Raw genomic sequence first — 72,089 nt, 5'->3', positions numbered from 1 at the left:
CAATTCTTTGATAAGACCATTTAGCTTATTATATTTTCTACACTTTTGTTGTATACTATGAGACCATTTGTCATGGGAAAGGTTTTGTCGTATACTATGAGGACCATTTGATGTTTTAAAGTTTTTTTTTTTTTACGTGACATTATCTCAATAAGGTGTACCTAAGAAAAACAGTAAAAAATATATTTACGATAACACACAATGACCAAAATGCCGCTGAAACTTTCAAAGGCATTTTAGTTATTTAATTTTAATTTTTTTTATATTTTTTACATATGTGAGTTTAAGAGAGGAATGGATGTCCAAATTTTGGTATCAAAATAGTTTATAAAAAACATTTAAAAATAAAACAGTGTAAAGACATGGCATTATGATTGGGGCCATTTCAACCGTTTATTCAAAATGGATGGTTGGATAGGGAGAAGTACACAAGTTTTATGAAGTAGGAGAAACATAGAAATCTTGCCCATTTGTCTTTGTTACAAAGATGTCACAATTACTCCTATCCATTATATGTTAAATTAAATGACTTGAGGTGTACTATGAAGTTCAAGATTTTTTTTTTTTGTTTTTAAACCTAAAATCTAATCTATGACACTCTTTAAAAATATAATAGACAAGAGTGATCATATGATCCTTGTACTAAAAGTAAAGGATGAGAGAGCGCATTAAATGCCATATCTCATATGGTTTTTGGCCATTACGTGGATGCCAATGGCTAAGTGGGTTATAAAGGCGGAATGGCGGAAATTAGAATCACTAATAGTATACACTAACATGTACATCCTATATGGTTTTTAATGTGAGTGGACGATTTTATAAGTTCCTTTTCTTGGTTTCCTTCCATGAATTTTAATACTTAGCCTATGGGTTTTAAAAAAAATTAGTTTGGCCCCCCAATACAAATACATAGGCAGCATTAACATTAAAAGAGAAAGCTGATGTTTTATTTTTGACAAAGGTACTAAGTTTTATTAAATCACAAGGAAATTACAGTACAATAATCCAAATAGAGCGCAATCAACAACTCCAAAGATGCACCCCTCTTTGCAAACGCATCGGCAATTTCATTCCCCTCTCTGTAAGCATGATTAAAAGTCACCGACCATTGTATAGCATCCACAATCTGCAAACATAAAGATCTCACCGACCATTGTATAGCATCCACAATCTGCAAGCATAAAGATCTCAGGCCCCTCTCTTTCGCTCATTCTTGACGAGTATTTCTGGTTCTTGACTTTCATTCTCTCGCTTTGGATCTCACATGAAAAAAGGGCATGCAAAAAGCAATATGGGGTGCGATGGAGATTGCCTCCTCATCTGTTGAGCTCTGGACCGCGGCGTCAGAGAGGAATTCAGAGGAATACAAAATGAAAACAACAACAACACAATAATAGCAATGAAAGTGATATTTCACTAAGTAGAGTGCAGTGCAGGTAATCCAAATAAATTATGACTCCAATCCCCCCACTTTCTCTCTGTCACGCTTTCTAACCCAATCTAGAAGCACGGATGCCTATACCTATGTGTAGGCTCCCCAACATGCCTGGTTTGTAGATATTTGACCACAGTTTATGCTTTTCTTGTCAAGTTTTAGACAATAGTTTATACCAGTCAAGTTTGAACAGCTATTATCTTGCATGTATGTGACAGGTCTCTCTTGAAAAATAGGGGTGAAATGGGCTAAATATTAAGGGAAAAGTTTATAAAGGGCCGAGGCTCTAAACAATCAAATTTGAGCTTATCTCATAAATTTTATTAGAAGATGTTTTGATATCCAAAGATCTTCAAATTGATCATCTCGACATCAAAATGCATGAACATGAAGGAAAATTGGATTTCAAGTTTTAAAAATAGTGTATTTTGTTATACGTTTTTGGACCGTCAATTTTCAAGTTTTTATAAATTTGTCGATCTGCACTATTTTTGAAACTTTAAACTTTATAAATAAATATAAAAATATATTTTAAGGCTGTCACAAAAACTTTCAGTAATGAAACCACATATCTCGATACTATTTGAAAATAGGTTCTAATTTGATTGTTTAGAGCCTAAGCTCTATACAAACTAGAAGGAGGATCTTCTACTTTCCAGTGAGGCTAAAAGTCGTTGTCTCAAGACTGTATTTGTCTTCGTATATCATTCACTTTCTTTCTCTTCTCTTCTTTTCTCTTCTTTTTTTTTTATTTTTTTTTTATTTTTTATTTTTATTTTTTTTTTCCTTTAAGATTACCAAAGAATAACTGAGCATATAAGTTACGCCTGAAAATATAATATCTCAATGGTCTTTCTAATTGATTGTACACCAGAATAGCGTAGGTTTTTAGAGAGAGAAAGTAATCACAAATTTTGCAAAGAGAGAATAAGAAAGATATTATAAAGAGAGAGAGATAATAGAGGAGTGAAAAAACATGTAAAGATGATATAAAAGAAGCTTATTTATAGAGTTTGGAGGTCACCTCTGAGTAGAGAAGTGTATCTTTTCACTGTTGGTAGTTAAACCAGTGTTTGGTTACTCAGATGAACCAACTCGAACTCACCCAAGTATCTCGGCGAGCCCGAGTATCTTTGAGTTGGATGTCCAATTCGGGGTTTGATTTTTTTATATTTTTTATTTTTTAATATTTTTTACTTAAAAAGAACTTGTCCAACTTAGGCTGAATTACTCAGCTTCGGTATAAGCTGGGTACTTGGCCCGGCTCAATCATTCCAACACTGAGTTAAACAACCCAACAATCATTAATCACCACATTCCCAATAGTAACAACCAACCACTATAAACCACCACCAACAATAATAAATCATCACAACCACCACAATAATCCAACATACCACTACCGACAGTAATAAATCATCACAACCACCACAAATAATCTAACTACGATCATGCACTCTAGAGTGCATTAAGTACGTCACACAGTTTAAAATTTATCGGCAAACAATACCAACAAAAATAACCATGTTTAAGAAAAAGAAACAAAAATATGAAAAAAATTATAAGAAAAAAAATAATATTCCAACACTGACCAAACTCAAGAAAAGAAACAACACCCACAAAATACATCCCTCTATACAAAAAAAAAAAAAAAACTTTCTTTATTTCATAAAATCCAAACTTCCTTCTACAAAGTTCAACTCGATCCCTTTTATAATAACTCCTCTTTCCTTTGCAAGATAAATCCTACTTAAGTTCACTTTAACTCCGTCCTTTTATAATCCTCATCTTTCCTTGGCAAGACAAATTATTCCTTATCACATATTAGTAAGTATGACATTTTAAAAGCAGTTATCCCTAATAGCAAGGTATGAACCATATCTCTGGTAAACCAAACGGACCCGCCTAAAATAAACCTTATCAAGCAAAACTAAAAGAATCCCTACTAATCCTATTTTGAAAAATTGTTCCTAATAAAATAAAAATAAAAACACCTATAATTTCTTTTAAAAAAATACCCATAACTTTTAAAAATAAAAATAATAAAAATAAAAATAAAATTTTAATCGACCCATTCTTGATCTGCATCATTCTCATGATTGCAGAAAACTCATCCTCGAGTTTTGAAATGCTTTAAAATGAATTTTAGAATAGTCTTGCATCCTTTTTCGCTGGCGAAGATCAAAGCATAACGATTGTACATAGAAACTAAAAAACCCTCAAAGAAATGGTCATCGTATGTCAATTTTTCAACCACATGTACTTTTTGAAATTGATCAAACGAACCTCTAAGCACACCACGTATACATCTTTTTCTTCATCTTCAATCTCCTCTTGAATAATAGTATCTACATCTTCTTCATGACTCACTAAAGCAAACATTAACCCGATGTCTTGAACCTCCTTCATAGTGTTAACCATTGAGAGTAAATTTGCACCCTCCCCTAGTTTAGGCTTAAGCATAATTTCTTTTTTCATGGGAGCTAACAGAGTTTCATTACTCTCTTTCCAAATAGTATATGTGTTCCTTCTCCCATCATGTATAGCTCTACGGTCATATTGCCATGGTCTACCTAATAATAGATGGCAAGCATTCATGGCAACTGCATCACACCATACATCGTCAAAATATTTTTTTCCAATCGAAAAAGAAACTCGGTATCTGCTATCTACTCGCACGTCATTGTTCTTTTTGAACCAAGTGAATTTGTATGGTTGGGGATGCTTCTCTGTGTCGAGCTTGAGCTTTGTGACCGGATCTTGTGAAATTATATTTTCACAACTTCCATTATCAATAATAAGCTTGCACACCTTGCCTCCAATGGTATTGGTAGTTTGAAAAATATTGGTCATCAACCAATCGTCTTAGGTTTCTTACTTAGGCGTTTTGAATAACTAAGGACTCTCTAACATCTCTATAGACAAGATCATCCTCATCTGGCTCCTCATCATAAATTGGATCACCATCATACCCATTAACATCATCTAGATTCTCATCCACATTCATGAGTTGCTTGTTTCTGTCAGGATGGCTATTCGACTTCCTACAGTTTCCACCATTGTGATCCGCCTCCCCACACTTGAAACAGTTGAGAGTTAAGTTGCTGCCCTGAACTCTAGCACCTAGTTCATCAATATTTGGGAGATTAATAGGTGCTACAACGGCATCTCTATGGCCCCTAGATGGTGCATCTTCAGGCCTATCACCATAATCTTGAAACTGGCATGTTCGAAGACCTGAATGTTCTCTCCTGGCTGCACTAGCCCTACTCCTGAACTGTTGCTTCTCTACTGTTAAAGCCTGTTGATAAGTTTTCGATATAATCCATAAAGAGTATAAACTTAGGACGTCCTGAATTGATTGGCGCAGTCCTGCAATACATCGAGCAACCTGTTGCTCTTCAGTCTCAGATAAGTTTTTCCGTACTACTAGTTGATAGAACTCCTCAGGATAATCATCAACGAACAGCCCTGCTTGTCGAAGGGTATGAAGTCGCTGAAATATCGTCTGGGTATAATTAAAGGGCAAGAACTGCTCCATTAACTTTTTCTTCATTTATTCCCAATCAGATATTTTTTATTTTCCATGTCTTTCTCGAGCCCTTTTCAATTGCTCCCACCTACCATGATGATGCTTGGCCCTTAAACTTAATAGCCAAGATCTTCACCTTCTTATCATTGGGCGCATCTTTGTATTCGAAGATAAGCTCGATAGAATCAATCCAATCAATAAATTCTTATGCTTGAAATCTTCCTACAAAATATGGAATATTAACTTTAATACCTAGATCCCAATATATGTTATCCCAAACATGGGGCTCCCGATGTAGAGCGTGTACATGGAACAAGTTCTCGAAAACAGCTTTCGGCTCACTACCGTCATCATAGCTACCGTCATCATAGTATGTCGGGACAGTATTTTACACTAAGCGCTGAGTCAGTTCTTCTACTTGCCTTCTCAAAATTTTGAACTCTATCTCATGGAGGTCTCGCTCTCGTTGGATCAGATCATTCCCGACAACTCATTGTTGAGGACGTCCACGAACCATGATGCCTTACCTTGTTGTCGATGACAACCACGAACCATGATGCCTTGTCAAGAGCATGCGATCGTACAAAAATCTACGCTCTAATACCACTTGACATAGTATAAAATTTACCACGCTCTGATACCACCTGACGCAGTATAAAATTTATCGGCAAACAAACCAGCAAAAATAACCACATTTAATAGAGATAAAATTCGTGAATAAAATCACAAGAAGAAATAACAAAACATGTGGATATGAGTATTTCAGCATGGACCAAAACTCAATAGACGAAACAACACCGACAGTCTTTCAACATGGACCAAAACTCAATCGAAGAAACAACACCCACAAAAGGAGTCTCTCTCTACAAAGAAAACATTCTTTATTTCATAAAATCCAAATCTCCTTTTACAAGTTCAACTCCGTCCCTTTTATAATACCTCCTCTTTCCTTTGCAAGATAAATCCTACTTAAGTTCACCTTAAGTCCGTCCTTTTATAGTCCTCATCAATGGTTTAAAAAACGGATCGGTGACCCAGATCGGGCTCCCAAAAAACCGATCCGGATCGGTGAATCGGCGATCCGGATCGGGAATCGGGTAAATCGTTCAGAATAAAGCTTAAAAAAAATCCGAAAAATTATTAAAATTCATTATAAATATTGTTGTTTAGGAATTCAATAAGAAATGAGTGTAGTCCATTAAGAATTTTCATGTTTTTGAATGAATATGCGAATATTGATATGTTCTTTCCCTGCATGAACCGTCATTCAGTATTTAATTTACATCACACAAAAGGATAAACATAGAATTATCATGGAATAAGTATATCAACATACATGGACTACAATAAAGCATATAATTAGTAACATATGATCTAAAAATAAAATGATAGACGACGTTATTGTTCTTCTTGGTCACGTTGGTGCCATTGATTGAATTCGTTTAACAATTCAGTGATTTGATCTAAAAACGAATCATCGATATTAGCAGGTGTCTGACTATTCCCAAATCCCTGAGTGTTAGTGTTTTGTTGTGTTCCCAATCTAAAATGCCCGAAGATTGTCCATCCTTCATGCTCACCTGCACTGTCGTGCTCATCCCTACACTGTTGCTGTTGGGACTCGATATGTGAATAATATAGCTGGGATATGGTGGCCTCAGAATCATCATCTCTCTCATTTTCTCTTTGAATAATATGGATTAAAAAAAAAAAATAACAAATTTTCAAAAAAATCGATCATTGGATTAAAAAAAAAAAATCACAAATTTTCAAAAAATTCTATCATGGATTACAAAAAAAAATTCGATCATGGATTAAAAAAAAAAAATCACAAATTTTCAAAAAATTCAATCATGGATTACAAAAAATTCGATCATGGATTACATAAAATTCGATCATGGATTACAAAAAAAACCAAACAAAAAAAAACAAAAAATTCGATCGTGGATTACAAAAAAATAAAAAAACAATTCGATCATGGATTACAAAAAATTCAATCATGGATTACAAAAAACTCTATCATGGGATACAAAAAAAACAAAAAACAAAAAATTCGATCATGGATTACAAAAAAAAAAAAAAACATTTCGATCATGGATTACAAAAAAAACCACACATTTCGATCATGGATTACAAAACATTCGATCATGGATTACAAAAAATTCTATCATGGGTTACAAAAAAAAAACAAAAAATTCGATCATGGATTACAAAAAATCCGATCATGGATTACAAAAAATTCTATCATGGGTTACAAAAAAAAAAAAAAAACAAAAAATTCGATCATGGATTACAAAAAAAAAAAAAACAATTCGATCATGGATTACAAAAAAATCGATCAAGTATTACAAAAAAATCTATCATGGATTACAACAACAAAAAAAAAAAAATCGTACGGGACTCGCCGATTTCGTACAATGAATCAGCGAGTCACTGTGCAGAGAACCGGACGATTCCCGTTTTTTTCGCCGATTCGATCTGTCCATGGCGATTCCCGAGTCGAACCAGACGACTCGACTTTTTTTTAAACACTGGTCCTCATCTTTCATTTGCAAGACAAATTATTCCTTATGACATATCAGTAAGTACGCCCTTTTAAAAGCAGCTATCCCTAATAGCAACGTATGAACCTTATCTCTTGTAAACCAAACGGACCTACCTAAAATAAACCTGACCAAGTAAACCTAAAAAATTCCCCACTAATCCTATTTCAAAAAATTAATTTTAATAAAATAAAAATAAAAATACCTATAGTTTCTAAATAAATAAAAAATAATACCCATAACTTTTAAAATAAAAAATAATAAAAATAAAATTTTAATCGACTCATTCTTGATCGGCATCATTAATTCAAATATCTCAATAAATTGTGCGATTCCCTTTTATACATCTACACTTTTCATTTGAAAACTCCCTAGGAAGTCATTATCCAATATAATAAAATATGGGAAGCCCTTATCCCATAAAAAAGAAATAATTTATTCAACCGTATAATCTCACTTGATTCAAAAGATAACTCCAAATGTGTCTCTCTACTAAAAATAAAAAATGATAACTAATTAAATTAAATTTACTTTTAGATTATTTCTATATCTTTCTAAAATAAATGTTTATGTTCCTAAAAATTTGCTTACTGAAAGAAAACCTCTTTATCCTACTCACGTTAATCTTGAAGCTAACTCTAAAACTGATCCAAAGATTTGTTCCAAGATTTACTACAATCGACTCTAAAGAAATATAGAAATATAACCACTTATCAAACTGTATATTGACTTTATCAAACTAAAGATTGTCTTGCCAAAAAATACACGGACTCAATCTATAAAGACGGACTTTCTCAATCGAACCGAAAATACCCTATTAATCCTATTTCTAACAATTGATCCTAATAAAATAAAAATAAAAACACCCATATATTCTTATAAATAAAAATAAAATTTTAATCGACCCATTCTTGATCTGTATCTCCAAGTCTGGGTCACAGACCTCAAAAGAATTTCTCAATCAAACAAAAAAAACACTATTAATCTTATTTCTAAAAATTGATCCTAATAAAATAAAAATAAAAACACCCATAATTTCTTATAAATAAAAATAAATTTTTAAAACTAATCCTATTCCTAAAAATTGATCCTAATAAAATAAAAATAAAAACACCCATAATTTCTTATAAATAAAAATAAAATTTTAATCGACCAATTCTTGATCTGCATGTCTGGATCATAGACCTCAAAACGAGATGATGCATCGGCATGTCTGGATCATAGACCTCAAAACGAGATGATGCATCTGCATGTCTGGATCATAGACCTCAAAACGAGATGGTGCAGGGGTGCAAATGCAAATATGCAAAGTGCATCCCAAGCGCCCTTGCGCACGCGCATGTGCACGATGCATTTCACTTGCTTCACACAAATCACACTTTCCCCTTTCTTCCGCAAACATTAAGCTCGAAAGTGTTTCCATATAACTACCACTCTTTTCTTACTCTAATCTTTAATGTGGGACTAAAATCCCACAACTTTCTCTCTCTTTATTAAATGCTTAGGAAGCATTATATTATTTTGAAAGACTAGACTAGCATTTTTCAAACCAAATATACGGACATTTTATATACTATTTCAAAACTATTATGAGAAACATGGCAATTATACATTATTTGCAACCATAAAAGTGTTTTTCGATTTTAACATCCACTTCTAATATGAAATATAAATTCCATAAAGTTTCATGGTAATAGCTTTGAACCACGTTCCTTATCCAATAGACCAGCAGTATAACTCACAAATAATATGTATCTTTACTATCTTTTACCTATTATTATATTTTGAGTAGGGTTTTTTAGGTTACATCACTTGTGGTGTAGACCCTTAAAATACTTAACATTTTTAGACATTTAGATATCTTTATCCTATAATATAGAAACTTTTTGTTTAGTGTTGTTTTAAATAATTGGTCAATGGTAAACTAGAAATTCCTAATAGAAATAAAAACATTTATTAACAATAGTGGACAATGACATCATTAATATGGTGTGTAATATCACCATAAGATACATTAATTATTTTTAACTACTAACAAAAAATGTTAAGCACTTTAAGAGTCTATACCACCAAGTGGTGTAGCCTAACAAAACCCTTTTGATTATTGTACTTGCAACTCAATCTCACAAGTACTCTAGAGATTAGTCCCATCTCATACGAACTTGCCCCACTTCTAAACTAATATAGGTGTGTCTATCAAGAGTGGTTATGTATTTAAAACACCACCGACTTATAAATAGTTATAGACATCATTGAGAATTTAACTCATCCTACTTACATACAAGTCATCACTTGACTTATCCACCTTATAAATTTATTTATAGTAGATGCTTAAAATATAACTTTTATTTCTAGTGACCATGCTAATTACGCGACAGCTTGCAATTACCATGATGAACTTTAAATTTTTTTATGTTATAAAAGATTAGGTTGAGTTCACTTAAAGATGATTACTTTATTGACCATAGCCCCAATCTTTTTGACATCTTACCATTGTCATGTTTTGTATAGACTTTTGTCAAAAGATCAGCCAATTTTTTTTTTGACCTTACGTTCTATTTTTACTACTCCATCTTCTACCAACATTTTTATGAAGCTCTGATTGTGTGCAATATCGACAGATTTACCATTCTATATGTTATTATATGCTCTCCTAGTAATAGCATGATTATCTCAATGTATAGTAATTATCGGTTTCGACTTTGGCCGTATAAGTAGGCCATACGATAAGTACTCAAGCGAGTTTGCTTCTTTGCAAGTAGAATCTGAAGTGATGAGTTTTTGACTCCACTGTTGATTGCAAAATAGAAGTTTGTTTAGTGGACCCCATGATATTGCGCTACCTGCTAATGTAAGTAATCTTCTAAATGCTGATAGTGAATCTTGGACTTCTATATTTCAATTCGTATCACTTTATCCTTCGAATGTGTCGAGATAACCTACACAATGTATGCAGTAATTAGTAGTTCCTTTCAAGTATATTAACACTTTAGATATTGCTTCCCAATGGCAACTTAAGAATTTATGAAGTTTGCTCGCTGCATATGCAATGTCAGGCTTCATATTGCTCATTGCATATATTATAGCCAATTACCCTTGTATATTCTATTTGAGAAATATATGTCCCTTATTTTTCTTTAATTTTATATGATGATCTATTGACATAATGGCTCACTACTGCTATACTCAAACTTATGGAGCATTTTCTTAAGATGCTGAGAATGTGTCAATATTAACACATTTTATTTCCTCATTATTTTGATATCAAATATCACATTAGCCTCTTCCAAATCCTTCAATAGATACGAGGAAACTGTTTCTACCACTATTTTCAAATTAAGGAAAAATAACAATAGATCAACCAAACATAGATATATAATGATATATAAAGAATTAATTTATATACGCATATTATCTACATCTTTCTTCTTAAAACCATTTAATACTAATACACTATCAAATTTATGATGCCATTGCCTTAGTGCCTGCTTTAGCCCATAAAGAGATTTAACCAATTCACAGACCTTATTTTCATGACCAACCATAACAAACCCACCATAACAAACCCTTTAGGTTATTTCATATAAATCTCTTCATCTTATTCATCATTTAGAAATGCAGTTTTTACATCCCTTTGGTGAATAACTAGATAGTTAGTTTTATGCTATTTTTAAAAAGAACCATACGATAGATGTCTTTGGCACTAGGGCATATATGTCAATATAGTGTCTATGTCATTTTTGTTTGAATCCTTTGGCCGCTAACCTAGCCATATTAATTAACCTATTTACATGTATTTTCTTTTAAACAATCTATAGGTTTAGAATCAGGTGGTAGGACCATCAGTTTCTATGTTTTATTGGCGAGTATAGAAGTCCCAATAAATATTAATGACTTCACTCTAAAATGTTGCACACAAACGTTTCACCTAATGAGAAAGGATCTTCCTCAGTATTTAAGGCAATAGGTATTACACCTAATACCTTCTCTTGATGTGCTTCTCCCATGTGAATGTCAAAATCTGAGCCAAATTTATGCATGGGATCTCTTCTTGCGTGTTTCTTGATTCTCTTTATTTTGTTCTTCACTTGTTGGGTAAAACACTAATAATTTCCAGTTCACCTTTGTAAATTAAATTTTCAAAAAACTCTGCATCCTTTTAGATTCTATTGTAGTACTTGAATTTAGTTCTAAGAATCTGTGTGCTTTACTACTTTGTACCCTACAAATTCACGTCTAGAGGTTCTAGGTCCTTCTTTTTTTTTTTTAATCAGGGAGTCTAATATGAGCTAGGCATCCCCATATTTTGAGAAAGTTTAATGGTAGTTTTTTGTTAAATTCATCACTCATATGAAGTTTTATTTACTTTCTTATGTGGAATTATATTAATTTTTACACAAATTGAAAGAAAAGCTTCACCCCGTAGATTTAGAGGTAAACCATAATTATTATCATGGAACTTACCATTCTACCAAGGAGCAATAACTTGTTGAATTATTCCATTATTTTCAAAAAACCTTACCAATTCATTGGACTAGTGTTTTATCTCACTTGTTAAATTTGTATTTTTGTTTTATCTCACTTGTTAAATTTGTATTTTCTTATTTAGTTGATTCTCAACTTTGGCTTTAAAAATCTTGAATTTTTCAAAAGCCTTATCTTTATATCTTAGTAAGCAAACTAGATATAACAAGGGAATTCATCTATAAAAGTGAAAAACACAAAATCCATCATCTTGTGAGTACATTATTCAAGTAACTTATAACACCATGTACAAGCCCTATTAATTCAGAATTCCTTCCCTTTCAGTTTGGCTTGTACACAAGACTCATATTTTTCATTAGATATGTTACGACAATCAGAGACAATGCCTAAGTCAACCATGGATTTTATTACACCAAAATTTAACTGACCTAATCTGACATATCATAAATTAAAAGAAATTACAACATAAATAAAAACTATTTATTTCATTAGTCAAATCAAATCTGAACATTCCTCTCTTCTCGACAAAGACGCTATTCTTAGTCAAAATAATATTATCAAATCCTATGACCATCTTGAATCCCCTATTATTCAATAAATAGCCTGATGCCAAATTTCCTCTTATATCTAGTACATGATACCTATTTCTCAAAGTCAACACTGTTTTCGAAAAGAATTTCAATTCAATACTAGTGCGATTTGTATAAGGTTGCAACCTTAAACAATCCAATTAAGGTGCACCTTAAAATTTTATCATAACATGTAAGTTTGTTGTAAAAAATTCTTAGTACAATCTTAAAATCTATTTTCATACCTAATTAGAAAATTTTAAATTATAAAATTACATAAATATATGAAAATCTTGAAAATGGACGGTCTAGATAATGTGTTGCAAGATGCACTATTTCTGATATTCAAAAATGTTTTTTTTCATATTCATAGATCTCGATGTCGAGAAGATTGATTAGAGGGCTTTTTCAACATTAAAACAACATTTCCAATAGATTTTTGAGGTGCATATGTGATTCTACATTTTAAGGTTGCAATCTTATATAAACTTTTCCCTTTATATTTTGAGGGGTTGTTAACTCTAGACAAACGTAATAAATATTTATTAAAATTTAACTAGACAACCAAGAACAAATTGTTCAAAAACATAATTTCTAAGAAAAAAATAACAAAAAAATACAACAAATAACAAAAAATATATATGTACAACAAATACATAACAAGTATTCAAAATAAGAAGGAAAAAATTTAATAAGTGCGAGGCTCTAAATAATCAAATTAGAGCGCACCTCAAAAATTTCATTATAAGAGGTTGTTTTGATACCCAAATATCCTCAAATTGATCATCTCGACATCATGATTCATGGACATGAGAAAAAAAATGGATTTCAATTTTTGGAAATAGTGTCTTATGATGCATTTTTAGACTGCCAATTTTCAAGTTTTCATATATTGTAAACTTGAAATGGACTAATCTACTCGATCTACACTATTTTGTAAACTTGAAATTTTATAATTAGATATGAAACTATATTTTAAGACACACAAAGATTCTTAGTATTGAAACCACATGTCTCGATACTATTTAAAGGTGTGCTTCACTTTAATATTATGCGATGTATAAAGGAAAAAGTTTATATAAGATTGCAACCTTCAAATGTAGAATTAAAGATGCACCTCAAAAATCTATTGGAAAATATTGTTTTAATGTTGAAAAACCCTCTCATTGATCATCTCGACAACGAAATGTATGAATAAAAAAAGAAAAGATAAAAATTTTGAGTCCCATAAATAGTGCATCTTGCAACACATTATCTGGACTGTTCATTTTCAAGATTTTCATACGTTTATAGATCTACTTGACTTTAACCATATTTCGAGTTTAAAATTTTATAATTAGAGATGAAATAAATTTTAAGATAATCCTAAGAATTTTTTATATCAAAATTACATGTTATGATAAAATTTAGAGATTCGCCTTAATTAGATTGTTTAAGGTTGAAACCTTATAGAAACCATTAAGTCAAAATAACCTTTGGAAGGAGATGTGGTGGAAAAAATAGTCCAAGAATAACAAATTTTGATTTTCGGTCTTTTTGGTTTTGATTCAAGAAACTTTGTTAGGCATTTCCTAGATCAATGTGTTGGGAATATCCTGAGAAAACTTTAATGAGTTTAATAAATAAATGAGAGAGATCCCAAACAAATTTCTTTCAGATTAAGAAAAGGACAAAATTTTGTCTCTTGATTTTTTTTATTTTGTACTTTTATGCAACAAATTGCTATAGAGGTTTAATAGAGAGCGAAAATACGAACAAATTAATATATATTTCAAAGCATTTAGTTGAGAATCGAGGAATCGGGAGAGAACAAAGCAGGATGGTGGGTTAGGGTTTTTGCTTTAAAAAATGAATTCTTGTCTTCCAAAGCATAAATCGTACCAATATTCTTTTGAATGAAGTCTATGGGTGCGCTTTGTATAGAGCATAGGCTCTATACAATCAAATTACAGTCTACCTCCAAATCGGGTCAAGAAATATGGTTTCAATATTAGGTCATACCTTTAAAATATATTTTCATATCTATTTATGAAGTTTAAAGCTTCAAAAGTTCAAATATATTGTAGATCGACATATCTATGATATCTTGAAATCTTGAAAAATGACGGTCCAAGAATGCGTTACAAAATACACTATTTTCAAAACTTGCAATCCATTTTTTTCTCATGTTCATGCACCTTGATGTCAACATGATCAATTTGAAGATATTTGGAGATCAAAACAACCTCTTCTAATGAAATTTTTGAGGTAGACATAAATTTGATTGTTTAGAACCTCGGCTCTATATAAACGTTTCCTTGAAGTCTATTGGTGCTACCGATCGAATTGGTGTTGATTAGGGGTGCAAGAGCCCGCTGACTCACCAAGATGGACATGTAAAAACCCCAGGGGGCTAAAATGAATTTTGACAGTGCAGAAATTTTTTTCAAAAAAATCACACGTTAGATATTAAAAATTTTATTTTTTTCCATATTTATGATCGTCTTAACCTAGATTATGACTCCCTAAAATTTTGAATTAAAAATCTATTTTTAAGATAGGTTTAAGTTTAGGACCGCATATGTATAGTATAAGTCGGCGGACTAATAGAAATCCCATCCCGTTTACTATTGCCACGCAAGCCAAAAAGTTCCAACATGGGCTAAAAAAGGTGTTTTTTTAAAAAAAAATAACATGAAACAGGTGAATCATCTGATTTTGGGCGAGACCCAGCCACGTACCCCTTTAGGTCCGGTTTGACTACGGCCAGTTATGAGTTGAACCGGCGATGTTTTAAACCTTGGTTCATGGAATTACAATGTGGAGCCCCAAGAGGAAAAGATTAAAAGAAGGCCTAGGACTTGTGAGAAAGAAGTAAACATGTCTCTTAAATTTCATTGAAAATTGCAGTTTTGGAACCCAAAACCTTCATTTCGATCATTACAACGTAGACCATTATGGATGTAAAAAAAATTAAGGATTTCAAGCCCCTAAACCAGGGTATGTTGTAACATGCTATCGAGACAATCCATTTTTTTGGTGTTCATGGATCCAAGAGCTGTGAACCATTTTTTGAGCTACACATTTTAAAATCATTTATGGAAATATATTTTAAATCCTTCATAGGGTTTTTCTCATGCCCAAAGTGTTTTTCAGATGAGGTTTTGTATAAAGCCTAGGCCTTACAAAAATATGATGTTGCAACCTCGTTCGTAGAAAAGAGGTGTGATTGTTGGGTTTATGTGGCTTTTAAAAGCCTTATGAGTGCGTAACGAAAAATATTTATTATAGTGGAACATAAACTCAGTGGGAGTGTGGTCCCTCGAGCACCAAACTAAGCAAATGATGTTTGCTGATACCGGAGTATACTTAACGATCTAGTCCAGTCAGTTAAAAAACCCAAGGTACCTAGACATAAAGAATAAACCGAGAAGGGTTTTGGGTTAGCCCTTGATGAGGTCAGAGCTTATGCCTGGATGAGTGAGCCGATGGACTGTGTGACCCTTGTGTGTGATGGTAGGCCTATAGAGACGGAGGTCAAATCCTCATTCATGTTCCATCACACGGCATGCATATCGAAAGAGATACCCCTATGCACCATAGAGTTGTAAGCGCATCAGGTCATAGTGATCTTGACTCGTCTCTAGGGGAGGACACGTAATCCACAAATTGGAATTGAGATCCCTTGGCTTATCAGCCAGACTTTTGTGACCCGCTAATGAGCCCCTGTTTAAACTGTGGGTCATGGGAAATACTAGGTCGGTTTGATAAAGCAAGTGTGGTCTGTAGTCCACAATTAAAGGTGGAGTATCACGTGATCGTTGATAGAATTTCTTAACCATATGAATCCACTTCCCATCATATTAATTTAATTGTGTTCATTTTATTATTAAATTATTTTATATTTATTATTGAAATTTTTATAAGTTATTTGATATTTTATTTATTATTTTTGGATATATAAAAATGAAGTTATTAATTTACAAAGTTATAATATTTTAAAATTTATTTTGTTTAATTTTAAAATATTTATTAAAAATACATGGGGGCCCATAGTACACATGGGCCAACCATGTGGGTATTAGGTGGGGCCCCATAAACCATACATTGGTGGCGCGCCCAACCCTTGGATACCTTCTCTTGTTGCTTTGTCTTCAAGTTTATTAAATATGGTAACTATATCTTGTAATATATGGTCAAATATTGATTAAGAAATATTGACCATATCTTATCTTGATTATTGAAGGTATATATAAGCTTGATATTATTTGATATATTCTTATGGAATATATGAGACGGATTATGCAATTTTATGGAATGCATGATATTTTAATATATTTAACTTATTTAAATATATTGATAGGAAAAATGGTTTAAAGAAAGGGGGATAATGGTTCATGCACCTTCCATAATATTGATGGCTCATCTATTGAATGGATGGCTCAAATCTCTCACCCCACAAGTCACATTGATCAACGGTTCATATTCAATCTCAAGAAAGAGGCAAATTATGGGAACCCTAAAGAAACCCTAGAGAAACCCTAGACCTAAATTTCACTATAAATAGGGGTGCTCTTCCCCCCATCTGATCACATCTCTCTCTCTCCCATAAACTCTCTCTCTCTCTCCTCCTTAGGGGCTACGCCCCTCTCTCACCTCTCTGATTTTATCTCTCTAACTCTCTCTCCTAGAAACCATAGGGGGCACGCCCCAACCCTAGAGACTCTCTCTCTCTCTCATGACCTAATTTAAGCGTTGGAAAAATTAGGGTTTGAGCCTAATTATTTTGGAGTTAGGGTTTTGTAGAGATTTAAGAGTGACCTAGTTTGGTCGAAATTAGCTTTTTCGGTTCGAGATTGAAGCTAGATCACTAATCTCGGGCCATTGGATGTGGTGACTCGGTGTGGAGTGTAATAAGCATGGTTGAGGTAATCTCCGACATCTTCTCTTTTACTTACTTTGCTCTTTTATTTTATATTCTCAAGCATAATGTTAAGTTGTAAAAATGGCATCAAGTGGTTGAGTTTTATTTTATTGTTGTCCTACTTTATTTTAAAATATTTATTGATTGTAAAAAGACCATTTGTAAGTGATCATTTTGCCAAAATACAAAAGGGGTGATTATTATCATTGAAAAAATTGTATTCCCCGACAAAAAGATCACATATGTCTAATTTTCATTGGTATCAGAGTTAATTTTACTTGATTGCCATTAGGAGTATTTTCTTTTTTTTTTCTTTGCTTGAGAATATAAAATGGCTGCTTGTACATTCATCTCCGAGATTCTAAAAGCCGAAAAGTTTAATGGGACCAACTTTGCTTCATGGAAAAGAAAAAACAAATTTGTGCTCTATGAAGAAAACTTGCATCAGGTACACTTTGAAGACCGACCTCGTCGTCCAACTAATGACTCATCTCAAGAAATCAAAGATGAGTATGCCAATTGGAAGAGGAGGAATCTGATATGCAAACACATTCTTTTATTTGTCATGACTGACTCATATGCTTCTGAGTATGAGTTAATCTATACTGTAAGTGAGATTTATGATGAACTTGAGAGAGAGTATGTTGAACCCTCTCTTATGAAGCAAACCATAGCTATGAGGAGGTATAATGAGTTAAAGATGGTAGGAGCAGATCATGTGCACGTCTTTCGCGCGCTAGTCAGAGAGCTAGAAGACACAGGCATGAAACCCAATGAATCTATGCAAGTGATTCCTCTTATGGATTTACTTCCTAATTCATGGGAGACCTTCATATCTTTCATCTCAACTAGAAGGAAAGCACCAAAACTGGAGGAGCTCATCACTACAATCAAAGCAAAAGAGGAGAGGAAAAATTCAAGGCAACTACTGACAACTACTTCAAGGGAAGCCGTACATATGGTAAAATCTCCACCTTCTTTTAAATTTAAGAAACGAAAAGGAATAAATAATTTTGGAAAAAAAAGGGATTTCAAAATGAGAGATTTTATAAATAAGAGAGCAAGGAGAGAGACTCAAACTTGCTTTATTTGCAAGAATGTGGGTCATATAGCTAATAGTTGTCAATTCAACAAATCTAGAGGGATCAACAAGAAATTAACATATGTAGTTTTTTAGTCTATGTTGGCTGACCCCAAAGGAGCTTCTTGGTGTCTTGACTCGAGGGCTACGACCCATGCACAAACAACAATGATGGTTTCCGTTCTTTTACTCCCATGGGGCCAGGGAAGCAGCATATTTACATTGGAAGAAAACAGAATACTGATGTACTTGAAGTTGGAGATTTCAAGCTAAAACTGAAAAGTGGGAGCACCTTGATCCTGAAGCAAGCATTTTATACTCCTTATATGAATAAGTACTTGGTTTCGATTCTTAAGATGTCCATGGCTGGATTCATTACCACTTTTCATTAGAGATAAAGTGGTGGTCAAGAAGGGAAAAGATGTGATCATAACTAGACGACTTGAAGATGGGCTATTTACTATTGAAATAAAAGAGAATATTGCTTATGTCTCGTCCCCTAATGAATTAGATGCTACCCTATGACATATGAGGTTAGGACACATTAATATCAAACAAATGGAAAGATTGAAAAAGGATGGGATTCTTCAAAATTATAATGGAGATTTATCGAAAGTGTGCGAGTCTTGTGTACAAGGAAAACTACTAAGAAAAAATACCACTTGGGAAAAAAGAGCTACTAGCGTATTGAAAATCATTCATATTGACATATATGGACCTATGAATGTGACCACTAAAAGTGAAAAAAGATATTTTATCTGTTTTATAGATGATCATTCACGATTTAGTCATGTGTACCTTATTTAAATAAAATCTGAAGCCCTCGAAAAATTCAAAGAATATAAGGTCGAGGTCGAGAATCAAACCAACTTGAAAATCAAAGTTCTTAAAACCGATAGAGGGGGAGAATATTCATCTGACATTTTCAAAGAACTCTGCGTTGAAAATAGAATTATCCATTGATACACCATGCCTTATACTCCCAAACAAAATGATGTAGTTGAGAGACGGAATATGACATTACTTGAAATGGTAAGGAGTATGATGGGGCATGCAATTCCCTCCTCAGACTTTTGGGGAGAAGCCGTGTTGACGGCATGCTACATCCTTAATCGGACTCACACAAAAGCAGCCCCACTCACTCACGAAATTTTCACTTGTCGTACTCCCTCACTTGAACACCTGAGGGTTTGGGGTTACTCAGCCCATATCCTTATCCCGCATCAAAATAGAACCAAATTGGAACCTAAATCTGTTAAAACCATTTTCATTGGTTACCCAGGTCATGGTGAGGAGTATCGATTCTACAACCTTGAAACATGAGCGGTAAATGAAAGCCACAATGTTCACTTTTTCGAGAAAGAGTTCCTAGAAACAAGAGTGAGTAGAAAACAAGCAAACTTTTATGATGAGGCCAAAAACAAGGATATAATTCGAGACCTTGAACCTGAAACTTCTAAACCAACCCAAACCTGAACCTGAACTCCCTAAAGAAAGTGAACATTTACCTGAACTAAGACGAAATAACCGAGTCAGTAGATCACCTCTATACCTAGAACAATTTGTCTACCTTGGGGAACATTTTGATAGGATTGGGGAAGATCTAGATTCAGAACCTAAAACTTACCATGAAGCCTTGACCTGTTCTGAAAGGGAATACTAGGTAGAAGCCATAAAAGATAAGTATACTTCCATTAACCAAAACTATGTATGGGAATTAGTACCTCTACCTCAAAAATATAAGGTCATTGGTTGTAAGTGGATTTTCAAGAAAAAGTTGAACTCTAAAGGGAAAATAAAAAAATATAAAGCTAGATAGGTTACAAAGGGTTTCACCCAGAAAGAATGGATAGATTATGAGGAAACTTTTTCCCCTGTTGCCAAACTTCCATCCATCCGATTCCTTATAGCTATAGCAGCCCATTTTAACTTTGATGTTCATCAAATGGAGGTCAAAATAGCCTTTCTAAATGGGAATTTAGAAGAAGAAATCTACATGACCCAACCTGAGGGATTTGAGGAGAAAGGGAAAGAAAACCTAGTGTGCAAACTTAATAAATCCCTTTATTGCCTGAAATAAGCATCGCGACAGTAGTATATAAAATTTCAAAAGACCTTTGCTCTTGTAGGGTTCTCTACAAATAATGAGGATTACTGCATATATCAAAAGGTCAGTGGGAGTGATGTGATATTTATATCGTTATATGTAGATAATATGTTAATTGTTAGTAGCTCAATTGCCCTAATAGTAGAGACGAAGAATCTCCTTGCATAACACTTCGATATGAAGGATATTGGAGAAGCTTCATACGTGTTAGGCATCAAGATAATAAAAAACATGAGAGAGAAGACTATCCAACTTTTTCATGCAATCTATTGTAAGAAGATACTGAAAAAGTTTGATATAAGTATGTGTAAGCTCATGTCTACCCCAATTGACAAAAAGACGAAGCTTAGTAGAAAATGTGTCCTACCGAAGACATGGATATAAGAGCCATAAAGAGAGTGTCGTACAGGAGTGCAGTTGGGGCCCTTATGTACACCATAACGGGAACAAGGCTTGACTTGTCCTTCATCATGAATCTGGTGAACCGTTTCTAAAGCAATCTAGGAAATGAGCATTAAAAAGTAGTGAAAAGAATTCTCAAATATTTAAAAGAAACCATAAACTATGCCCTCAAATATAAAGGGGGAACTAAAATAGCAATGAGCGATATTAAGATGCAAGCTATCTCGCGCATCTAGATGATGCGAAGTCTACATATGGGTATGTGTTTATGCTTGGAGGGGATGCGGTTTCTTGGAAGTCAAAGAAACAAGATATTGGGGCATTGTCTACCGTGGAATCCGAGTATGTGGCATGCTGTCTAGCATCCAAGGAGGCCATATGGATTAAGAAGTTTTTTAATCAACTTAATTTTCATCCTGTACGTTGTGAGGGAATGAGAATTTTCTGCGACAACACTGCGGCTATTTATGTCTCTAAGGAGCGCCTCAATTTCACAAGAATTCCAAGCATATCAAGCTATACTTTTATCACTTGAGAAATGAGGTGAGATTGAAAGAGATCGAGATCAACTACATATCTACAGATATGATGATTGCAGACCCTCTGACTAAGAGAGTTGTCCCTAATATTTTTGTAAGACATGTGAAAAAGATGGGGATGACAGAAAGTGAGGAAGATAGAATGTAAGGTCTTCAAAGGCCAAGTAGGAGATGTTGAGTTTATGTGGCCTTTAAAAGTCTTATGAGTGTGTAATGAAAAACATTTACTATAGTTGAACATAAACTCAGTGGGAATGTGGTCCCTCGAAGATCATACTAAATAAATGATGTTTGCTAATACCGAACTGTGCTTGACTATCTAGGCCAGTCAGTTGGAAAATCCAAGGTACCTAGACATAAAGAACAAACCGATAAGGGTTTTGAGTTAGCCCTTGATGAGGTCGGAGCTTATACTTGGATGAGTGAGCCGAGGGGCTGTGTGACCCTTGTGTGTGATGGTAGGCCTACAGAGACGAGGGCCAAATCCTCATCCATGTTCCATCACACGGTATGCATATCGATAGATCGTTTGGAAAAGCCAATTATCCACCTTTGGGTGAAGCGCATACATGTGTGAGAGCGATACCCCTATGCACCATAGAGCTGTGGGCACATCAGGTCGTGGTGATCTTGACTCGTCTCTAAGGCAGGACCTGTAATCCACAAACTGGGATTGAGACCCCTTGGCTTATCAACCAGACTTTGGTGACCCGCTAATGAGCCTCTACTTGGACCGTGGGTCATGAAAAACACTGGGTCGATTTGATAAAGCATGTGTGGTCTGTAGTCCACAGTTGAGGGTTAGGAAAGTTAGGGTTTGAGCCTAATTATTTTGGAGTTAGGGTTTTGTAGAGATTTAAAGGTGGTTACCTAGTTTGGCCGAAATTATCTTTCTCGGTCTGATATTGAAGCTAGACCGTTGATCCAACGCAATTGGACGTGGTGACTCGGTGTGGGGTGTAATAATCCCGGTTAAGGTAATCTCCGGCATCTTCTCTTTTACTTGTTTTGCTCTTTTATTTTATATTCTCAAGCATAGTGTTAAGTTGTAAAAATAGCATCAAGTGGTTGAGTTTTATTTTATTGAGCATAGTGTTAAGTTGTAAAATAGCATCAAGTGGTTGAGTTTTATTTTATTATTGTCCTACTTTATTTTGATATATTTATTTATTGTAAAAAAACCATATGTAAGTGATCCTTTGCCAAAATACAAAAAGGGTGATTATTATCATTGAAAAAATTGTATTCCCTGGCAAAAAGATCACATAGGTCTAACTTTTAGTGATCTTCTACATAGTCAGCTGTATTTAGATGATGCACATATAATATTATCTTTAAAAGACACATTTTTTATATTTTTTTTAAAAAACATGTCAAATCTACACAATCAAACTAAAATGGACATATATAGTACAAGTAAGATTGCAAACTTATATAAATTACAACTATAAAAAAAGAGCATTATCTTTGTTACAAGGAAATTATAATTATCAATGGTCATTGGATTTAAAATCAAACGATCAAGGACGTGCTATAGACCAACCTTAAAGTTTAAAAGAAAATTTCTCGATCTTTACGAAACATCCCAAGGTTCAGGATTTGACTTCAAATAATTTAGAGTTACGGCAACCTACTTGTACCAAGGGAAAATAGTCTTATAGTACACATGCCAAATAGATTATACTCCAATTGCCTCGTAATCATTTTGTAAACTTTTCATACGAATTTCAAAAGATGGGTGTTTGGGTTTATCTTCTACGTCAGTTGGATTTCAGAAAGGCATTTTTTTGGGCTGCCTCTTTCCCCATTGCAGACCATAATAATGTGATATTTGGTGAAAAGAATTCAAAAACACTTCATTATCTTCATCTTCATCGAGTCCGCTATAAGAACCGTGGTCTGCCATTCAAGGCATAGTTCCCAATAAACCCTCATGCATATGAAAGGAGCCCCTCAAAGTTAAAAGAAATGAACATTCAGCCACCTCCTTACCTCTGTTCAAATTGCAATATTTATTTCTATTTCCCAATGACTCCATCATCCAAACCTAGAAAAACTCGTATTAAAGCATAGTAATTATATAGCAATGTTGTAGGGACATCACAAATGCATCAAGAAGATGCCTATTTCGCAACTTTACCACAACACAAACTTGAGCCCACCTCAAAAACTTAACTAGAAGAAGTTGTTTTGATGCCCAAATATCCTCAAATTGATCCTCTTGACATCAAGATGCAAACATAATAATAATAATAATAATAATAATAATAATAATAATAATAAATAAATAAATTGATTTCAAGTTGTAAAAATAATACATCTTGTATCTTGTTTTGGGACAAACTATTTTCAAGATTTTCATACCAACTACATTATTTTTGAAGCTTTTTAAATTTTATAATTACAAAAAATTGTAATTTAAGGGTATTATAAAGATTTCTAGTATTGAGACCATATTTCTCAACACTGTTTGATGATGGGCTCTAATTTGATTGTTTTAAACCTCTATATAAACCGCAACAGCTTTCAAGTAATACACCATTTTCCCTAGCCTAACGCCTTTCCTAAGTTACCTACAATGCTAGTCCCTGCTTATATTCCTATATACACGTTCCTGCCTAGACTCTATACATTAAGCAGGCATGCCATGCTCCCTCATGAGCATGGTTTACTTCTACTCCCTCGGTAACCTACTTGGGAGGATTTTTTCAATATGTAATTTTAAGAACCACCTAAGAATCACTGGATTACTCTCAAGACAATAAAAAAAAATAAAAAGTTTTACAACACTCATATCTCACTCTCAAAAAATTAAAGGGTTTATTTTCAATCTTGAGACATTATTTTTGAAGTGCTTAAGGGTGGCATGAGGGAAAGAAAAAAATTTAAGTCAATGTGTTAAAAGAGATTATATCCCAAAATTTAGGGTCCTAAGCGACGTTTTACCCAAGGGAGTAAATAGACAGTATTACTCCCTCCTTTAGAGGGAAGAAGGCAGAGAGGAGGGAGAAGGAAGAGGAGATGCAATCAACATTAAACATTGTCGACTGTTTCAAGAGATGGGAAAGAGAGAAAGTAGTCGGCGCGCAACTATCAGATGAGAGCCTATCCCCCACAAGGTACAAGTTTTTTTATGGTTGGCTGCCCAAAATAAAATATTAACGGTTGATAACCTTATCAAAAGGGATAAAGTACTTCCTCACATTTGTCTGATGTATAAACTGATAAAGAAACTGGGAACTATCCCTTTCTTAACATTTGTCTAATGTGTAAACTTGATGACGAAACCGGGAACTATCCCTTTCTTCATTGCAATGTGGCATCCAGAATCTTGTATTGGTTCTTTGGTTTACTACGGATCGCTGCCTCTATTCCGAGATCGATAATGGACATTGTTTCAAGAGTAAAATATCTATTGGGTTTTAGATTTACAACGACCCTCAGAAATAGAAAACTCGAATAGCAGACATCATCAACACGGTAGGACCACCACTTGATCTTCTCGCATATCACTATTACCATCCAACATTATAATTTCTCCACGAATTGCATTAACCACGAACATACTGCAGCCTCCCAACAATGTTCATGCTTTCAACAGTTTCGGTATTACCATTTCGTTAAATAATAAATCTAAAACCACAGATTCCATTTGTGAGTTGAGTAAATCATGAAGGTGTGGATACTTAAATTATTCACAAGTATGCCTCAAAATGGAGGACCCCATGATAAGGGAGAAGAGAGATGACTGAAGGATCCAAAAGCATCCCATGCATGGACCCCGGCCGTTGCCTCATTCATGTGGCACACCGGCATAATGGTCCGGTGCACGATTATATATAATTACAGATTCCCAATACATCTCGACCATGTGTTCGAATCCAACAAATTCAAGCACCTCTTTGCACTCTCTTTCTCTCTATCCACAAATACAAGATGGAATGGAATGAAAAGAAACGCAACGACCAGGAAAACCAACTTACAATTCCTCGAGTTATTGGATCTTTCCTCGTTCACTCCTCAAATTCATTCATATGGTCCAAGAGATAGTTTGCAGCTAGCTCCTCATTTTTGTTGCACGCAAAGAAGACCTCTAGCACGAGTGCCCGGTCAAACCCCAACGCCTCCAGCTGCCAAAACAGAGGCAGACACAAACAAGACTATCATTTTCAAGCACCGTTACTCTAACCTTGGTCTAAGTTACTCTTTATTGAACAGCACTATACCCAACTTTGAATCACAATATCATTCAAAATGCACAAAAAGTCCAAAACTCTGGATATAAAGGACAGTATATATCAACCCTGAGGAAGACAAGAAATCTGCGTCATTAGGGTCATCAGCATCAAATCAATAGATCGGATGTTGGAGAAGTCTAGATTCTGCGTGATTACTGTCCATCTTTTGTCCATTAGGGTACAGTAAGTCTAGACTCCATTTATCAAAATCAACCCTCAAGAATACAAGAAATCTGCGTCATTACTGTCCATCTGCTGTCCATCATCCATTGATGGACAGTAAGTCTAGATTCCATTTATCAAAAAGTTAGATCCCTTGAGCCCATACGAATGAAGATATCAGAACTAGATAGGAAGTCCCAAAGACTTTGAAAAGTTTTAAATTCCATCTCTTCGACCAAGCATGGGCACAACGAAAAGAATGAGGAGAAATTAACATATAACTAAAAACCACCAGAAAAAAAAAAAGAGGGGAGGAGAGAGGGGGGAGGGGGGGCGGGGGCGGAGAGAGAGAGAGAGAGAGAAGCCATTATGCCAATCAGCCAAAACCATTAACAAGTAATGTTAAATATGGACTAAAGAGGGCCACAGAAGTTGGCACGGCAAACTTACACGCTCAATGGCCAAAACCATTAACAAGTAATGTTAAATATGGACTAAAGAGGGCCACAGAAGTTGGCAAGGCAAACTTACACGCTCAATGGCCTCCCGCTCCTCGGGTGTGACAGTCACAGCCTGTGGCATTGCTGAAGCAAGCTGCCCAAGCAAGTTCCTGCTTAAGCACAAATGTTACATAAGTAAAAGAAATACAATCCTCCAATAAAAACTCTTGAATGGTCCATTACTCACCCTTCTGCGCCCTCTGCAGGCTGTTCATTGATAAGGCGAAGGAAGTCAGCTTGGTGTTCTTGAATGAGTCTCATAAGCTGAGGATTTTGTTTTCCCAGCTCTTGAAGCATTGGCTAATTAATTGACAGCCCCCAAGGAAATTGTTAGAATTCAAGTGAAAAAATACATTAGAATAGAACAAGCATCCAAAAGTTACTGGGAAAAAAGAAAATAGTACCTGCAAAATCTGAGGATTGGCTTGAAACATATCCCGAAGAGCTTGGAACTGTAAAAGGGAAACACATAGATTAGTAAATGCACCAATATTCACCTGGGTAATACGTTAATCATTTCTAAATAAGCACCTGTTGACTGTTGCGAAGAAAATCCAGAGTACCAGCTCCAGCAGCACCTCCCATGTTCGGAAGACCCTGTTAAAAATAAGTGACTGAACGTTAATGCGAGTAAGCAATTAAATTAAATGAGCCGCATATGTAAACCCAGTCATGTCATTGTCACAGACCTGAGGGAAAAGATCCAATGGATTTGCATTTGGTCCACTTGACGGAACTGCAGGTTGAGCTGCTTGTGGGGCCTGGACTGAAGGATTCACAGCTGGCCCACTTGCAGGTGATCGAGCCACTGGTGCTGGGGCTTCAGCTTGTTCAGGGATGCCCTAGAATATGAGTAACAGAAAACATAAAAAAAGTTAAATGGAACATAACGAGAAAAACAGCAGGATATCAGAAACATTGACTCAAACGAACAATAAAGAGCTCAATAAAAACAAAAAGATTCCATAAGATGCAAGATGAAAATTTGCTAATGGACACATGTATATAACATTACATGGCTATAAATTCTGGCTGGAACATTGTCTACACCTTTATTTTTGGGTTTAAATCATCAGTTCATGTCACCTTGGTCTCCAAGGGAGAAAGGTGGATCAAATGTTTCATCCAATCAACAATAACTCAATGTTCTTAGATGATGAAGGACAGGTACCTCTTAATCTTGAAATCTTTCTTATTAAAGAGTAGGAATGTAATTTTTGAGATCTTCGAAAGTTATTTTTGGGTAACCAAGTTTTTTAGGGATTTTAGGTTCTTTTATTTTTTTAGTTTTTTAGGATGGAAAAGTCAAGTACCTAAGCAATTTGTTTTATTCAGGAGTAAGTTTGTTTTAACCAAGACTTCCATGTTAATTAGAATTAGGGATTTCTAGGGCTCTAAGAAAGGACTTCTATTATAAAAGGTGTACTATTGGGGTTTATCATCCAGAGTTCAGTGTTGAGATCTTATTTCTGGTTTAACCAGTGTACAACGACGACGCCTCTGACTCATATGCTTCCTCTTAAATTTTCTATCAATAGATTATATGACTTTCTTCCCCACAAAATTTCTCTCTGCATTACCAGTCAGCACAATAAAGATCTCATTCGACTCCGGAGATCCACATCCAAATTAAGATCCAGTGCTTCCCCAAGACTGCATTTCATTGGCCATGTCAGCATCAGACACTTTTGAAACTTTGAGTGTCGAATTGCTTAAATTCATCACAAATTTTTTACTCTTCACATCATTCTAAAAAATAAATGTTTCAAAAAATCTGCTCTATATTATTAAATATTTGAACCGCTTTGGGTAGTTTAGCTGCAAGAGTTATGACACATTGAAAGGTGTACCCAAAAGTGGCAGCAAAGAAAACTCAGAAGGTTTCCGCCATCAAGAGCAGGGCCGCAATGGCCCTTGGCCGGAAACCAAGGCTTTCAGGCTGGGAGAGGTTCTGGGCATATAGGGTTCAAGCCACTTGATAAGGACAGAGAGATGGACATGATCGGGCCTTATAAGCCTTGAAATCCTGCCCTCGCCTTGTACAAAACTAGGGCCTAGCGCTTCTTGATTGTTTTTCTTTTTTTGGGGGGGCCGGGCCAAAATAAAATGAATTCAGATGAGGCCCCGCCCGATCAAAACTTTGAATTTGGGACCCGGACCGACCCCACTCTCTTTCAGGCCGAGCTCAGGCCAGGACTGGCCTGTCCTAGCCCAACCTGTTGGCAGCCCTAATCAAGAAGGAATCCACCAATCCTCAAACCATTATATCATGCAGCAGAACCTACATTATGTAACAGACTGTGTCCTCCCCAAAGTCCTCCCATAATTCATACACCAAGGACTTAATCTAAGCATCAAAGGTCCAATCAACCACCACTTCTACTTGAGCTAAAAACTGATTGATTGCTGCCGATAGAGCAAAAGGGCTACTGAATCTCCGTTTTTTCTCTCAAACTTGAAAGTTCCAAATTAAGATTTAACTAGTTAAGAACATCACCCCTGGGCTCAAAGCTCAGAGGAATTAGCCAAAACAAACAGGATTGCCAAGCAGTAGTGAAAACCTTTGTCAAGGCATGATAAGCCGTTTAGGGGTAATTAATGTCAGCCAAATCTCCTCAATAACATATATGCAAGACAGCAGTCATGACAAGCTTTGCTCCCAGGAGATTCCCCCTCTCCAAGTACTAAGGCTCATAAATCCTGAGACAGCTGCAACATGAGATAGCAATATATCAAGCCTCAATGATTCTAACTCTTGAGTTTCCAAAAGATGGATAATCTATCCTCAGATTTTAAGATTCTCAGAAGCCCCTGATAAGATTCTCAAAAGCCCCTGATATAAATAGCGATCTCTGAAAACAAACCACCATGCTGCAACTTGAAGCAGACAACACTTTATAAACCCAAATATAACACTCTTTTCTAGAAGAACCTAATTTCTTGCATATAGCTTTTTTTGCATTAAGAAAATAAGAGCCAAAAATCACACTATCCACCGTCAAAATAAGAATATAATAACAGCAAAAGTAGCCACACTGCCAAGTAAGAACCTCCAAGGAACTTAACTTGCATTACCTTAATTAGTTTGAATATGCACACATGTGCACACACACCCACCCCCCAAAACACGGGCACACACACCCACCCCAACCTCCCCACACATCCCAACACACCTACACATGCACACACAACCACACCCACACCCACACCCACCTGCACACACAGATTATATGTGTGTGTGCGTGCGTGTTTGGAGGGGTGTGTACGAATGTACATATGTATATATGTCTGTATGTATGTATGTATGTACACACACTCCATAATAAGCATGTAGAAAGATCGTACACAGAAAACAACTTTGGTACAGTCAAAGAAATAAGGAACAGCTTCAATTTGCAATACTAAAAGTAGATGCATGAATAAGCCAAGTAAACTCTTACCCATCCAATTAGCATCATAGTTACCAGAATCTTTCACACAAGGTCGTGATTCCGAATAGGAAACACGATTCTGCAATTCCAACAAGGAATCTTCACGAAATATGTTTCTGTGAAGTAACGAATCTCAACTCCAACACTTCTACCATATCGTTTCTAATATTTATTAATTCCCGATTCCGCAATTGTTAAATCTTGATTCTACATTTGTTGAATTTGGATTCCACATATAATGATACTCTCCGTCAAATAGAAACACAAATATAGGGCCATGAATTACAAAATAAACAATTTAGAACCTATTAGAAGCATCAAAAACTCGATTCAAAAAATATTGGAATCACGATTCCATATATGAAAGAATCTCGATTCCATATGGATTAATTTCAAATAGGACAAAAACACAATTCCAAAGAGGATGGAATCTAATTCCATACACATAGGGATCTCCATTCCTGTAATCTCATTTCCTGCAATTCCCCTTGTACGGACGTCAATCCCAGCCAACCGCGATTCCGCGATTCAGATTTCCTAAAACGATTTGGAATCTCAAGTGTTTCTAACAACTATGGGGAGCATCGAACTCGTTAATCAAACAATTTATACTCTGATGCTCACAAGTCAACCAAGTAATGCCAAGACTCAAATGTCACTTGACTGATCGTCTGGAAGAAGCAACTGTGCACGCGATTCCGCGATTCAGATTTCTAAAACGATTTGGAATCTCAAGTGTTTCTAACAACTATGGTGAGCATTGAACTCGCTAATCAAATAATTTATACTCTGATGCTCACAAGTCAACCAAGTAATGCCAAGACTCAAATGTCACTTGACTGATCGTCTGGAAGAAGCTACTGTGAAGGAGAAGAATTCTTCAAGATCATTGCTACACACATCAACAGCATACTCCAACCAACAAAGTCTGACCGAGTGTCAAGACTCAAATGTCGCATGACTGAGTGTCTGAAATAAACTACTTTGAAGGACTATAAATTTTCAAGATCATTCCTCTACATATAGGAAAATATACTCCCGTCAAATGTCCTTATCATTTTAACACCAAGTGCTGTTCCTGTGTTACATCTAACACCCACAGTTTTCAGAAGTTAGCATCCACCAAAGTAAGAAGCTAGCCGAGTCAACAATTAATAGTCACCAATGAAAAAATGGTACACAATCTCTTAAATAAGTACTTCAAGGTGAGCCCACTAATCCCAAAAGCACATTGTTTACATAAGCAAAATGAAGTAACTAAATTAACATTTTAGCCTATATATAACATTGTCGTTCTATCATAAATATTAAGAATTATATGAAAAGTTAAATTTTGGATTTTCATGTGACTCGAAAAATGTAGTTATAGAATTATTCTAACATATAAACACAACAATAAAACAAATTTCCACTTCGGTACATATTTTTCCAAATCATCCTCCTTAGAATAAAAACCATCTTTAAACAACAAACTTAAGTTGAAAGAAATAGAATGTGAAGTGAACATCGAAAATAATATCCAATGGGAAAAAAAATAAGCCCCAAATCATCTTGAATTGCATCCCATCCGATACAATCAGGACAACAAGCAATCTATCTATTGATTAGACTGTTTTATTGGTACTGTCTATTGATTAGGCTCTTACTTTTCTCCTCGATCAATTGATTGGGCTATCATTTGTCTTAAACTCTACAAGTTGATGGAAAAGACATTAGGCTCCTTTTAGTCTACTATTACCAATCCCTTAACAAGTAAGCTTCTATGTAACTCATGATTTCTTTGTATTCTCCAAGATTGTAACATCCTAGTCATTTTTTCAACCATCACACAACAAGTAAGCATGCTACAGCCTTACGACAAGCAGATCTAACCCACATACACATAAATAAATAAATATTTTGCATTCCAACAACCTAGCATGCAGAAGCAACCTTGTAACCTCAGATGACACAGCAGAGAGTAATAAGAACCACAGCGAACAAAGCATTTTAAGACAATGGCAAAAAACGATATACCAATGAAATCAATGAACTACACCAAAACAACAACAAAAAAAGAACACTTGGGGAAATTAACCATTTAACTGCTACCATATGAAACAAAAGGAAAGAAGAAAATACACGTACCGAATATAAATATTCAACTGCTCTCTCAGGATTATTATAAGCAGCACGTAAAGCACGAACAACAGTGTCTCTGTCCCAGCTACCACCACCCATGTCAAGAATTTGCTGGATAGCTTGCTCTAGATTGCTGCCAGCAACAAGATTTGATGCCGCCTGACCATACACATCTGCGTCCCCACTGCTTAGACTAAAGAAAAAAAGGAAAGCATGAAGACAATTCCCAAAATACCTCATTAATTGAATAGAACAAACAAATGCCAAGTCCCATAATCAAATAATGAGAAATGCCCAATGCAACAGAAAGCATGCTGCCACGTTAAGAATGTTTAGCCTAGTAAATGACAGCTTATAACAGAAGCAATGAAAGACACAGTGCTCAAGGCAAACATGTATCTTTAGCAATCTCCAAAAATCTGAGCTCCAGAAAAGACAAAGTGGAAAACTAAAACACCTCAATGGCATGCCTAAAGACAAGAAAGTAACCACAACAAGGAGACATCCAACCAGATCTTAAACAAATACCCATGGATGCCAATGGATTTCTGATTACATAACACCAAGGACAAGCTGTATACAACCACAATCTCTCACATTTCGTGAAACAAACCAGCGACCACAGCCTATTATGTCTAAAATTACTGTAAAAAATAATATTTAGAATAAAGTATATTCATAAATTTTAATAGGAGGAAGGGATGCCACTCGAGATTTCAGACAAATAGTGACAAACTACCCTTAAGAAAGTGACCCAGTGGGGGTTGCTGGCATGCTCAGAGATAACAATGCACACTCTATTTTTCTGAAGCTCCTAACGATTGTATTAAGTAAAGAGAATGTACAAGTGTCAAAAAAATAGGCCGCTCACAGTTTGGAAGCTCTATACAAAGCCATGCAGGGGGTGGCCAGAGTTAGAAAATGTTCTACATCCATAGCTGTAAGAAAATAAAAGGAGAAAAGCAGGAACCAAGAGCACAAGAGAAGGCATCACAAGGTTCCCGGACCATCCACCCCAGTAGCTTCTTCCTTAGTGAGCACGTCGGCCTCGAAGATGGCCTTGTGCCAGGTATGAGCACATGAGATGCGCATAGGCCTGCAAATACGTACACCAGCCTCCAGAGATAGGGACCCGAGCTTGAGGCCCAATAAATAACATTTTTGGAGTCCCCCTCCACTACCAGAATAGGACTCCAAAGGGGATTGAAATTCTTGAGGCCTTCAAGTAGGGTGTGCACTTCCGTTGTATCAAAACTGAGGAGCCAATACTCAACCCTCTTAAAAGTGCAAGAGGGAATTGCCATAGCCTCATATTTTACTTTGGTCTGAACAACTATCTATCACTTCCCCTCAATTTGGTGAATATCCAACAAGCACAACTCTTTCGCTTTTCTCCCCTCTCACCTGCCGTGCCACAAGTTTACCCTTTCCTCTTCAAAATAATTTCAAGCTTTCCATCGCGGATCTTCCAAAACCTCGAACGACAAATCCCATGGACTACTGGACTCCCAAATGTTTTAAAACCACCTATGACAAGAGGCCTCATAACATTCCCTTGTTTGTAATGCACAGTACTGTTTTTTAAAAGTAGTGACACATGGTATATTGACCAAGGAAACTAGGTTAACCTGACTTCCATGCGGTAAGACTCCATACTTGATCAATGGATTGTTTTTAAGGTATTTTTTTTAAGACCTGCCGAATATGATAGGGCATTCATTCACACTTGTGCACCCATTCATGACAAGGGTTATTTCCAGTTTCGAAAGGCTCAATGTTTAAGGATTCAAATTTGCATCCAAACTTCAATGGTGGGCACAAATAGCACATGATAGGGCATCAAAGGCAATAATCTCTAAAATGATCCCATTTGCAGGCCTTTTCAAGCATTATCGCTCATCCAAAGTATTAAGGCTCCAGGGGGAGAGGCACAACAAGCCATACCACACTGGTTTGGAGATCTTGTACCACCATCTTGTAGAATCAAAAGGACCAAAAAAAAAAAAAAAAAGCAAAAGCAACCAATAGAAATTGAAGGATCTAAACCCCAAACCAATCAATCTTGCCTTCAAATATAGAATCAAGACGTTGTCTAGTGATGACAAGAGCTTCCAAATCATTCATCTTCAAGGATTCCTAAACACAAAACACTAGCACCCTCCCATATCTCCCAAAATGTTGAAAACATTGAAATCATATGGATCCAAAGCAAGTATTGTATTGCTCTCAATATACACATAAATTAGATATCATACTAACATGTGTTTCAAACCCTAGACTTGTGTAGGGAGTAGGGGCTCACTAGGGTCCCAAGCCCGAGTCTAGAGGTTCACTTGGGTAAAGTCCAAGTCAGACTAAACAATCTAAACCTAAATTAGATATCATACTAACATGTGTTTTAAACCCTGGACTTGTGTAGGGACGCACTACGGTCCCAAGCCCGAGTTCAGAGGTTCACTGGGTAAATTCCAATACAAACTAGACAACTCTTTCGAAAAATAAAGAAGAAACATTAGGAACATGCGAGACTGGGCCGATCTTTGAACTTTTTTGCTTAGGACCGGCATCCTGCCAAGTCCAACTGGGTGAGTTAACACAGGTATCATCACATCAGAAACTTCATCTTGTCAATCATATCCCATTGCTCTCACAATGAGAATACTACTCACAATTATATCTAGTTCTACACATTAGCCAATTGATGGAGACAACCCATGGTTTCATTTAGAGCTAGTGAACTAGTGGGAACATCCATCTGTATCTAAAAGAGTAAGACTTTGTGGCCATAATATATCCTACCAATTCTGTGCCAGTGAACTAGTGGGCACATCCATCTGTATCTGAAAGAGCAAGACTTTGTGGCCATAATATATCCTACCAATTCTGTGCTACTGAACTAGTGGAAGCATCCATCTGTATCTAAAAGAGTAAGACTTTGTGACCATAATATATCCTCCCAATCGCTCCCTCTTATAGCAAAAAAAGAACCTCAAAAAATGGACTTCATCAAAAAATAACCCAAAAAAAAATCCATACTAATCCTAGTTTTAAAACTATCCTAGTTTTAAAACTAGACACTAATCAAATGAAACAAAAAAACAACCATTAAAAAAATAAAGAAATGATTAAGTCCCCAAAAATTTTGAGAAAAAAAAATATTGAATCCATCCAATCTTTATCTGCATCATCCCATAATCCACCTTCTCCAAATTCTAGAACAAACGGCATGACTCAATAGCTCCTTCAGAGTGATCAAGTACTTCATGAATCTAACTTTCAAGAAATCTGAAATACTAGAGGCTTAGGTTCAGTGGAAGTGATAACAATAAACAGCTATAGTGATCCATTCTTAACTAGGTGTGCCCTTCATTTGATGGATAACTAATGTTAGACATCTAAAACACTAAATCAAATAAATCCCAGAGAAATGCTTGACCTAAGCACGATACGATACAAATTACTAGAACCCCCTCAGTCTTCACATATATCCCCCACACCATAAATAAGTAAGCCATACAACGCAATAATAGCCAAAGTTAAAACGCCAATACCATAAATAGGCATAGTGTAAAATCCTTATTTAGGTATCATTAGAGTTCAATCAATGTTCTCGGGGCTTGTATCAGGAATCTCGGGGCTTTTTGGGGGCCGCATCTCCTTGTTCTTGGAGTCCAAATTACCAATTTGAGGAAGGTCAAATAGTCAACTGAAATAAGAAAAGAGTCTAGGCTCAATATACCTAGTGTTTTAGTGCCGAGATGCATGACGGATGGAACAAAGGGATCAATCATTTAGTTGAAGATATTATAGAGCCACAACACCCTTATTGTTGCTAGAACTCTTGTTTTCTCTTTCGGTTTCCTTGACTGATTTACATCAGTAGGTCGGTAACAGGATTTGAACCTGCGATGTTGTGCTGCGGTTGTCAACCCCATGATCAACAAGCCAGGTGCTTCCCTCCCAAGACAAGGGGTAGTTCTCCTTAGTTTGTTCCATTATAAGAACTTTCAACAGTTGAACTCTTGACCATTGAAATCCAAGACCCCCCCACCACAATAGACCATCATAAAAAATTGAAAAAAATGAATCAATTGCCAAGGGGAGCATTTCAAACCCCAAAAATTAACACTATACTGAAAATTATATATAGAGCTTGTACTACTTCTAAAGAACATGTTTCAGAACTCAATGAAGTACAACGGGATATAGGTTTAGTCATAGGACACTTGTCAATCATAGAGAACTAAGGATAACTCAAATGAACATGAGAACAAAATGCAGCTCAACAGAAAGCATTCCAGCCCACTATACCGACAGATTATTATTTTAAAAATCTAATGAAAAAACCCATGTGAAAATCCAGCTAACATAGATGTAAGGGCATAAGAAGGATAGGGGGAGAGAGGAAGAAGAAAGGTACAAATGATATAGAGGACAGATCTCATAATATCAAAAGGTCATCTCCATTAGAGAATTAATGACACTAAATTTACAGTTAACACTTTCAAAATAATATTACACTAAATTTCTTAAGCAATTCACAAATAAATGAATACATTACAATATAGGACTACTCACAGGGCAGTGGCTGGTTGATTAACAGTGGTAGGGGCTGCAGCCACTGGAGGTGACCTAAAAGAAAAGATTTGGAATGAGAACAAGCAGGCTTCCTAACTATTCTTCAAAAACATAGATTTTTGTATTAACATTTTTCCCTTGTGGTAAATTCCAAACAATAACCATTTCTATAGGCTTCTTAAGAACAAAATAGGCATGATACACAAGGCAATTTAGTATGCAATGAGGAAAAGGCTTACGGTGTTGCTGCAGTTTGCGCTGGTGGAGCTGAAGTTGGTGGATTTGGGGGCGAAGAACTCGGGGGTTGCACCTGCATATTATAATCATTAACATAGTTTCATATGGAAATATAGTTGCTTGTGAATCATATGATACAGCAAAACACCATTGATCTAATCGATCAGTTCCACATGTAAAAAAGGAGAAATATCACCAAAAAAGCATTAATTCAGAAGTGCAAGAAGAAAGAAATGTAACAGCAGTGACATTTCAAGTGATGACATCAATAATAAATTTTAACCCTGGAAGATTACTATCATAAGTATAATATGCGCAAGGAAATTGATGTGATCACAAGATAATACCTTTTGGCGCCTAGTAAGTATAATTCCACAAGTAATAAAAGGTTAAAGGACCTCCAAATGGAAGAACTCATTAAACGTCACAATAAGTACTAGAGCCTCTTTTCAAGGGTTCACAATTACCTGAGCTGTTGCACTCGAAGTAGTTGAAGTCCCACCACCAGCTGGGGCCTTTGTCTTTGACAACCAAATGTGCCAAATGATTAATAAATATTGGACTTTATCTCATAGTAAAAAAAAAGAAGTATTCAACTTACAACAGGACAAAGGACAAACTAGAGTTTTTGCATAAACATTCAACCACACCAAAACTTACAGAATATTAATTGATTCCAAGGTACAGAACTTATTATAAACACGAAAGACAACTGCAGAAGCTATCACTTCAAATGCATAGGGACGTCAATCCAGTTTCTTCATCAAAGCCACATATCTCAGACCTTAAAATTTGTGCCTTTTAATGCTACTCTAGCAAAGAAGAGGCAACAAAATGCAGTACCATTGCTAATATTCCATTTCACGATGAAGTACCAATCGAGTACATGACATGGTAGATGCCAAAAACCATTTATGCCTTTGGCACCATCATAATTAGGATCGACAGTAACTACTTTTTCAAGTTCAAATATGTTAGCTCAAAACCAAACAAAAGATGATCTATGGATGACATCGTCAACATTCCACAGCTGAGAAAAAACTTCCGGACCTAGAACTGAATTACATCCTTTGTGATGACATCTAAACACATGTAATTGACACCCACCAAAAGACGCAAAAAACACACACTTATGCATGTGTATACATGTGTGTCTCTATGTATATATGTGTATGTGTATTCACAAGCAAACACCAATTTCAGTGTCAATATCAATGTCCACATACATGATTAATATTATCAACCAATTTTGAGAAAAACAGATTTGCCCGCCTAGGCGGTCAGGGGTCCAGGCAGTCACCTAGTTCCCTAGGCAGCCCTTCTAGCAAGCTGGGGATTCTAGGCCCCAAGGATGGTGTCTGAGGGGTTGGGTTGGAAACCAAACCCCACAAATTGATCCTAGAAACTTTTTTTTTCAGAAATACAAATAAAAATATCCCTGATACATCAAACAGATATCAGTTTTAAATTTGAAATGGAACTACTTTTTGAAAAGTTTCTGAAACTATAAAAGATCAAAGGATTCAAATTTACCAAAATCAACAGCCTACATTACCAGTTCATCATTGCGAACACAGAGAAAGTCACAAATCATAAGTTACAAGTCTTACATAACCAATAAAACTCATCATTGCAACACATCAAATATTATTAACTCAAATTGGAAATTAAGTTTCATCATCACTGGCAAACATTCCATGATGCAATAGAAATTGGCTCGAATCAGGGACCGTTGGTTGCCAAAAGTCTTTTTTCAACCCACAAAATGTGTAGGGTTGACTAATTTTCAATTTCTTGTGAAATTGAGTTTCCAAAAACAAAAACAAAAAATCAATCTTGAAATTTCAAAAAAAAAAAAAAAAAATTGACTCTCTCTCTATAGCAAATAAAACTGGTTTTGGGGTATCGCAATCAGATGTCCCTCAAACCCTTTTCCCAACTTAAAGTGGGGGAAAATGGCCTAAAATCCATGGCAAACGCTAAGGCCATTTTTCAGCCCTCTCGCCGAGGGCTTGAGGCGCCTCCTAGGTGCCCAGGCAGATACAGGGAGCCTAGCACCTCAATGCATAGACAGGCCGAATTTTCAAAGACTGCTATTAACTAATTTGATATATACAACATTTTCCCCTACATGATGTGTTCCTATTTGAATCATAAGAACTGGTAATGCAAAAGTTGAACTGGTGAGGAATTAATACTAAAATAAGAATAAGGCACATTTTAACGTAAACTCCATATAAATAATTATGATTAACAAATAGCCAATACATAAAAAAAAGTACAATAAATAGATAGGTGACAATTAGCATGGAATCAGGGTTGGGCTTGATTTACTAGTTGTTGATGGTTGCAGGACTACATCAAGAATGATTACCACAGCTGAACTACCTAAAAAATAAGTAATGAACAATGTTGTAATTTATAATGTGGTTGCAATCCTTACTTATTTGTTTCTTAATTTTTCGACCATTTCTAGATAACCATCGTATTTCTTCATTTGTAGAACTCCTTAAGAGGTTTCTATAAATAGTCACATTTGTTTTGTTTCCTTCAGTAAAAAACAAATACTGACTGGCATGAAATAAAGTTCTGGTCACATCAAATCTGGAAACATAAAACCTCCCACATCTAACTGAACATTACATTATGTCAAGATTAACATTTCAAGCAACTATTCTCCCTCGAAAAAAAAAAAGTCGTTTTCAATACTAGCTGGCACTCAACACATCACAAACTAGGTTCCATACCATTTTAGCCCTCTCACAAGCTGGCAATGCACAATCAAGGAGTAGAACATGTTTCGTACTCCAATAAAAAAAATCAAGCAATAAGGACTCCCAAAAGCAGTTTGAGTCTTGAATCCAACAAAACAACCCATTCAACAATAATGAACTAGATCTTAACCAGTTTGACGAAGTACAAAGGAAAGAAAAGATTTTACTAGTTTGAGCTTGGTTTTTTTATCAAAAAAGAAAATGTCGGTGATCATCAAGAACACAGGCCGGAAATACACACCAAATAATCAGTTTATCAAGCTAACATTTTTTTTTGCAAGTACTGCATCAAACAACCATAATTTTAAAAGGCAGAATAGCTCTCCAACATGGGATGCATTGATAAACACTAGACAGAGTAGCTGCTAATTGAAAAATCAAAATACAAATAAAGACGTGGGATCAACCAAAAAATACTAGAGTCTACACTTCCCTGATAAGTCACACACTCTAAATATTTGAAGAAATCAATGAAACTGACAAAAATGAAGTAAAAAGCAACAAACAGAAAAAGTAAGAGCAGCATGAACATACCTTAGTCAACATAATAACAAGAAAGTTGTTTTCAGCAACCTTGTTATCCAACAAAGTGGTATCATCCTTCAAAACCTTCCCCTGGTGTATCAACAACTGTTGTGCTGCAGGGTATACATCTTGGCCATGGATAGTTTCAATGTTCTTTTTAACAGCAGATACCTGCAATATACAACACATTTTCAAACACCGAAAAGCTTGACCAGGAAAGGTTCCACTTGGCATATTACAAAAATAGTAACACATAGCATTTATTGTGCTATAACATCAAATTACCTTTAGGTTGGTATGACCGCCACAGTGAATTGTAGTTCTTGAACCTTTGCAGGTTCAAAAAGGATGCTTACTAATCCAAAAATAAAAAAATGAAAAATAAAATTGAGTAGGCACAATGCAAGGTAGCACACACTGAGAGAGAGAATACGGAAGCAGTTACCAGATTGATATAGACCACACGTACATTGTAAAGAATGAACATAATATCCATGGATACATGAATGCTATGTGGAGACATCAAGGTTTCAAAAAACACTAGGCGGCCCCTAGGCAGCAGGCCTGGCACTAGACGGGCGCCCAGAACCTCAGGCGCCCTATAGTATAAATTCTTAAAAAATATACATGTGTTGTCCAAACGCACATATATGCTATTTGGGTCAATTTTGTAATTTATTACATTTGAAAATATCGATGTTTTTAAAAGCGGACCGCCCAGTGCCTTGGCATCCAAAAGGAGGTGGCCTAGGCGCCCACCTAGGCGCCCCCGGCATGCGGCGGAAATGCGCGCCCCCTCTACGAGGGCATTTTTGGGTCTACTAAAGAGGTCAAATTGTGGGTTTTAAGTTCATTTTAAACCTAAAATTAGAGCCTATTTTAGAGAGAGAAAAACCTCAAAAAAATATTTATGTTCTAAGCGCCCGCCTAGGCACTCCCTAGAGATTTTTGAAACACTGGAAAATATTGTAACGTACTTTTTTATATATAAACATATGACATATCACAGGTTGAGAATAAACATGTTCAAAATTTCAAAATTCAAACCGTACAAAATTTAAACAAATTTAGAAGTCTAGCCTTAGTCTCCAACTCTCCACATTCCCCCATAACCCATTTAAACCTTTTTGAGGTCAAAATTAAACCCTTTTCCCTTTTGGCCATTTTAAAAATCAAACCCGGGTACATCCGTCTAGCCTAGAGACCATGTCTAGGCATGCGGTCAAAGGTGTCTTGAGAGGTGTCTTAGGCACCTACGCAACCGTTTTTCGACCTTGAACCACCTAAGAATTCCAAAGAATGGGAATTCCATTTGCAACCATTAAGTTCAACAAGGAATCAAAGGTGTGAGATAAAACATGGAAATTCTCATTAATAGAACACACCAACCATGAACAAGAATTCAGTAGCGTAATTACAACGAAACCTAAATAGCAGAAAATAAATAACATTCTCCCAGTCCATACTCAAAATCTTAAGTCTAACAGAGATAATAAAAATTTTAAACTAAGAATATGGGTTTTCGTGAAGGGTGAATTGCCATTCATACTATACTTCTCATAAAACCCTAGAATACACCAACCAGGAACAAGAACTCAGTATCGTAACCACAAATAAAACTAAACAGTAGAAAAAAAATAGCATTCTCCCAATCCATACTCAAAAATCCTATCTTAACGGAGAAAATAAAAAATAAACAAAAAAACACAAGTTTTGGTGACAGGTGAATTGTGAATAATACTATATTAACTCTGGAAACCCTAATTCCCAACCTCAAATCACCACAGTATGCAATATGAACAGCACAATAAAATCACTCCACAAACTCTCTTCTCTTTCAACACACAAAAGTTCACTAATTAATCTGAATTACACCATCCTTCCACAAAATTACTTCATTACAAATCAACAAGTGCATCGCATGAACAAGTATACCAAACACTAGAAAAGAAACAAACGACTAAAGAAAGGATGAGCACAGAAACCCTGGAAACAGGTCCGACGAGAAGCAAAAAGGACCCATACCGTGTCACTAGGCTCGACTTCAATCTCAAAGTGACTTCCCTTCAATGTCTTCACGAAGAGCTTCATCCTGATCCAGTCCGTACAGCTAGGGTTTTCCGTCCGAGACCTATGATACAATGGAGACAGAGAAGAGCGCAAGAAACCAGAGGCGAGAAGGGAAAGGCAAAGAGAAAGAGAATGGGGAGGTGAAAACGAAATAAAAAAAAAGGAAACTTGGCATTAAATCAACCGGGAGTCGTATTTATATCCTACCGATCGACTCTTTTAACCCTCGTTTAACCGCGGTTAAGGGTATAAGGTACCCAGGTGGAATATCACGTCCTCGCGCTTTTGACCTTTGGTTAGGTTAGCAGTACCGGGGGCAAAGCAACGGCTAAGATGATGATACGTCTGCAAACAGACGATGAAGACCGTCAGATCGTCTTCGGATATATCCATGATAGGAAATCATACCATACACCACTTGTGTACTATATATTAGTTATTAGTTGTGTATAATACATGTTGTGTATAGTACATGGAACACTGGGGATGTATATCTCGTAACTATTGTAAACGGCCAAGATTTATTGCCATCGTGTGAATGCCCTGTTGTAGTGAATTCCACCGTCCCTATGGATATCCTCATGATGTACCATTCCGCATACACCGTTGGCGTATGCTATATACTTTTCCCAGTATAAAAGGAGGGCGCTTTTTAGCACCGACTCCGTGAGAATGTTGAACTTTGCACCCTTTACACGCCTTGACTTTAGTGATATATCCATATCCTTACCCTTATGTGCTGTTCATTTATCTATAGCTCTATCCAAAATCATAATTCATTTTAGAGATATATCTGAAATCCAACTTAGAAAAACATATTTTCAAAGGTTTTTTGTTTTTTTTTTTTTGGTGAGTAGCCTCGATCCATCCTACATATAGAACCTACCCGTTCTAAGTATGGTACCTAGGATGTAGCGTTGCATATCGTCAAACACTAACCAATTAAGCTTGAGCTATTATTGACAAATGGGATTTTTGTGATATATCTAAAACCCACATAAATGTTTGCAAGAAAATCACAAATATCTAAAAGCATATATCCAAAATCCAGCTTAGTCAAAAACATGATTATCACCACTCTCTAAAACCAAATTTTACAGAGACATCTAAAATCCAAACTTTGGAAAACCATATTTTAGAGACATGTCGAAATTTTGATTAATGCTTACAAGAAGATCATAATAAAATCTAAATAATTTTAGCCAAAAATATAAGATCATAGATATCCAAAAGCATGCAATTCAATGAGCCCTTATTTACATTTGAAAGTAGGTGCTAAATAGGAAAAGGTGCAATTGTAAATTAAATCATCAAAACTTATGTTGACAAAATCGAAATTACTTATAATTAATATAAACGGACGTTTTTGTCATTTATTATTTCTATGTGAAATAATGGAACCAAGGGGTGCGTTTGGATGGGACTAAGTCATGGATGGTGTGACTTCATACCCACAAATTGCTGTTTGGTATGGGCTTGCAGCATATCATCGTTGCTTATATGTTGTATTGTCACTTTTGGACGTAAATTTGAAATGAATATAAAAGGATGTCTTACACTTAAGCCAATTTAATCAGTTTAGTGTGAAGATATATATGCCAGACCCAAACAAGTTACAAAATCACACCAATCAATGATAAATTTAAATTTTAGGGCAAGTTTGCTTGCAACGCTCAAATGATGATGATATGGAAAAAACAGCACTAGTTGACATAAATGTAAAACATGTTTTTATTAGTTCTATATTTGCCAAAGAGTTGTGATCCCACACAAAATAGTTACATATGAGTTCTTGGCGTATGAAGTTATGTAATGGGATTCTTAATTTTTAAAATTTTAATATTTTCTAGAATTTAGGTTTAGGATTGACTTTAATTTTTAGTTTTTCCTTGAGGTATTTGTATATTATTTAGTTGTAGAAAATTAAAAGTAAAATTTGAACTTTGTTTTTTAAAGATAAAGAGTTGGGATTTAGTTAGGGTTTCTAAGGAAATAAGTTAGATTTTAGAGTTTTCTCTTTATAAATATGTAATTATTGGAAATTATTAGAACAGTAAATAGTGTAGAGAATAAGAACTTATTTTGGATATTGTGAAGAGATCTTTTTTGGATGGATTCTTTTGTAGACCTTGAGATAATGTATCAATTATCATCGTTCATTTTATTATTATTTTCTAAATGATTTATTTTACTTCGTTTTTTAAAAGAGTAAATATCCTATGAGACCCTCCCACACCCATGTGTGTAGGACCCCAAAGGATCACCATTAAATTTGGCGCAGATCTCTAAAAATGTCAAGTCTTACACCCATGTGATAACTTTTTTAGATATATGTACCAAATTTAATAATGATCCTTTGGGGTCCTATACACATGGGTATGGCAGGGTCTCATAAAATCATTACTCTTTTTAAATTGGGAAATGACCATGTGATACCCTCCCACACTCATGTGTATAGAACCCCAAAGGATCACCATTAAATTTAGCACAGGTCTCTAGAAAAGTAAAGTCCCACACTCATATGACATTTTTTTTAGAAAACTGTGCCAAATTTAATGGTGATCATTTGGAGTCCTAAACACATGGTGTGGGAGGGTCTCGTTGGATCATTACTCTTTTATAATATATATACATTTACTATTTATTTTATTTGCTTTACATTTTAAACTATATCAAATGGTATTAGAGCTTTACATGATCCACTCATCACAATGCCGCTAAAAGTGGCTCTAGTGATCAACGATCTATTACCACAAATTATAGAAGTTGTGCGTAAATAACATAAGTGTATCCTTGGATAGTATTCGAAGAGCATAAGAGACTCCTTGGAAGGTATTTGAGGATAAATTGGTGTAATGAATCAATTGTTCCAACAAATGGTTTAAAAAGTGGATCGGTGACCCGGATCGGGCATCTCAATAACTGATTCGGATCGGCAAATCGGTCATCCGGATCGGGAATCGGTCGGATTAAAGCTTCAAAAAAATCCGAAAAAATCATTAAAATTTATTATAAATATTATTTTTTAGGAATCCAATAAGAAATGAAGGTACTATATTATTAACTTTCATTTTTTTCATCAATTGGTGAATATTGAGATGTTATTTCCCTGTATAAACTTATGTTAACCATTAAATTTGCATCACATAAATAAAAATCATAGAATTATCATAGATAAAATATATAATTATACATGGACTATTATAAAGAGTAGACTAATCAATAAAAGAATGGCCATTAAAATCTCGTTTTGGCAAAAAACCCTAATCCGCTAAAAAAATCTAAATTATTACAGCCTAACTAACTATAATCCAAAATTATTAAAACCTAACTAATTATAATATTATACACTGAAATTATAATTATTAGTTTACATTTTATAAGTATTTTATTAGATAAATAATAACAAATTAAAAATATTTTATAATATTATCTAATTTAAAATGTATTATTGATAGCTGTAAGAAAAATAATACATTACATGATCTATAATGTAAAAATTAATAAATAAAATAAGAGATTTGGTTATCAATGTAAAAATTAATAAAATGCGTACAAATTTTAGAAATAACACTTCAATTTTTCAAAAATTTATTTTTTAGGTTTCTATAATAAATTTAGTGAAAGTGATTGTTAGTAGAAAGATGAAGATTTCAAATAGAATAAACTTTATATGTTTTATTTTCTTATGCCTTTCATATTATTTAAAAAAATAATTATACCACTATATACAACAAAAATTAACTGCTATACAAAAAATTAACTTTTTTATTTTTCATTTTTTTATGCTTTTTATATTATTTACAAAAATATTTATACAATATATAAAACAAAAACTATACAACACAAAAAAATAACACCCATGGGGGGACTCGACCTTGAGAGGTCGCATGAAGAAGCAAAGGTCTTAATCACCACGTCACCTCACTATATGTGGTTATAACTTGATGATTAATAGAATATATTTAAATTCCCTTTTCATTTAATGATGTTTGGGAATTATCCCACATCGAAAGATGGGTATTCCACTTAGATATATAAATACTTATGTAATATAGATTAAAATGTTTGTGTAGAAATATTAGGGTAACCTCACACGTGTCGCACGCGTGCACGTGCGTGTCGCATGCGTGCAGGGAGGGAACCGGGCTGAACCGGGTAGAACCGGACAGAACCGGATTGGAACCGGTGGCTCTTCTCTAGAATCGGGCGGTTCCCGGTTTTGTATCATAATCGGCACGGGTTGTGCCGGTTCCCAAGTCACTCTCCAATTTTTAAAACATTGTTTCCAACTGTTAGTAGAGGGTGCTCGTAATCACGAAGATCTAGTCAAAGGGAGAAAGGACATGATAAAATAGTGTTTTGATTACTCAGGCGAGCTAGCTCAATCCTCCATCGTCCAAGGAACTCAGGCTTGCTAGGATGGGGAGCTCGAGCATCCCAGAGTTGGGTGTTCAATTTGGGATCTTAAAAAAAAAAAATAGTAATATGTATTTTTTATGTTTTCTATCATTTTGGTAAAAGTTGGAAAGTGTTTTAGCCCTTAATGCTTATTTCCAGTGTTTAAAAAATCGCCGATCCGGATCAAGTGTCGGTGACACCGTTCGGATTTTGCTAATAACAAGGAATACGGACGATTTAATCGAATTGATGACATCGATTACTGTAGCTCATTGCTAATAACATGGAATACAGACAATTTAATCGAATTGATGACGTCGGTTATTGGAACTCATTAAAATACGTGTCATCGGTTACTGGAGCTCATTAAAATACGAGCCGCAAACTCATGAGTCCAGGCTCCTCCACACGTCAAGTTCACAGAAATTGGGAAGGTAACCTCCATTTTAAACTAACTTAACCTTCTGAAATTTGTCATTGTGGGACTAATTTTTGCGTCTTTTTTTAGTAGGCTAGTCAACCGCCTTAGCATAGTAAATTAGGGTGCATCAGGATCTGTGCTTTTTTTGGGTGAATATTAGCTGCATGCGTGTCCATTAAATGAGCATGCTTTTGAAGAATGCCATATTAAATGAGCACATCCCCTAATTTATAAATTTTAGTGTTGCATATTAATGAGCGGGCCATGTTTTCAAATTACCGTGTCATACTAAATGAGCCTCATCAACATATTTTTTTAATTAAATAAATTAATTAGAATGTCAAATTAAAAAACGGTCTTATAAAGGTTTTTACTATTTTTTAGTAAAATAGTTTTTTCAATAGGTTTTATTACCATATTTTATTTTTATTTTTATTTTTTGTAGCTATTGTGCATATTGTCGATAGGATTTTTTTAAAAAAAATTGATATCTTTATTTTGCAATTTTTTGGGTAATTGTTTTTTGAATTTTTTTAATATCATAACGTTAGAATTTATTGAGGGTCTCATTTTTATTTTTAACCGTATGATATGGAAGCATTTTCTAATAATTTAATAATCATGATTACTATAATATTGTAATTAATAGTTATATATTGATAGCCAAATCTTGTATTTTATTTATTTATTTATTTACATTATAAATTATGTAATATATTATTTTTGTTATAGTTGTGAATAAGATTTTTTAAAACTTGATGATATTATAAGACATTTTAGATTTGTTTGTATTTATATAGTAAAATAATTATAAAATATAAACAACAATTTCAATTTCATTACATAAAATTTCATTACATATTATTGTTTAATATCATAACATTGTGAGTTATATTCAATTGATTGTTAATTTATAATTATCATGTGAAAATAACTTGTATTTTTCAACTTTATTATCGATTACTTAATGCAAATACATATTGTAAAATTTTAGGGTTATTTGACTAAATAATTTTAAAGCAATTTGTTGATTAAAACTGTGAATTAATCTCAAGTGCCTATTAATTTAGATGATTCGTTCATAGATCGAATCAATTAATTGTCATGCGAATTTATTCAATGGCACTAACGTAACTAAAATAAAGAACAACATCATCATTCAATTTGGTATTAGGTCGTATTTTACAAATTATATGCTTTATTGTAGTCTATATATGATTATATACTTCATCAATGATAATCATATGATTCTCATTTTGTGTGATGTAAATTTAATGGTCACCAGTAGTTCATACAAGAAAATAACATCTAAATATTCGCATATTGATGCAAAAAAATGATAGTTACTAATGCAGTGGATTATTAAAAAACAACATTTCTAATGATTTTTTTAAAAAAATAGATTTTTTAAAGGCCTATTCCCGATTCGAAACACTGATTCGCCGAAGGCATTGATTCGTTTTTAAAACCACTGCTTATTTCGACATTTTTCCCTTATTTTTTATTATTTTCAAAATACCTCCGCCACAAATTGATTTTTCAACATCTATTTTTTCACTATCATTTAGATGCATTTTGTTTAATTTTACTTTAAATATATTTTCCTTGTTTGTACTTTTTATTTTTTACACTTTTTGGCCTTGCCCAGAACTTGGCCCACAAGTTACTCCAACTCGGCTTAAGTACTTGGTTCGTGCTTGGGCCAGAACCCGACCCGAATCGCTCTTTCCAACACTTGATAAAACTGTTCAAATTTGGTCTTCTTGAGAATGTGAAATGGGTGGCTACGTGGGTTATATCGTGTTTGAGGCAAAGTTCGGAAACGGCACCTGATCCGATCGCTAATCAACAGGATCAGTCTGGTTCCGACCAAATATAGCAATGCGTAAAAAAATGGATCAGTGGCTCGAATTGCCCATCTGGAAAGTTGGTCTAGCTTGGCAGATTAGCTATCCGGATCAATGATCCAACCGAGTGAACTCGCTAAATTTTAAAAAAAAAATGTTAAAGAGCAAAGAAATAAAAAATAAAAATAAAATGTGTGGTCGATTATGTTAGAGAACGGGTCATAACGAGCCTAGTTCATAAAGGGAATTGGCTGGTTCTCAATATTTTGAGCGAATTGGGCCAGCCCCTCCAGTTTTGTTAAAGAACGACCGTAACTAGCCTCAGCTTCTATTTTTAATATATAGTTTTTCTTTTGTTCTCTTTTTTTTTCATTTATGTATTAGCTGATTCACTTGACAAGATCGCCAATCCGAACTGTAGATTCGCCATTCTTGACTGGGTTTTCAAACGGGCGATCCAAGTCATTGGTCCATTTTTCTAAAACCTTAGTTTGAAGTGCAAGAAATTTTCTCAACTTTACACAAAAGTGAACACTATCAATTTGAAATTTACATCAAATAGCTTGGGGTGTGTTATGATATGCGTGCATGAAATTTTATGATCTTCACGCTTGAAAGATAATATTGCCATTATATACGATCCTTTTTTCTTCCTCACTATTGAATGTTAATATTTCTTTTTGGGTAGTTTAGTGGAGAAGGAGTCTGCTGCCTACGATAAAAATGAAAGTCAAGAGATCATGTTGTGACACCTCGTTACTAGTGTAGAAAAAACCAACCGGGTCGAACCAAAACCGAACAGGTTACCCAAACCCACCCACTATACAAGCCGGTTTTTAGCTAGTTCAGGAGGTCTAACTTCCAGGGGTTGGAACCCCTACCTGACTTGCCTGGGGTTGGACCCCCTACCTGACTTGCTGGAGTAGGCCTCCTACTTGGACATTTTTTCTATTGCCCAGCCAGGTTTCCTTAACCCGGCTAGGTTTTGGGTTTACCCAGCCAGTTAGCCCAGTTAGCTCAATTACATCTAGAGTTTCGTAGTCAAGCTCGAGATCTTATATTTATATATATATATATATATATATATATATATATATATATATATATATATATATATATATATATAGTTATTTATTTTTTTAAATCCATTTTCACTACTTCTTTTAACCTCATTTATATGTGTTTTGATTAAATTTACTCTAAATATATCATTCGCATTTTTAGGATTTTCTATTTTTTGGGTACATTTGGCCACCTGCCTAGTTAGGGCTAGGTCACTTGGTCCGGGTTACTCGCCCTAACCCAGGGCCAGGTTCTGTTATTGGTCCGTGCTTTCATACACTGCCCACTACCCTCACCACCATAAATTAAGAAATTTAACAACTAAATAACTAAAATAGGAACTTATAGATTGATGGTTTTGATATTGATGTGTCGGGCAAGGCATCTATTCAAATGTAGCCTCCTTCAAAAGTCCACATTAGAGTTTGGACTTAAAACGTTTTTAGCCCATAAGACTTATTTTGGTCTTTACTTTTCGACCATTCATCATCGATCACTATAGTTCTTAAAAAATCATCCTTTTGATCTAGAAAAACATGGGTCTAAAGTGGAAATGCATCTAGAGTGACTTAACATGCGTTTCAATTTCTATCTTATCTAGATGGATTTTGGAAATGGAACCTTATGTGAATAGAACCTCATTTAATAAACTTTTACCCTTTTTTATAAGAAGCACTAGATGCATGTGAACTTCTAATTATCCAATTTGAGCAACCATCAAAAGTTGTTATCTAGACCTAAAGTCAAAATAATACGACACACTTTTGGTAATTTTTGTAATCTACACATAATATAATGTATTTCCAAAAGGACCTGACAATGAGAGATATCCCAAGTGACCGAGGGAAATACATATTCTACATGTTTGTGAATCATACACATGTAGGATTGGAGCCTACCTATACTTGGGTTTATACATGAGCAAGGCATTATCTACATGTATACTACCATCACTCCTGTTACTTTAGTGGTCATCCTTTATCCATTAATACTCAATGACTGCAATCAATTGAACATAGGTTTTCAATCCATTTATGAGTGTGAATATAATTAACATGGTGTTTATGGGTGCTCTGGGATTGTATTACCCACAAATAAAAAAATAAAAAATAAACAAGCATCGATCAAGTTATTGTTTGTTTTGATCAAAAGCCTGCACCATTGTTTATTTTATGTGCTCACCTAATATATATAATAGGGCAAGATTTTTATGCTTCCCCTACAATATAAAACTAATATACTTCCCCTTATCCAACCGTCCATTGTGAATGGAGGGCTAAGATTGCCCCAATGACAATATCATGTCTTTACACTATTTTATTTTTAAGTTTTTTTCTGCAAACTATTTTAATACCAAAATTTGTACATCCAATCCTCTATTAAATCGCATTGGTGAAAAATATAAAAAAATATATATTCAGTAAAATAAAATGACCAAATTACCCCTAAAAATTTTAAGGGGTATTTTGGTCATTATATTTTATCAAAAAATTATTTTTAATATTTTTTATAGCTACGCCCCAATGAAAAGATGGCACGTACCAAATTTCATATTCATAGAATTTGTATAAAAATATTGGACGGCTGGATATAACGGTAAGTGGCTCACTTGATAAAAAATGGACAACTGGATGGTAGGGAAGCACCGATCTTTTATGCTGTATGGGACGTATAGAAACTTTTCCCTATGTAATATTGTGTATTCTGGTATATGGTTCTGGGCAACTGAAACAAGCACCTTATTCAAATGGGATGCTAGCACCTCCGTTGCCCGATGTCAAAGATGGATAGTGTCAGCCATTGCTCCTTTGCTTGGAGTCTGTTAATAACTGGGAGAGTTGTTAGGATCCTATTCGAAACAAAACAAACATGCCATGTTTGTTATTTCAAGAACGTGTTTAACGTACTGCTCCAACTTGCTCCATTGGGCAAATGTCGTGCTTAATACCATCTATTGAATTTTGAAATTTTAGTATCTACTTTAGAATCACAATATGAGTACTTAATAAAATTAAAGAATAAAAATAAAAACCGGGTGTTGAGTACCCAAACACTTAAATATGAGGGTCCAAAATTAAATGGTCTATGTTCACTCTTTAGAACTTCTTTTTGACACATATGGAGAACCATGAATGTTTCTTTTCGGTTGGTTGGCTAGGTTGAAGAGTTAAATTAGTAAAACATAGTCCTACAAATACTCGAGACGAGTTCAAATCCACAACCTGTATGTATGAACTATGAACCATGCAATCTATACTTTATGGACTATAATTTTTATAGTCCATATACAATAACCCATAACACATAAACGTCCATAGTCTATACTCCTAAAAGGATTATGGTGTAAAAGATATAAAGAAATCATATGTAGATATGGAAGAGCGTCAGATTCCTTTAATCCAACAACTCACTGAGATCAATAACAGGCTACATCACTTTTACTTCTAATCTGCAATAGAAGATGAGATAATGTGGGAGATTACTATCACATATGTTCTTAGTCAAGTCTGCATAGAACCTCGTCTATTACAACCATGAAGAATCATAAAGCCCATTAGTGCAAAGGTATGGAAAATGCGACACCCACATACAACTCAATGGTTTGCATGAGTTATAGGTTTGGGTAAGCACCTTACTATGGATAACCCTAGGAAACAAGGCATGATATTAACTAATATATCTTATGTGAAAAGAAAGACAAAGGAAACATAGATCACATGATATTACATTGTAGCTTTGCTATAGCACCATGAAACTGGATTTTTCGATAGGTTGATGTGCAATGGATTGCTCCTATACATGTTTGTACGATAGAAGTCATATTTAGGGCGAAATAGGGAAGGAACAATGGTAATTACTGTTTGGCACTCTTAAGGAATGTTTGGACATAAAAAATGAAGAACATTCTGAACAGTTGCAGTAAACATTGAAACTATTAAATCAATAATTATGGCCGTAGTGGTATATTAGACTTAGATCTTCAAAGAATGAAAATGAATCCCAAGACAGAGCATCCTAAACAATATACAATGGGTGGAAAGTGAAGAAAAAAGAGAAGATTGGCAGTTAGAAACCACCCCCTCTATGTACTAAGTTGAATGTTGATGGGAGTCAAGATCTATCTTTGCCCTAATCAACGGTCAAGCCTTCCTTATCCTCTCTCTCTCTCTCTCTCTTAAAAAAAGATTTTTGAGTGTTATTAATATGTAGCTTAAAATGAAAGAAGGTGGTTAAAAAAATTAAGGGAAATAAGATTATTAGAGAAAATACATAATGGTAGGAAAAATTTCATATAGAACCCAAATTCTTCATATTATTTCATGGGAGACCCTCATTTCGTTTTTCTTTCAAGTGGCATAAGGAAACCCCTGAAGATTTCACCGCACCCCTCATCTCTTATCTCCTTCTTTTATTGACTTTTGACCATAAAAATTAGCCCCAACAAATATGTTCATACCATTTCAACATAAAAATGTTTTTAACGGGTAGGAAGGAAAAAAGATGGTTAAAAAAGGCTTTGGGTTGAAATGGTATAAAAAGATTTTTTAGAGTTAATTTTTATGATCAAAAGTCAATAAAAGATGGAGATAAGAGATAATGGGGTATGGTAAAATCTTTAGGGGTTTCCTTATACCACTAAAAGAAAAACAGAAAGAGGGTTTACCATAAAATAATATGAGGAATTAGGGTTCTATACGAAATTTTACCATGATGTTATTGAATGCACCAAGAAAGAAAAGAGAAAGAGTGACCATAAATTAAACAATAGTCATCAGGCCTTTATAGTAATACTCCAACACCTCTCGCTTGCCCAAAGGGCCTAGTGCATTAATATTCTTTGCCCACAAGGTTTTGCTCATAGAAGATGTGTTGTTTTTTTTTACCCATTATTGCATGGCTCGTTACAAGGTTTTTTTCCTTCCATATGATTTGATTATTTGTTGCATCAAAGTGCTTCTTAGGATGACAATTTATATTTGGGAAAATATCTCCATATCCCATATTTTTAGGTTTCATTTTTTATAAACCTAAGGTTTCAAAAAATATCTTCTAACCCCCAAGTTGCTTTAAACCCATTTGTTAACCTAAATAGATGTGAGAAAGACAACTATTTCTAAACTCAATCCTTTATCTCTCTCTTCACTTATATACCCCAAACTTCTCTTTTTCTATATCTTCATGTGTTTCTTTCACTCTATCTCTCCTCCCGTATTTCTTCAAATACCTATCTCTCCTCCCGATAACCTCTCTCTTCCATGAAACCCTTATCACTCTCTATAAGTTTGGGAAGATGGCTTTTAGAAAAGGTATGTCTATGTAGATTTGTTTGGCCTAAAAAAATATGTTTAAATTAGCTATGGGGGTTAGAGGAAATAAAATCTTTAATTTTTATGAATATCTTGTAAAACCTTGGGTCTATTGTGAAATAAAACCTAAAAATAGGGAGTATGAATATATTTTCCCTTTATATTTCTCTAGTCCCATCATTGTCATATGCTTGGAGAACATTTCAGTAGTCAAGACATTAGTTAAAGGGCCTGCTATCAGATCACTAAAAGGCAAATAACTTTTTGTGGTTTCTTTCATTTCTATTATATCCCTAATATAGTAATAATCAACTTCTATGTGTTTGCCTTTAAAGTTAATTATTCCATTTAAGTTAATGAAATTACAGTTTGGTTATCACAAATATTTGAATTGGTCAAGCTTCAAATCCTTAATGACACGGCTTATCCAGGTTGTAAAGTAGAAGCCATACTACAAGCAATATATTCTGCCTCCATTTTACACTTAGCTGCACATCCCTCTTTCTTAATAAACCGAAAAACATAACCTCATTTAAAAAGGAAAATGCTTCATGAAGTGGGTTTTGTACCATCAGGATCTACCGTGAAGTCTTGTATAAGATAATCCTTGAATTTTCAGGTTGTCTGCCTGATAGCATAGTTTATAATGTTCAATTCCATTGATATATCTAAGTATCCTTTTAATTGCTTATTAATGAGTTGACTGACATATATTGTAAAACCAAGGTAAGGTATTGTACAAAGCATAATGTACACAATAGACCCAATGTCTTGTTTATATGAAATATGTTATACTTTAGATCTATCATCATCCTCTTTCTTTGATAGCTTCACCTTTTTACAAATAGGAGCTTTTATTAGTTTGCAGTTGTCCATCTTGAATCTCTTAATAATAGTCTTCAAATATTTTTCTCTAGATACATAGCGAAGCTTAGAATTTATGTCCCTTGTAATCTTTATCCCTAAAACTTATTATGCTTCTGTCATACCCTTTGTCTCAAAATGCGAATTAAGATAAGACTTAGTTTTATTTATCGTTTTCAAATCATTACCAGCTAATAGATTATCATCCCCATCGCAAATTTACTTCTACTATTTTAAACATATATACAGTGGTCCAATCTATTTGCTATATAGGCAATTTGGGAAACTGTCTTATGAAAAGTTAAATACCATTACTTAGATGCTTGTTTTAGACCATATAATGCTTTTTTTAATTATATACTTTCTCTTACTGACCTTTAATGATATATCCCTCCAATTGTTTCATATAAATGTCTTCTTTTAATTTTCCATTTAAGAAAGTTGTTTTGGCATTCAATTGAAATAATTCTTCGTTATAATATGCTACCCATGCTAATATTACCCTTATAGATGCAAATTTTGTTAAAGGAGAATATGTCTCTACATAATCTAGTTCTTCTTTTTGAGTAAATCATTTTGCCACTAATCTAGCATTACCTTTATTAATAGTTCCATTAGTTTTGAATTATTTTTTTTGAGGATCCATTTACAGCCTATTGAGGTATCACAAACTAGTGTGCAAACAATTAGTGGAGAGAAGAGTAAGTTCTCAGTGACAAAAGGTCTACATCAGGGGTCAGTATTGAGACCATACCTATTTATCTTAGTTATGAACGACTTAACTAGGCACCTTGTATGTTGTTCGCGAACGACATAATTTTGATCGATGAACCCTGAAACGGCGTCAAAATATTTTAAGATTAGTCTAACTACGACAAAGTATATGGAATGCAAATTTAGTAAGAATAGAAGTAGAAACGATGTAGTAGTTAATATTGACGACTGAGAAATACCAAAAAGAGCACGTTTTTAATATATTGCTCAATAATCTAGGTAAAGGAAGATGTTTCGCACATAATTAGAATTGGGTGGGAAGTGGAGATGTGCAACCAAAGTTTTATGCGATAAATGTATACACTAGTGATGCTGAAGGACAAGTTCTAAAGCATAGTTGTGAGACCAACTTTTCTTTATCGGGCGAATATTAGGTGGTCAAGAAGCAACATATTCATAAGAAGAATGTAGCTAAGATGATTTTGTTGAAATGAATGAGCGGTATGACAAGAATAGATAAAATTTGAAATAAATACACTCATAAGTTGTGGCACCAATAGGCACTTAAAAGAGAGAAAGTAGACTTAGGTGGGCTGGATATGTATAACACAGACTTAGTACGACACCTGTTAGGAGGTGCAAGTTAGTTCAAACTGAAGGCTAAAAAAGCCAAGGAGTAGGCCCTAAAAAGACATGATTGGAAATAGTGAGAAAAGATATAAGGACTCGTAGCCTTACTAAGGGTATGACCCTTGATAGAGTAGAATAGGGATTTATGACCTTACTTACAGTTAGTGCTGAGCCCATACCTATTTTATCTTAGTTGTGGACGACTTAACTAGGCACTTACAAGATGAGGTGCCATGGTATATGTTGTTCGCGGGAGATATAATTTTGATCTATGAGACCCAGAACATCATCAAAATAAAGTTAAAACTTTGGAAGGATGCTACAGATGCTAAACATTTTAACATTAGTTTGACTAAGACAATGTATATAGAAGGTACATTTAGTAATAATAAAGGAAGAGACGAGGTAATAATTAAGATTGACGACTAAGAAATACCAAAAAAAACACGCTTTTGCTATACTGGGTCAATAATCCAGGAAAACAAAGAGATTGAGGAAGATGTCTCACATAGAATTAGAATTGGGTAGGCGAAGTGGAGATGTGCAACCAAAATTTTATGTGATCGATGCATATACCAATGATGTTAAATGGCAAGGTCTAAATGATAGTTGTGAGACCAGCTTTTCTTTATGGGACAAATATTAGGCGATTAATAAGCAACATATTCATAGGATGAATGTAGCTAAGATGATGATGTTGAAATGGATGAGTGTATGACAAGAAGGATATAATTTGAAATAAATACAATCATAAGTTGTGGTACCAATAGGCAATAAGAAGAGAGAAAATAGACTTAGGTGGACTGACTATGTACATCACAAACTTAGTATGACACATGCTAGAAGGTGCAAGTTAGTTCAAGTTGAAGGCTCAAAAAGGGAAAGGGGTAAGCCCAAAAATACATGGTTGGAAGTAGTAAGTAAATATATGGGGACTTATGGACTTACTAAGATAGAGTATAATGGGGACTTATGGCCTTACTTATGGTCAGCATTGACCTCATACTTATTTATCTTAGTTATGGACGACTTAACTAGATACCTAAAAGATGAGGTGCCGTAGTGTTTGTTGTTCGCAGACAACATAATTTTGATCGATGAGACTCGAAACAACGTCAAAATAAAGTTAAAACTTTGGAGGGATGCTACAAATGTTGAATATTTTAAGATTAGTCTAACTAAGACAAAGTATATGGAATGCACATTTAGTAATAATAGAAGTAGATACGAGGTACTAGTTAAGATTGACGACTAAGAAATACCAAAAAGAGTGCGCTTTTGCTATCTTGGGTCAATAATCTAAGAAAATAGAGATATTGCGGAAGATGTCTCACATAGAATTAGAATTGGTGGGCGAAGTGGCGATGTGCAACCAGAGTTTTATGTAATAGATGCATGTACCAGTGATGCCAAATGGCAGGTTCTAAATGATAGTTGTGAGACCAACTTTTCTTTATGGGGCGAATAATAGGCGGTCAAGAAGCAACAAATTCATAAGATGAGTGTAGTTAAGATGATGATGTTGAAATGGATGAGTGATATGATAAGAAGGGATGAAATTTGAAATAAATACATTCATAAGTTATAGCACTAATAAGCAATACGAAGGGAGAAAATATACTAACGTGGGCTGGCTATGCACAACACAAAATTTGTACGACATATGTTAGGAGGTACAAGTTAGTTTAAGTTGAAGGCTCAAAAAGGACAAAGGGTAGGCCCCAAAAAGCATGGTTGGAAGTAGTGAGAATAGATATGGCGACTTATGACATTATTAAAGGTATGACCCTTGACAGAGTAGAATGACATACCATGATTCGTATAGCCGATCCCAAATAGTTTGAGAAAATGCTTTGATTGTGATAATGACAATGAAGAAGAGAGTAGGATGAGGTAGTATAGACCCAATAAGGGTTTCTTTTGCAAAGGAGAGAGATGACATTAATGGAACTAATAACATAGACTCAGAGAAAGAATTGAAGAATGGCGACCAAGCAATAGTGTGTATATCCGTAGGGTTCTGTTGAGGCAATTAGTGTGTCTGCAATGGTGAACTTGTTGAAGAGACAGAAACAAGTTGATTTTTGCGCAATAGGTGTAGAGCCCCATCAAGAAAATGCAAAAAGAGACCAACCTCGCTCTGATAATGGTGTTGGAAATATAATAATTTTTTTTATAGAAATTGGAAGATAGAGAACATGGATATAAAATGAGGAATTTTGATGTTAAGCATATGGATAATTAGAGAGAATGGCATATACATCTCAGATTTTTCTATGTCTGATGATGGGGTAGCTAGCCCCCATTTATAAACTTTGGATCTTATCCCCTTGTTACATATGATAGGTTTTGTATGCAACTGTCAAGATCTTTCTCTGCCCTAGTCAACGGTTAAGCCTTCTTTCTCCACTTCCTCTATCTCTCTCACTCTTAAAAAATAGATTGTTTCAATGTTACTAATATGTAGTTTAAACGGAAAGAAGGTGGTAAAAAAAATTAAGAGAAATAATATTATTATAGAAAGTAAGTAATGTTTTTAAATGCACGAAAAAGCGAAAAAAAAAGAGAGACCATGAATTAAATAATACTCACAAGGCCTTTATGGCTATACTCCAATATGGAATGCAAGTACAAGTGGTTCAGCAGGGAACACAATAAAAGAAAACGATAACCCTCTCTTACTTTAGACCAAATGCCCGACAAATGAAGCAAATACAATGGAAATATTTCAATTCAAATGGAAGGGGATTCACTAAATGTAAAAAAATAATGTAAAAGGGAGCAAAAGGTTTCGCGACATTTAAAAGAAGAGTCGGTGAGTGAAGACTTGTTAATCATGATAACATTTATAAAAAGTAAAAAGTTTATATAAGGATGCTGCCTTCTAATGTAGAACTATGGATGCCCCTCAAAAATCCATAGGAAAAGATAGTTTTAATGTTGAAAAACACCTTGATTGATCATAACGACATCGAGATGTATGACTATGAAAGATAAAAAGATTTTAGTCTTAGAAATAGTGCATTTACAACATATTATCTACAATGTCTATTTTCAAGGTTTTCATATGTTTATAGATCTACTTGATTTTAACCATTCTTGAAATTTAAAATTTTATAATTAGATTGAAAAATAGATTTTGAAATAATCCTAATAACATTTTACATGAGAATTAGATACCATGATAAAATTTGAAAGTCAACTTTACCCCTACACCTAGGGATGCATCTGCATCCGTATGCCAACTGCACCATTATAAAAAAAAGGAATGAAGATGCATGTTAAATATGATGGGGTTCAAGGTAAATTTGTAGTTAGATTTGGACACATTAGTTGTTTCGATAAAGGTGGGGGCATTTTTGATACTTCTGTACAACAATTTATTTAAGGACAGTAGGGGGATTATCCATTCGCCTCAATGGCAGCCATGGCTGCTGCTGCTGCTCTCATTATCCCCTCTGTTCCTTCGCGCCCGAAGCTCCTCCAACCTTCTCTCTTCAAGGTATGGCACAAAAAACCCCAATGTTTTTATATGAAAAGGTTTCAGAACTCTTTAAGGAATCCCTAATTCGACTTCATCTCACTTTAACAGGGAAATGCAGTGAGTCCAAGTGCTAAGCTTTCACTCAGAAGAAACCCTCAAAATTTCAGACCTATTGTATGTAGAACTGCTCCTGCTCCTCCCTTGGCTCCAACTGGTTGGTCCTCTCAATACATGAAGCCCTAATTCTTGATTTTCTGTTCTTTCGAGAAAGTATACCATAGTAAGCACTCATGAATGGTGTTGTGTGTGTGGCTCATGGTACGCAAGGGAGAATTTCATTCACCCTTATTCTCAGTTTCTCTTCTAGGTAAGTATACCTTATATAAGTGGTAATCCTTGGTAGTTGGTACACCATGGGTAAATGACGCCCGAGATTATCCAGAACCCGAGTGAATAACTGTAATTTCGTTCATCGGAAATGAAAATGGTGATGTCGTTATGGTGTGCCATGTACCATCCAGGATTGGCGTATGGTATACAGTCTGATGGACTGTGAAATATGGTATACAGTCCTCGGAAATGGAAATGGTGATACAGTCTTCAGGCGTCAGGATCATGTGATGATATGCTGGACGGTGATGGAGGAAGAGGGTGGGACCCACGATTTAGGGCCATGTCCTAATTCTTTTGGGTCCCTCCCCTCTCTCCATCACCCTTCTTCAATTGATCGTATTGCCTATGGTCACAGTGGACCATGGTTGAAGCGCAGGAACCCGCCTTTGGGTGCCCCACCTTCTCCATCACTGTTCATTATTTCATCAAATGGTCATGGCTATGGTTTTCTCACAGTCCATCTAATCAAACTATACATTGCATTTTGTTGGGGATAACTGCTTCACTGTGAGTGTTGTAGGCCGTTTTCGGCTGAACAACCTGGGTCCACAACCGGGTTCTCGAAAGAGACAGAAGAGGAAAGGGAGGGGGATCGCTGCTGGTCAAGGAAACAGTTGTGGGTTTGGAATGCGAGGCCAGAAGTCGAGGTCTGGACCGGGAGTTAGGGCTGGCTTTGAGGGCGGTCAAATGCCGCTCTACCGACGTATTCCGAAACTGAGAGGAATTGCAGGAGGTACTTCATTATTCTTGGCTCCATGGTGTATTTCTTTTCTTTTTTTGTTTTGAAATATTGACGGTCTTGAAGTGTGTATTTCTTATAGTTGTGCTCTTTGTTAATTAGTCATTTAAATTTTTAGTTGAATTGCTAGCCAATTTCATCTAATTAGCCATATTTTATGGGTAGCATGTAGAATTGGGTGCTTGGAATTCGAAGGTGAAATTATCAACATAGTGGCTTAGACCCAATAGGCATAAATGCATACCCTACGTGAATTGTTGCCACAAGATATGGAGTCAGAGATTGATTGTTGAGCCCAATAGCCAGATATCAATGAAGGTAATGTGGTCACATATTACATGATAGGATTGGTCATTTGTAATTTTGATGTAGGGAGAAGGGAGAAAGAATATGCATTGCAAATTAGAAAAAAATAATACAAGAAAAGGGTGAGGGGTGGGAGAATCAATCCTCTCTGGGTGTGCAAGAGTGTTCACCCTACAACAATCTTTTCACAATACCAAAAATAAGTTCTTATTCTCTCTATTATTTTATAGAGGAGGAATAAAAAAACAAAAATATAAAACCCAAGTTGCTCCTTAAGAAACCCTAACCACAATAAATCCTACCCAAGATCCAAGTTTTTAATTGGATTTCTCTCTCCGAAAGAGCACCACGGTGGATCAGTTGCACGGAAGAGGCATTCCTGTACCCAACTGTTGTGTTTCATGCACCAATGATGAGGAAAGTAATGCCCACCTTTTTATTCTTTGTCCCTTTGTCTGGAATCTTTGGGGTGCCCTTCTCCAATTGTTCAATTGGCAATTGTTCACTCCCAAATCAATCCGCCTTCTATTTAGTTCCCTTCACGCCCTTGGCCCAAACTTGGCGTCATTTTGTGGAAGGCATATGTGGCAGCCGTCCTCGGGGTCATATAGACCGAGAGGAACAACTGAATCTTCCTTGGTGAGAGAACCTCATAGGTGAAGTTGTTCGACAAAATTAAAATGCTAGTCATCTTTGGGGGACTAATCATCTTTGGGGGACTAATCACAAGTGCTTTAAGGAAGTCCTGCATACGGACTTAGTTCTCAGTTGTCAGGACATGCTGTTCTCTTGCCAACCACACTTCTCACGTGATGTGGTTTGAAGACCACCCGAAGCTAGCCCTCAAACCCAATTTTGATGGATGCTCTCTCGGCAACCCAAGCCCTACAGATATTGGGGGTCTTATTAGAAATCGTGAAGGTCGTATCCTTATCTCATATTCCAAACATATCAGACACGTAGATTCCCACTCGGCCGAAGCCCTTGCTCTGCTCCAAGGGCTCAAACTCTTCAATCCTCTTGGAGCCCATTTTTTATTGTGGAGGGAGACTCCAAGAATGTTATTTTACTTGGGCCTTTGGCTCGACATCTTGCCCCTAGATTCTTGCACAGATCTTTGATGAAATCAATCACCTCTATTGGCATGCGGTCGTTTCATGGAGGCAGGAGGGCAACCCGGAGGCCGACACGCTAGCTAAAGAAGGAAACGTCACTAACTTAGCCTAGACCACATTTGTTTGATAGCATCACAGCTATGCCTTCGTTTTTGTCTAGGCGCGTATTGTACCTTTTTGTGGTTGTTTTTGTACAGGGCTCCCACTTCATGGGATGCTTATTTTTTGTGTACAGCCCCCGAGTGACGGGGTTCCCATTTTTGTATAGAGCTCCCAGCTTGTTGATACCCATATTTTGGTTACTTCTAAAACTGTCTTTTACTCAATACAAAAGTTAGCATTCTCAGTAAAAAAATAAAAAAATGGAAGAAAAAGATTATATAGTATAATGTAGGCTCACTAGATGGGCCTTCGTTTGGAAACATGTACAAAACATTGTGCTTTAGAAAGCACACACCATTCAAAAAATGGTGTTTGGGAAAACATGCAATACATAAGAATGGATAAAACAACCAAAAATGTGGAATCGAGCTGAAAAAAGTGCTGATTAAGTTCTAATTTTTGGCTACCAAACAAGAAGCCTTGCCAGACGCCCTTTAGCTAAAGTCCGTAACATGCTATTAGAATTAGAATAGAAATAAGCATGATTGAGAAAATACCCTGCTAGGTGTAGGGCTCTCTTCCATTGCAAATCCCCCTTGTTGTCTATAATTTTCACAATGGGGCCATATTTGCTTTCTCCTTTTGTCAATTTCATCTTGATTTCTTCTCTTGCAACCTCCGTTGCCTTGAAAATATGCCCTATTGTGGGTTCCTCTTCACTATCCACAAGGCGAAGCACTTTTACTAGTGGCTCAAAAATATGGAGGTAAATTGAACCCCACTTCAAAATCTGGGTGTCATAACATTGTCATAGACCTTTTTGCCCCTTTGCCTCCTTAGATCGTTTGATCTCCTTCCAATCCGAGGAGACAAACATGGTTCAAATCTTGTCTTTTTGCTTATTCAGAGAATCTGAAGACAAGAATGAAGTGGCAAAGCTTGTGACCCCCGACTTCACTAAGTTAGTCCCATCTATAAACTTCCTCCCCATGGCTAAGACATTGGTGTGGCTATAAGTAAAAACTGTTATGGCTTTAGCTTTTCTAATATCCCATGCATCACTTTTTTCTTGGCAATTTTCTCAAGCATGAGATCAATACAATGTACTGTGCAAGGCGTTCAGAAAATGTGTGGCCTCATCCTATCCAACAATGTAGCAGCTGCTATATTGGCCTTAGCCATATCAGAGACAACTTGCCCATGTGCCTTTCCCACCTCCTCAATGCACTTATCCATAACTCCAAATATGAAAGTCGCATCATGAATCTTATCAGATGCGTCAATGAACCTCAAAAAAATTGTTCCCATGAGACAATTGACGAATAAATTCATAACATTCGACCTCCTATCAGTCCAAGTATCAGTCATAATAGTCATCCCACATCTGCCCCAGTCATCCTTGTGGGTCTTCAGGTACTCATTTGTTAGATCCACCTCTTTCTTCAATTAAGACTCCTTGAGCTCATAAGTTGTAGGGACCCTGTATCTTGGGCCAAATTGCCCCGTTGCCTCCAACATAGCTTGGAAAATCCTCAAATTGGCAGTATTAAATGGTAGACCTGCCTGAAAGTACCATCGTGCCCCATACTAATTAACCCTTTCCCTATCCTGCTTCTTTATGTGACTCTCCAAACTAGTTTGTGCCTGCTCCCTTTCGCAAATCACCACCTCAAGATCAGGAGGGGGGGAAGAATGTATCAATGGGCCCTTCTTCGAGGTTTCTTATGCCCGATGGTACTTAGTCTAGATATGGAGGCCTTCCCACTCCGTCTTAATCTTCGTCTTTTGTTCACAGAGGCCCTAATGTTTTTATATTGTTTCCTTGTCTGTTCTTTCTTCGTTTGATCCCCATTTAAAGATCCAACATCTCTTTCCTAACCTCTCCAAGGACTAGAGTGTATGTTGCTATGTCCCCTCTCTTACTAGCCAAATGTTTCTTTAATCGATTAATGCCAATGTTATACTCCTTTTTGTAAAATGTGAGAGCTACCCTATTCTTGTCATTAGGGTTCAGACAATATCCATATTTCCAACTTGGATCAATTTTTTACTTAAACACGAGGAAGACGAATTCACCTACGACCCTTAGTTATCAACTTAGCATCTAGTCCTGAAAATTACACGAGGCCAACAAAGTCAAAATTGAATACATTTATAAGCGTTCAATCGATAGTCACTACGAAAAGTTCAGTGGTCTCACTATAATCGATCATTGAACCTTGCGCGGTCTCGGGGCAATCAATCTTAGAAGGGCGACTGCCAAAAGGTAAGGATACACCTTTGGAATTGGGATAAGCCCCCCTATCAGGGCATGGACTTTGACCTCTCGATGGAGGAATGGACAAGGGAGTAGGGGAAACCTTCCAATGGTGATTGCCTCGCATCCGCCCCAGGAGGTTCAGTATGTTCCCCCCTATTTAGGAATTTTTTTTTACAAATATGTAGTCTAAATATTTAAAAATTTAAAGTTGATCATCCAAAGAATATTAAAAGATAACCATCTAGAAAATTACAAATAGGCAATAAAGTAGAAAGAATAAATGCATTAACCCTTGAATATCTTGAGTTCTTGATAATCCAAGGAAGAAGTAAAGCTAGCATGCTCAAGGCAAAAAGAATCTAGGTAAAACCTACACATCAAAATTGCAATGATTTAAAGCATAACATTGAAAAAATAAATTATTCATGCAATTATCTAATAAGACAATTATTAAACTGACTCATGCAAAAAAAGAAGGCGATAAAAGTTATGAATCATGCAAGCAAACTCATGCCAAAAAAAAACTTATTCATTTGGTTTGAGGGCAATGGACTTTTTCCATTGTATTGCTTTCCCAAACTAAAAATCAAAATGGTAGAATAATCCAACTAGTTGATAACATATCGAATACATATCATAAAATATCAAAAAGGAAAGACAAAAAGCAAGGAATAACATCATAATGTGTTTTACACAAAAAATACATAACTCTTAATAAAAATATTGAAATATACCAACCATCTCGAAATGGAATCGATATTGGCCGAAATAGGTAATTTTTGGTTCCCAAATCTCCTCTTTTCCAACCCCTATAAGCCTCAAATAGGTTCGAGATGAATATCCTTCAATTTTGCAAGGAGGTATGGAGGTTGAAATTTTTTTCGATCTCTTGAAAAATCAAAAAATTGTTTTTCTCTCTATAAGCCTCACTACAAAGGTTTTGGGGGGCAAGAGTGTTAGCTTTGCTAGTGGTGATAGCTGACCATGGTTGATAACCTACTGGACAATCGATAGCTTAACGCACGCCTGATAGCTTGAACGCACAGTCGATAGCTTAATGCACGCCCAATAGCTTGAACACACAGTCGATAGCTTAACATACATTCGATAGCTCAAACGCACAGTCGATAGCTTAACTTACGTTCGATAAGTTTAACTTACGCTCGATAAATCTGACTATCGCCTGATAAGTGGAATTCAAGCTCGATAAACCTTTCACTAACTGTCAGCTTGGGAAAATTTCGGCAGCACCTCCCCTAAACCGGGATAAAGCCTGAATAGAACCATAACGCTCCTAGTACCAGTTGGACTCCTGTAAGAGTCGGAGCAGGATTTAGAGGTTATATCTGGAAACCTAAACACTCCTAGTACCAGTCGGATTTCCATAGGAATCGGAGCAGGATTTTGAGGTTAAACGATCTGGAGGCACGAGAGGAGCTCGCTTTCTTCGAAGTGTTGATCACCACCTACTTGGTACAAAACCGAGATGCAATAGGGTATCCGGTGAACACACCTCCAGGATAGAGCCAGATAAAATACTATCAGAGTTACTGAGTTGTATGCTCAGAAACTCTTAAAAAATCACAGCAACTAAACTAACTTTACTTAAAGAAAATGAGATATCAAGAAGAAATTCTATGAGTTCACTGTTCTTAGAAATACCTCAAATCCCTTTTTAATGGTTGCTGGATTTTGCCTTTGACCTTTGTCCCATCACTCTCCCAAATTCATACATCTCCATATGCTTTCTCACTCTTGCCCAAGGCTTAAATACTAGAGAAATAATATAATATTGGGAGGGAAGAGTAGTCGCATTGAGAGAGAGAGAGAGAGAGAGAGAGAGAGAGAGAGAGAGAGAGAGAGACGATACATGGAGAGAGTGAAATGCCAAGTGCATGGGCTTGGGGGGACAAGGAGGTGAGGTCATCATGACAAAGCAACATTAAAGGTATAAATGGCAAAACAAAAGATGAGAGGAAGAAGTGGTGGTCCATGCATACCAAAAGAGCATGATGGACCATCACCAATTTTAACCTTAAAAAAGATTTTGAAACTCCAAATTTTAAATAAAAATTAACAAAGAGTGCCCCCCCAAAACCCCTTTCCCCCCTTTTTAAAGAGGAAAATGACCAAAAAACTCATTGGTCGTGGGGCATTTGCCGCCCCCGGCTAAGGAATTTCAAGGTGCCGCCTATGCACCTGCCCTGCAAGATGCCTAGGCAAGCGCCTTAGTACATTCACCTGGGGCCTACTGCCTAGGCTATGCCTAGGCGGTCCTAATTTTTGTACATTTGTATGTGAGCATATAATTTGTAAATGTTTATGGCTCCCTCTGGCTTCTTGATTATGTGATACCCTAAGTATGCCAAAACTTGGCTATTGAGACAGACCTGTTTGGATAATTTCTAGATGGAACCCAAGTTATGCAAATAATTGTTTTTGTCATCTGTTTGTATGCCCTGGGTTTGCAGATTTAATCTATTTTCATGTTAAAAAAGGAAAAATTATTATAATTTTTTTCAGATATTTTAGAATTTAGTTATTGTCGCTATTTTAAATAACATTAAGAGGGGTAATTGAGAGTGGAGCTATCAACCGTGAAACCTTTATCTACCATTTCTTGATAAATAGGGTTTATTGAATCAATATCTCTGCAATTTCAATACCCATAAATCAAAGCATTATATGTTAAAATATTGGGTGATACTCTTTCTTTTCCGATTTTTTTGAAAATTCTTTTCGCTTCCTCCATATCTCCAACCTTGCGGGCTCCAATAATGAGTACATTTAAAGTTACAAGTTTGGGGTTGACAAACCTCTTTGAAGCATTAGACCAAACAAAACCAGAGCATAAGAGGCCATAAGAAGAGTAAGAATTGATAAGAATTAAGAATATTATAGGTGAAAACATTGGGAATACATCCTTATCGATTCATCACCTCCATTGAACTCTTTCCACTCCCTAAATATCCTCTTCTGCAAAACCTAAGTACCAAATATTGAAAGTTCGAATGTTAGGTTGTGGCCCATCGGCCAATATCTCTTAAAAAAGTTGCAGAACAATGGAAACCTAATCAAACCCAAATAACAAATTGAAAGATTGTTCAAAGCTAAAATAACTTGGTGAAGTTCTCTCTCCTCATTCTACCCAGTATCACAAGTGCATCACACACCAACTTTGCATTGAAATTGTCTTTAAATAGTAAACCATGCACACATGAATCCGACCCATGGAGACCATGGATTCTGTATGGCATACTAACACAACAGAGAGAGAATATGTGGAATACCAGATGAAAGAGAACATCTTCTGCTAAACTTTGTGATCCTTGAACCACCAGGTTGTGGACATTGTCAAACAAGAGAGAAAACATGGTGAGTCCTCTGGGAACACAGAATCAAAGAGAAAGAAAGTGGCATCATAATTTCTGAGCCCCTTTACGAGTTTGGAAAGCGATGAATGGGCTTTTAGAGAGTGGAAGTGATTGAGAAGTGAACATTGTTGAGTCTTTGAAGCTTTGGAGAGGGAATGGCAAGGACTTTGAGGTCTGATGGGTTTGGTGGGCTTTGAGAGTGACATGGAGGGGGCATGAATTGTTGGAGAAAGGAGGTGGTTTTTGGGGTGAAGAAAGAGAAATTGTTTTTGTAGAGAGTCAGAGGTCAGGTAGTGAGAAGAGAGGGGAAGTTGACGAGAGAGAGAGAGAGAGAGAGAGAGAGAGAGAGAGAGAGAGAGAGAGAGAGTTGGGGCCCTGAGAGAAAAAAGTTTGCTTTTAGATCTTCATGTTATTCATGAAGCAGGATTTTTTTTTATTTGACATATTCAGATGGTAAGTCACTTTTGGCATATCAATAATTTTGGGAAGAAACAAGCTGCCAAAACAGCTTTCTCCATCAGATAACCTGAGTATGTAAAACCTGAGTTTGCATAGTCCAGGATCCAAACGACCTATTAAAGATCAAGGCAGACAAGGCTTGGGTTCTTGGGTCCAAGTTAGACTAAAGCCTCATGTACATTTATTTTTAGGTAAACAGGATGTTGTTTTTCTAGCAGTGATCTTACATTTTCATGTATTTTCAAGACTAGACCAATTCCTTCTATACTATGTAGTGTTATATTGCCATACATGTTTGTATATGTATATATGAAAATGTGATCTTACATTTTCAGGCATGCATGCGGGTCGTCCGAAGTTTGTCCCTGTCAACTTGAAAGACATTGAAGCTGCAGGTTTCAAAGAAGGGGATGAAGTTTCATTGGAGTCTTTGAAGACAAAGGGCTTGATTAATCCCTCTGGTAGGGAAAGAAGACTTCCTTTGAAGGTATTTGGTTTCCAGATGGCTTTCCCTTCTCTCAAATATGTGATTATGACAACAGTTGTTCCTCTTGTATTGAATTTTACTTGCATAGCTTCTAGTTCACGTTTGAGTATTTTTCACCTACAAAATGAGATGATATGTTTTCTGCTTTGTTTTGAGAAATATTATTACTTAGTAGAGCCTAGGCTTGATCGGTTTTTTCCCTTAGTGTTGGCAATGGAATTTGTCTAGTACTAATTGTGTTTATTCCAGTATCTGATTGTGATGTTTAACTTTAGACTGTGGGAAAAAGTTTTGGTCCTCCTTTACAAGGACTGTAATATTATCCTCTTATCTCATTTTCTGGCTATTTTGACCTGAACTTGTGGAGATCATCACCAAATCCGTCAAGCTATTAACGGAAACACATGTGCCATAACTCAGGCGATCATTTGATGAAACATCATTTTAATATTTTTCTAATTTTACTCATCAATCTCCACCTGCCAGATGAATAGTCAGTGGAGATGGGACTGGAGGATACTATTGCGGTCCTCCTGTAGGAGGGCCAAAAGTTTTCCCTAATTTAAAACTTTGTTATTCTATGACTTGTCCTTACTCTCTGATTTATTTTCTACTTCTTAATCCAAGTGCAAGACAATCTTTTTTTCCCCCCTTACATAAATGCGAGGAAAAGTCAATGTCTGTTTTGAAGAACTATCTTCTTAGTGGAGGCTTACAAGCATCTGCTAGTCCCACATTAATGTGTGTCTCTGTCTCTGCCATGATCTAATTGAATAAGTGACTTTCATGCTAAATGTTGACTGCATTCTGTATGATAGCTATAATGAAGTAGCTGCTGAATAGGATTGAACTCATTCGGATGAGGCTTTAGCTCTTGGCTGTGTGTAGTTGATTTTCATAAAGAAAACTCATAATTAACCTACCTAAAGGTACGGTTTTCTAAATCGGAAAAGGAAAGTTTTATACTGGCACTAGGATCTGTTTTGTTTGTTTATGAATCAAGCATCTGCCAGAGTTCTTTTGGAAGAAAATCCCAAGCCTCACAGACTTGAGTGCCTAGCACTGCATAACTGTGTACGATGTATTCTTGCAATGAAATATAAACTCATCCCCATGCTTCTTAATATGAGTTGATCTATGGTCATGGCCTTCTAAATTCCTTTCTGATAGACATTTCAGGACTGCAATCAGTCCATCTGTGTTCTATCATTGCATGTCAATTTTTCCATTTTGGCCATGCAGATTGTGTGACAAGGAGAATTGGTACGCTTCTCATTTGAAATTGTAATGACAGTGTGTGTGTGTGTGTGTGAGAGAGAGAGAGAGAGAGAGAGAGAGAGAGAGACTGAGTTTTCTTTTTTTTTGGGGGGAGAGAGGTTTGTGTGTGTGTGTGTTCGTGTGTTCTATCATTGTGGGTCATGCCAATTTTTCCATTTTGCCCATGCAGATATTGTAAGAACAACTGGAACCTTTCTCACCTGAGATCGGAATGTGATTGTGTGTGTGAGGGGTGTGGATGTGTGTCTCTGCGTCTGTGTGTGTCTGTGTGATCATCTGTTCTATAATTGCATGTCAATTGTTCTATTTTGGCCATGTAGATATTGGGAGAAGGAGAACTGAGCGCCAAACTCTCCATAAAGGCACGCGCTTTCTCTGCATCTGCTAAAGAGAAGCTTGAGTCTGCCGGGTGCACCCTAACAGTATTGCCTGGCAGGAAAAAGTGGGTGAAGCCATCAGTAGCAAAGAATATGACTCGAGCAGACGAGTACTTTGCCAAGAAGAGGGCAGCTGCTGCTGAACAGGGATCCGCCTAAAGAAACAAATGCACACCCGATTCCGTTGAACTTGTGTAATTGGAGTGAGAATTTCTTGTTTTGGTTCATGTTCTAGTAGAATTTGTCTACTTGATGAATATATGATAGCAGATTGGAAAGTTGTTTCCATATTTCTTTTTCTTTTTCTTTTTCTTTTTTGTAATTTCCTTCCCTGTCAGAAGAATATACCTAAGAGGAAATTCTATTTTGGGAATATGGCAAGAATTTGCGGTGTTTGCATTGGCATTGGCATTGGCATGTTAATCATTTGAGGTTTTATTTTGTAGCCATGAACAAGTGTCATCATGAAGAGCCTTTTTCCAACTATTTGGCATTGGCATGGCATGTTTTATTTGCATGTTAATCATTTGATGTTTTACATTGTAGCCATGAACAAATATCATCATCATCAAGAGCCGTTCCCAACTATTTGGAGACGACCTGCCAAAACTTTCCATGAAGCCATGAACTAAGTGTAGAATCTGATGGATTTTCTGTTTGCTAATTGAGATGTGCACTGCAATGCTTTATACGTAACTGCTACAATGCACTTGGCTGCCTTTCAAGTACTGGATTTTAGGGGCATTTTTCAATCAGAAAAATTTGCCACGAAGTCGCATAGAAGTCACTGATCATTGTTTGGAAGATTGGATTGTTTTGACATGTGACTGCTTTTTTGTTTGTGATTCATATTGCACTCCACATGAGTTCAACCAGAGAATGAGAGTGGGTAAACGAACCTTGCGGCATCGTTAGGACAGACCGATTATTCATAAGTGGTATATTAGGGGTTAGAAGGTTCGTCATCAACTTCGAGCTTGCTGCTTTGTGGCTACTATTGAAATTTTAAAAGGAGGGCAATTCCTGCATTGTCAAATAGCACATTGATAGAGGGGATTTCTCAATGTTAGCTTTTGAATTGAGGACTTGGGATACCGTTTCAAGCCGACCGATCTTTACTCGTAAGTGGAATTAAGGAAAAGGGTAATTTCTATAACTAGGAGTGCTTTAATGTGTTGCTTTAATAAGTGGGATAGAGAAACATGAGTCATTCATAAGTGGGAAAAAGTGAACCAAA

At 35.6% G+C, this 72,089-nt stretch overlaps 3 protein-coding genes across 8 annotated transcripts; 1 reads left to right on the top strand and 2 right to left on the bottom strand.

Moving 5' to 3' along the window:
• Window positions 1-944: 944 nt before the first annotated feature.
• LOC148782531 (F-box associated ubiquitination effector family protein) lies at window positions 945-6,090 on the bottom strand. Of its 2 annotated transcripts, none has more exons than XR_016054584.1 (2): window positions 2,460-3,471; window positions 945-1,330 (listed from the first exon to the last, which is right to left on the bottom strand). XR_016054584.1 is itself a non-coding variant. In XM_088865378.1 (2 exons), the coding sequence occupies exon 1, from the start codon at window positions 4,989-4,991 to the stop codon at window positions 4,314-4,316; it is 678 nt and encodes a 225-aa protein (XP_088721504.1). In that variant the 5' UTR covers window positions 4,992-6,090; the 3' UTR covers window positions 945-1,330; window positions 3,722-4,313. The 2 variants fall into 2 exon arrangements, 1 of the variants encoding a protein (XP_088721504.1); XM_088865378.1 differs by lacking the exon at window positions 2,460-3,471 and adding an exon at window positions 3,722-6,090.
• Window positions 6,091-25,345: 19,255 nt separating this feature from the next.
• Window positions 25,346-42,402, bottom strand: RAD23D (Rad23 UV excision repair protein family). Of its 4 annotated transcripts, none has more exons than XM_088865376.1 (12): window positions 42,188-42,402; window positions 40,172-40,333; window positions 37,331-37,384; window positions 36,866-36,936; window positions 36,627-36,680; window positions 32,055-32,241; window positions 27,186-27,338; window positions 27,028-27,093; window positions 26,901-26,948; window positions 26,684-26,796; window positions 26,447-26,606; window positions 25,346-25,726 (listed from the first exon to the last, which is right to left on the bottom strand). In XM_088865376.1, the coding sequence occupies exons 1-11, from the start codon at window positions 42,251-42,253 to the stop codon at window positions 26,480-26,482; spliced, it is 1,101 nt and encodes a 366-aa protein (XP_088721502.1). In that variant the 5' UTR covers window positions 42,254-42,402; the 3' UTR covers window positions 25,346-25,726; window positions 26,447-26,479. The 4 variants fall into 4 exon arrangements, with proteins under 4 accessions (XP_088721502.1, XP_006846642.1, XP_088721503.1 ...); XM_006846579.4 differs by having other exon boundaries at window positions 26,528-26,606; XM_088865377.1 differs by lacking the exon at window positions 37,331-37,384.
• Window positions 42,403-59,886: 17,484 nt separating this feature from the next.
• Window positions 59,887-71,257, top strand: RPL15 (ribosomal protein L15). 2 transcript variants are annotated; one of them, XM_006846578.4, is made up of 5 exons: window positions 59,887-59,980; window positions 60,071-60,176; window positions 60,876-61,088; window positions 69,046-69,197; window positions 70,796-71,257. In XM_006846578.4, exons 1-5 carry the CDS (start codon window positions 59,897-59,899, stop codon window positions 71,009-71,011), a joined length of 771 nt encoding a protein of 256 aa, XP_006846641.2. In that variant the 5' UTR covers window positions 59,887-59,896; the 3' UTR covers window positions 71,012-71,257. The 2 variants fall into 2 exon arrangements, with proteins under 2 accessions (XP_006846641.2, XP_020524300.1); XM_020668641.2 differs by having other exon boundaries at window positions 60,071-60,329.
• The last annotated feature ends 832 nt before the right edge of the window (window positions 71,258-72,089 follow it).

Source organism: Amborella trichopoda, chromosome 4 (genome assembly GCF_054954075.1).
Source record: "Amborella trichopoda isolate Santa Cruz 75 chromosome 4, AtrichopodaSantaCruz75HAP2 v2.0, whole genome shotgun sequence".
In the NCBI taxonomy this organism is placed as follows: domain Eukaryota; kingdom Viridiplantae; phylum Streptophyta; class Magnoliopsida; order Amborellales; family Amborellaceae; genus Amborella; species Amborella trichopoda.
The sequence above is the reverse complement of the archived record's forward strand: the minus strand, read 5'-3'. Positions and strand labels throughout refer to the sequence as shown.

Coding starts and splice junctions, on each gene's coding strand:
- LOC148782531 (XM_088865378.1), bottom strand. CDS start 4,991: ATGAAGAAAAAGTTAATGGAGCAGTTCTTGCCCTTTAATTATACCCAG.
- RAD23D (XM_006846579.4), bottom strand. CDS start 42,253: ATGAAGCTCTTCGTGAAGACATTGAAGGGAAGTCACTTTGAGATTGAA. Junction 27,094..27,185: donor CATTGGATCTTTTCCCTCAG/GTCTGTGACAAT, acceptor TATTTTTAACAG/GGTCTTCCGAACATGGGAGG. Junction 25,727..26,527: donor AGCGGGAGGCCATTGAGCGT/GTAAGTTTGCCT, acceptor CTGTTTTGGCAG/CTGGAGGCGTTGGGGTTTGA.
- RPL15 (XM_006846578.4), top strand. CDS start 59,897: ATGGCAGCCATGGCTGCTGCTGCTGCTCTCATTATCCCCTCTGTTCCT. Junction 59,981..60,070: donor TCCAACCTTCTCTCTTCAAG/GTATGGCACAAA, acceptor TCACTTTAACAG/GGAAATGCAGTGAGTCCAAG. Junction 69,198..70,795: donor AAAGAAGACTTCCTTTGAAG/GTATTTGGTTTC, acceptor TTGGCCATGTAG/ATATTGGGAGAAGGAGAACT.